The following is a 72089-nucleotide window of genomic DNA, read 5'->3' on the forward strand; positions in this document are numbered from 1 at the left end:
CATGTCCGGGGCGAATGGGTGAGGAGGACCCAAGGGCATTTGTGTGGCTGGTGTACCACTTCCTCCCCCTGATGTTGGAGGCTGGGGGACGTGTGATACAGGGGTATCACTCGGAGGCAAGAAGGCTCAGGTGGGCCAAGGTGCTGTTCCACCTGCGGCGCACATTAAACAGCCAGCGGAATGATCATCAGTTAAAGCATCACTGGTGGCCCGAGAGCAGGACCTGCTGGACCACCCGGGTGTGGTGATTTGTGGCCCTGTTGGTGAGTACAAAATTTACTAATGTGTACAGTACAATAGTCTGGAGTGACAGTAGCAGATTGTGTGACATGCTGTATGCAATGTTTGTGCACATGTGGAATGCAAGTTGAACAAACTGTGGCCCTGATTTATACAATTTTTGCAACGCATTACTGTCCTTTGTTGAAGCAAAAGCCGCACAAACTCACGGCACACATGGGGATAGTCCAGCTATGGCACAGCAGAAATTTTAGAAGGCTGATGACAGAGCAACCTTGGTGTGCTCAAATACATTATGGATCAGTAATAGGAAACAGGCAGGTTTCATCACAACATTTGTACACAGGGTGGGCTCTATTCCCACTGCAACAGGGAACATCAGTGCCTCTGTGCTGATAAATCTCACAGCTAGTTACCACGCAAGCCCCATAAAAAGGTGGCAGCAGAAGTGAATCTGTGTCTGGACCATCAGGGCACAAACATGTTTTGTCCTTACATACACATTAGCAACCCTTGTTGGTTGTGCTGGAGGAATAGTACCAAATCCACGCATACAGCCATAGCACACTGTCACTGTTTGGCACTAATGAATACATGTAAAACCAGACAAGGGATGGGGGCTGGACTAGGACATTTGAATACATGTCCCGGAACAGAATACGATAAGTAAACTGATTAAACTATATTATACATTTGAGGATTCACCGTAGACCTACTAGACACAATACCCCAGGAGAAAACAGAGGGCATGGAAAGCAACTATGAGACAAATGTAGCCACAGGGAACCTCTATGGTTAACACAAAGACTGGAACCAGTCTGGCTAACTGGATGCAGGCTCTGTCAGGAACAAACATGAACAAGGCAAATACACAGTTCCAGACTCTGACTGGGACAAGCAGGAACAACACTGTGGGAACAAAAAACTGTTTCTGCTGTGGTCTGCACTGTTACACAATTCCCCAAGGGCTCGGGAACACAAGTGATTTGTATGCCAATACACAAGGAGATTCAGAAAATGCCAGCTTCTAAGCAGTTCCAGGCAGCAGCAAGGGCAGGGCAGCTTCAAATTGCTGGTCTGCATGGAAGTGCTCACAGGTGTTTGCAGCTTCAGTCTCTCATAAGTCCTGGAGTTGAGAATCAAGTTCAAACGGCCAACTGGACCTTTCACATGGGAAGCAATGGACAGCTGATTACAGGTCTTACCGACTACCAGGCAGTGCATTATCGGACCTGAAGTCCATGCAGACTGATGAACTATGACTATGGCATGCCATACTGAAGAGGGAAGCACACAGGAGTCAGAATGGGAGTCTGTGTGAGTGTAGATGAAGATTCTCAGGGTACAGATAGTCCATTTACAGTGCCCCCTAGGAGAGACTTAAAACATGGCAGTGGCAGGAGTTATTACCTGGGATGGACTGCGGAGGGCATGTCTTGTGAGCAATGCTTGTCATACCTGGGGCACTTGTGCTATCCATTTTCAGGTTTGATGCACTTCTTGTCACACATGTTCCTTGCAGAGATAGCTGATTTCACACTTACTGCTGTTAATGGTCTGGTCATACATTCCTGTTACCAATGCAATTTCACATCCACTGCCTCATGTACGATGCACTTTTTTTTACCTTATCATTGAGGGTGTCTTAGTTGTGTGTCATATGTTGCAATGGACCATGTTGGGATCATGGATGTGTCTCATAGCTGTGGTCCTCTGATATTGCCCTTCAAATGTGAAATAGACAGGATACATGTCACTAACTCTGTGTGTGATGTTTGCTGTGCATTCATACCAATCAAATGTGATGTGGCTTTTGCAGTATGCAAATTTGTATTTCTGCAATGCTCCATGAGGCAAAACTCTGATTATGGTTCCTAGACATCATGTGATGCATAAATAATTACCCAGAGCATGATTGAGTGATGAAGTGAGGTATTAAATTATATATGATAACAAAGTGGTGATGGTGACTATAGTTAGAAGAGGTTTTTCACGATCTGTTGTCTGCGAAACAATCCTGCAGCTGTGTTTTGATGTTCCCCCTCATTTTCCCAGACAGCATCCTCCTCCTCCTCCTCTTCAGGCATTTGTTGATATGTTTCATAGAGGGGAATGTTCCTCCTCACACAAATGTTGTCCAGGATGGCACAGGTCAAAATGATCTTGCAGACCATTTCAAGTGAATATAGGAGGCTGCCTCCGGTGATGTCCAGACACCTGAATCTGAACTTCAGGGTGCCAAAAGTCTGCTCAACTATGGTGCGTGTCCTATGATGTGCCTCATTATAGGCACGCTCTGCTGCTGTGCTATGGATGGCAAATGAGGTCATGATCCATGGCTGGATCCCGTAACCTTGATCAGCTGAAAGAGAAAATTGGGGTAAGTATTTTGTTGTTGGTTGCACCGTGATTGTCACTTTGCATGGCTGTTGTTATCTTGTGTTGTCTATGATTTATCTGTGTTTGTGGTATTGTGTGGGATCCTAGGCTTCTGTGATGTTCTTTCTGCACTAGGTTAATTGACTAGCAAAACTGGTGTTTGGCTGATTGACATGATATCTGTGGTATATTTAGAAACTTGCTGTTCAGTTTGTATCTTCCATGTGTTATGTAATGAGGAAGACGTGTCTGTGTGCCTTCACTGGAGGTGACATGATACTTCCACACACACAATAGATTCCACTGTGGTGGTAACATGGTTGCCCTATATGGCCCGAACATCCCATCCAATTCGTCATATGTAATTGCAGGTGAAATGCAACAGTGAGGCCCTTTGATTTGGCTAGGTGACAATGCACAACACATCTCCATAAGTTGGCAGCACTGAAGTGTTCACAATTGACAATGCACAATTATCCCATGTGTGACAACTTCTAGGCAAACCTATTTTTGTTCGCTCACTGAGTTGGCTCATGTGCAAACGTGCACCTGCACTACTGAACGTGCATCAGGTAAGCTGACTAACTTGGTTGTGGGGGTGTAGGTTTTAGTGTAGGAAGGTCCATCTCCCTGTACACCTGTTATGTATATGGGGAATTGTCTCCATCTGTATGTGTAGCAGTGTGCACGTTGCATTAATGTCACATCTGCACGTTTTCCTAGCACAGTCCACTTCCTTATTGCTACCTGGCAATGTCACCCCAGGAGTGATGTGAGATGTTGGTACTGCCTCAATAATTCCAGTTCCAGGCAGCAGCAAGGGCAGGGCAGCTTCAAATTGCTGGTCTGCATGGAAGTGCTCACAGGTGTTTGCAGCTTCAGTCTCTCATAAGTCCTGGAGTTGAGAATCAAGTTCAAACGGCCAACTGGACCTTTCACATGGGAAGCAATAGACAGCTGATTACAGGTCTTACCGACTACCAGGCAGTGCATTATCGGACCTGAAGTCCATGCAGACTGATGAACTATGACTATGGCATGCCATACTGAAGAGGGAAGCACACAGGAGTCAGAATGGGAGTCTGTGTGAGTGTAGATGAAGATTCTCAGGGTACAGATAGTCCATTTACAGTGCCCCCTAGGAGAGACTTAAAACATGGCAGTGGCAGGAGTTATTACCTGGGATGGACTGCGGAGGGCATGTCTTGTGAGCAATGCTTGTCATACCTGGGGCACTTGTGCTATCCATTTTCAGGTTTGATGCACTTCTTGTCACACATGTTCCTTGCAGAGATAGCTGATTTCACACTTACTGCTGTCAATGGTCTGGTCATACATTCCTGTTACCAATGCAATTTCACATCCACTGCCTCATGTACGATGCACTTTGTTTACCTTATGATTCAGGGTGTCTTAGTTGTGTGTCATATGTTACAATGGACCATGTTGGGATCATGGATGTGTCTCATAGCTGTGGTCCTCTGATATTGCCCTTCAAATGTGAAATAGACAGGATACATGTCACTAACTCTGTGTGTGATGTTTGCTGTACATTCATACCAATCAAATGTGATGTGGCTTTTGCAGTATGCAAATTTGTATTTCTGCAATGCTCCATGAGGCAAAACTCTGATTATGGTTCCTAGACATCATGTGATGCATAAATAATTACCCAGAGCATGATTGAGTGATGAAGTGAGGTATTAAATTATATATGATAACAAAGTGGTGATGGTGACTATAGTTAGAAGAGGTTTTTCACGATCTGTTGTCTGCGAAACAATCCTGCAGCTGTGTTTTGATGTTCCCCCTCATTTTCCCAGACAGCATCCTCCTCCTCCTCCTCTTCAGGCATTTGTTGATATGTTTCATAGAGGGGAATGTTCCTCCTCACACAAATGTTGTCCAGGATGGCACAGGTCAAAATGATCTTGCAGACCATTTCAAGTGAATATAGGAGGCTGCCTCCGGTGATGTCCAGACACCTGAATCTGAACTTCAGGGTGCCAAAAGTCTGCTCAACTATGGTGCGTGTCCTATGATGTGCCTCATTATAGGCACGCTCTGCTGCTGTGCTATGGATGGCAAATGAGGTCATGATCCATGGCTGGATCCCGTAACCTTGATCAGCTGAAAGAGAAAATTGGGGTAAGTATTTTGTTGTTGGTTGCACCGTGATTGTCACTTTGCATGGCTGTTGTTATCTTGTGTTGTCTATGATTTATCTGTGTTTGTGGTATTGTGTGGGATCCTAGGCTTCTGTGATGTTCTTTCTGCACTAGGTTAATTGACTAGCAAAACTGGTGTTTGGCTGATTGACATGATATCTGTGGTATATTTAGAAACTTGCTGTTCAGTTTGTATCTTCCATGTGTTATGTAATGAGGAAGAAGTGTCTGTGTGCCTTCACTGGAGGTGACATGATACTTCCACACACACAATAGATTCCACTGTGGTGGTAACATGGTTGCCCTATATGGCCCGAACATCCCATCCAATTCGTCATATGTAATTGCAGGTGAAATGCAACAGTGAGGCCCTTTGATTTGGCTAGGTGACAATGCACAACACATCTCCATAAGTTGGCAGCACTGAAGTGTTCACAATTGACAATGCACAATTATCCCATGTGTGACAACTTCTAGGCAAACCTATTTTTGTTCGCTCACTGAGTTGGCTCATGTGCAAACGTGCACCTGCACTACTGAACGTGCATCAGGTAAGCTGACTAACTTAGTTGTGGGGGTGTAGGTTTTAGTGTAGGAAGGTCCATCTCCCTGTACACCTGTTATGTATATGGGGAATTGTCTCCATCTGTATGTGTAGCAGTGTGCACGTTGCATTAATGTCACATCTGCATGTTTTCCTAGCACAGTCCACTTCCTTATTGCTACCTGGCAATGTCACCCCAGGAGTGATGTGAGATGTTGGTACTGCCTCAATAATTCCAGTTCCAGGCAGCAGCAAGGGCAGGGCAGCTTCAAATTGCTGGTCTGCATGGAAGTGCTCACAGGTGTTTGCAGCTTCAGTCTCTCACAAGTCCTGGAGTTGAGAATCAAGTTCAAACGGCCAACTGGACCTTTCACATGGGAAGCAATGGACAGCTGATTACAGGTCTTACCGACTACCAGGCAGTGCATTATCGGACCTGAAGTCCATGCAGACTGATGAACTATGACGATGGCATGCCATACTGAAGAGGGAAGCACACAGGAGTCAGAATGGGAGTCTGTGTGAGTGTAGATGAAGATTCTCAGGGTACAGATAGTCCATTTACAGTGCCCCCTAGGAGAGACTTAAAACATGGCAGTGGCAGGACTTATTACCTGGGATGGACTGCGGAGGGCATGTCTTGTGAGCAATGCTTGTCATACCTGGGGCACTTGTGCTATCCATTTTCAGGTTTGATGCACTTCTTGTCACACATGTTCCTTGCAGAGATAGCTGATTTCACACTTACTGCTGTCAATGGTCTGGTCATACATTCCTGTTACCAATGCAATTTCACATCCACTGCCTCATGTACGATGCACTTTTTTTTACCTTATGATTGAGGGTGTCTTAGTTGTGTGTCATATGTTACAATGGACCATGTTGGGATCATGGATGTGTCTCATAGCTGTGGTCCTCTGATATTGCCCTTCAAATGTGAAATAGACAGGATACATGTCACTAACTCTGTGTGTGATGTTTGCTGTACATTCATACCAATCAAATGTGATGTGGCTTTTGCAGTATGCAAATTTGTATTTCTGCAATGCTCCATGAGGCAAAACTCTGATTATGGTTCCTAGACATCATGTGATGCATAAATAATTACCCAGAGCATGATTGAGTGATGAAGTGAGGTATTAAATTATATATGATAACAAAGTGGTGATGGTGACTATAGTTAGAAGAGGTTTTTCACGATCTGTTGTCTGCGAAACAATCCTGCAGCTGTGTTTTTATGTTCCCCCTCATTTTCCCAGACAGCATCCTCCTCCTCCTCCTCTTCAGGCATTTGTTGATATGTTTCATAGAGGGGAATGTTCCTCCTCACACAAATGTTGTCCAGGATGGCACAGGTCAAAATGATCTTGCAGACCATTTCAAGTGAATATAGGAGGCTGCCTCCGGTGATGTCCAGACACCTGAATCTGAACTTCAGGGTGCCAAAAGTCTGCTCAACTATGGTGCGTGTCCTATGATGTGCCTCATTATAGGCACGCTCTGCTGCTGTGCTATGGTTGGCAAATGAGGTCATGATCCATGGCTGGATCCCGTAACCTTGATCAGCTGAAAGAGAAAATTGGGGTAAGTATTTTGTTGTTGGTTGCACCGTGATTGTCACTTTGCATGGCTGTTGTTATCTTGTGTTTTCTATGATTTATCTGTGTTTGTGGTATTGTGTGGGATCCTAGGCTTCTGTGATGTTCTTTCTGCACTAGGTTAATTGACTAGCAAAACTGGTGTTTGGCTGATTGACATGATATCTGTGGTATATTTAGAAACTTGCTGTTCAGTTTGTATCTCCCATGTGTTATGTAATGAGGAAGAAGTGTCTGTGTGCCTTCACTGGAGGTGACATGATACTTCCACACACACAATAGATTCCACTGTGGTGGTAACATGGTTGCACTATATGGCCCGAACATCCCATCCAATTCGTCATATGTAATTACAGGTGAAATGCAACAGTGAGGCCCTTTGATTTGTCTAGGTGACAATGCACAACACATCTCCATAAGTTGGAAGCACTGAAGTGTTCACAATTGACAATGCACAATTATCCCATGTGTGACAACTTCTAGGCAAACCTATTTTTGTTCGCTCACTGAGTTGGCTCATGTGCAAACGTGCACCTGCACTACTGAACGTGCATCAGGTAAGCTGACTAACTTGGTTGTGGGGGTGTAGGTTTTAGTGTAGGAAGGTCCATCTCCCTGTACACCTGTTATGTATATGGGGAATTGTCTCCATCTGTATGTGTAGCAGTGTGCACGTTGCATTAATGTCACATCTGCATGTTTTCCTAGCACAGTCCACTTCCTTATTGCTACCTGCCAATGTCACCCCAGGAGTGATGTGAGATGTTGGTACTGCCTCAATAATTCCATGTCATCTTCATTAGAGTCAGCGTCATCATGCTATGTGTTTCATGGTGTTTGACCTGCAGCAAAACACATTACACACCCCTTACACAGGACGTATTGCTTGGAAGGGTGTGGGATTGACTGTAGCCTTATGTGATATTGAAAGGTTCATCTTCCAAGTTATACTGCCAGGAAAGGTCATGTCATTGTCACTGTGTGGTTTTAAATAGGTCCTGTGTGGCTCTAGGGTGGCATCTATTGTTATTTGCATCTGTAATTTGTTCATAGGTGTGTATTCCATTGGGTCAGGATATCAACCATGACTACCAGTGTCACACCTCAGTGTCTTCCTGACCACGTGTGTATGTGTTGGGTGTCCTACAGGGTTGCTGTGCTGTGTGTAAATTACTACGTTTCTGTACTTACCAAGAAGTAGGCCATTGCCATATCATTCATCCTGGAAGTGCTGATTGATGGTGCTGTGGTGAAAAATAAATGAATCATGTACACTCCTAGGATACTTTGCCATGATGTTGGTGAACAATCCACAGTGATCCACAATGGCCTGCACATTGATGGAGTGTGTGTGCTTCCTGTTGCGGTATAGGTGCTCAGTTGCAGCAGGTGGCAAAATCTAGACATGTGTGCAGTCAATGGCACCAAGCACGTGCGGGAAGCCATTAATTTGATAAAACTCCTGTTTGGTCTCCTGCTGCTTCTGCTGTGTGTCAGGGAAGCTGATGTGGCGGGGTGTGAGGGAGATGATGGCATCAAGTACCTTGGGAAGAAAGGCAGAGAATGAGGGCTGTGAGATCCCGGCAACCAGGGCACCAGTGGTGTGAAAAGAGCCATTTGCCAACATGTGCAGGACAGCTAGCAACTTGGTCTCTGGTGAAATGATGTGGGGTGTCTGCAAGCTGGCTGCCAACTGTGGCTCAATGTAGCCCAGCAGCTGCTGTGTGGCTTGCCAGTTTAGTCTGTACCTCTGGATGATGTCCTGTTCCTGAGGCCCCGAAGGGTTGTCCTGGTCCTGAATATCCTCTCCTGCCTTCTGCGTTGCCTTTGGGGTCTATGTTGGTGTGGTGGTAGCTGCTGTTGTTGGTCCTGTGCTCTGCGTCTTCGAGCATGCTGCATGAGTATCACCTCCATGTCTTGCTTTTTGAGCAATGATGCTGCTTGTGTGAGTTTTCCTTAAGTAGTGGTGTGTTTGCCCCATTTTATTTTTTCTTCTTAGTAATGGTTAATAAAGAGTGAGAATTTGTGTAATGCTTTATCTATACATCTTTGGATGTACCCACTCTTGACAAATCTATTTCCCACTTTGAAGATTGCTTTTAAAAAAACTCACCTGTAGAAATAATTTTGTTTCAAATATTGCATAGTTAATGGCATTTTTCCAAAGAGGCTTACGCCTTCCAGTGATGCTTAGTTGAAAAACTACAACTCTAACAGGGAGACAAACACACTGGGAGTTGACTCAGGAAGAGACAGTAACTCAACTGGAAATGCAGTAAGAATTAGACAGTGAATCAACATAAACCCCAATGGTTGAGGCAGACTCTAGCACACAAGCGATATCCAATACTTAAGATCCACTGGATGCAAGGTTACAAAAGCGATCTCATTATGAAGCCCATCTAGTTTCAGTAACTACCATCCAACAGACAACGGTCCAAGAGGCTACTGAATTGTTGAGCTCCTCGCTCTATAAATTATAGTATAGCCTAGACTGTAAACCATGAGATAACATCAAGTAAGATAACACAAGCTAACACAAAATAAGGTAAGGGAAGGGACTGTTCATTACCCTGGCATCACCCCTGAGGGAGCACACAGGTTTTGCAAAAGGGGAAAAAGGTTTCACAACCTTGGATTGTGATGGTTAGCGGCTTTGTGTGAATGTTTACAAGTAGAACAAACAGGAGCTGCTGAAAAAAGTGAATAGGATTTCCCCTGTGAAAGTTTACTCAATTAGTTAGGTAGTGTCCACTCACTAGCTGGAGCCAGCATGAATATGGCACCTCAAGTCACCATCCTTAGAACAGTCGGTGCACCTGCAGAAGATCTGCAGACTGGACCTGCAGCCTGTGACCTCAGGGGAGCCATGAAGGACTGGACCTCTTGTACCTAGAACCCAGAAGGGGGCAAAGACATTGTGACTTGTGTGGCTACAAGGACACACCAACTGCAAGAGGCCTTTTACCATGATGTACCCAGATGAACAGTGGCAACTGGTTATGGAGTGGACTTTGCTGTTTGACTCTGTCTGACACTCTGAGAGTCCCTAAGTGCCTCCCTGGGATTCTGGGGGTCTCTGGGTTTACTCCACTTTTTGTTTGGGCACCTGAATTAAGTTTTGAAACTATTGGCATTTTTTATCCAGTGCTCCTCAGTTTTAGTAATCCCCATAATAACTAACCATCAATTCAATAACATCTGATTGAATTTCAGCTACTTCCAGGTCTATGCTTCCATCAAATCTGCAAAAATGACTAAGCCCCCCTTCTCTGTGTTGAGTATTTTCAGTTAGAAATCTCTAAAGCTCCAGAGCTCCAGCGGCAACAACCTACTCCAAGTATCTTCCCTATGGTTCCACAGTAGTGGATACAATTTCAGTAGCTGTTCTCTCAGGTAGGATTTTTCTTCCACAAATGTGACAAAGGCCTTTCCTACATTGGGACATAGAAGAGATGCCACCACTCTTCTTCATAAAAAGGACAAAGTCATTTTCTGAATTGACTTAGAAATGTTTTCAAACTTTTCAACGTCCATAGTTTTCACTGGGACAAATCCACTGGTGTTATCTAACTAGGGCTCCACCGTGGTCGGCCTGAAATCATAACTAGGTCCTGGTATGTGCCTCCTGTTGACTATCATTGGCACTTTATGCTTTTGGGTGATATTTCTATTAAAAATGTTACAGTTCATGCCTTCTATTCCCCTTATTGGAATTCTGATATGTTGGTTTTGTTTTGTTAACTAAATTATACACGTTTTTTTTCTAAATTGGTTTGGAATTTTTGTTGTTTGGTATTTTTACTTTATTACTGCTTTGGGCCTGCATAAATACATTACACATTGCCTGAAATTAAGCCTGTCTGCTCCATGCTACAGCTATCAGGAGTTTGGGTTTAGGTTAATTTAGTGAGTTTGAGGGTTCATCTTGACAACAAGCTAAGAATTATTATTTCTTAAATTGGGGAGTCACCCACCACAAATAATAATACACTGTTCAAGTTGTCCTGAAGTATTTTTGACCCTGTCATTTGAGAGTTTACTACTGCAACATCTTTACTTGTAGATCTGCATCTTCAAATTAAGTATCATGTGTGATATGGTGACGCTTTGAAACTGCTGCTGCTCTTTGCGCTGTATTATACAGATTTCAAATCTTACACAAGAGGCATTTGTGAACTAACAATTATATTTAAGAAGTCTTAAACTTTGACTCAATTGGCATCTACACATATGAAATAGTATAGTTCACCAGAAGTTGCCAGCAGGATTTACTTGATGCTTTCTATTCTAGTAATTAACAGCATAAAATGTTATATTCTGGTTATTTTAGTCATAACTGTTTTCTAAAATACATATTCTGGCTATAACATTGGGCTAGTACCAGCAATCCAACATTAAATGTGGCCTTTTTTAGACAGTAGAAGATTGATCTTTCTTAATTAGACTGATGATTAAATAATGTACAGTGATTATGGTCAGAGATTTTTTAAGCTACGTTTGCAATGTTCAGCTATAAATGGGTCCTGTTCACAATTAGAATGTTCATGTTTTGATTCTCATACACACATTAACTGCTAATTAAACAATGAGCAATGGATAAGCTTAGAGATGTTTGAAACTTGTCATTTAGTGTTCTGCTAATAATAGGTCTGCTGGGTTTGCTTTAGCTTTCCTTATCAGGTTGCCAATAGGCAATCACAACCTGTTGTAGAGGATTTGGAAAATATGTCATAGATAACTTCGAAATACTGAATTTTAAGTCTTTAATTTTGTGCAATAGAAAGTACTCAAACGTGTAAATATGTATTACAGAGTGGTAGCTGTCACTCTGTAGTTATGGTTGGGATTTCCTCCTACTGGAACCCCATTTTGTTTATTTTCTCTTTCACTTTGGTAGTGTTTTACAAATTTGCTACTAACATTTCTAAAGTTTTACATAATTCGTACAATTTTAGCATGGCAAATTGTGTACAGACTCATTCAAGGAGGAGAAAAAGCAGGGGGTCTCAAATCTAGCATTTTCCATGCTAATACCAGTAGGGAACTTTGTTCCCTGTTACAGAAAAACCTACTAAATAGGAGGAAACCAAACTTGGTATAAAAGTAGAAGTTTACTCAAAGGCCTGATTTGGAGTACATCCATTCTGGGACATATTTGTTTTGCAGTAAGTCATTTGACGGTCCTCAAAGTGTTAATTACAGAGCTCTCTGGGCACTGAATATGCAGATCATTTGAAAAGTCTGGATTTTTTAATCAAACATAACACATTTGAAAAGTGAAGAAAAATTGTTATTGTGCATGTCTTTTACGGAATGGCAGACACCAAAGCCTGTGTTTTAAAAAAAATCATATAAGGGAGTTGGGAGGAATCCCCTGATCCTGCCACACAGAAAAGCTTTTTTTCTTCAGTATTAACAGATTCAGTTTTAGGCCAGCAGGCCTTTTAATACAGAGGTAGTAATTAAAACAACAAAAGAAATCCATGCTCCAAATATGCATGCATTCGCAAGCCTTACTGGTGCAGGGCTTAGCCATAGTCCTGATAGCCAGCTTGCAGAGGGTTAAATACAGTGCCTGCCTGTAAGCAATAAATACCATCAGTGCTGAGCTTGTCCCAGAGTTCAGCCATGTTGACATGCACATTGGAGTATCGATGTAGTACATGGCTAAAAAAACAAATATTCTCAAAAAACTTATATGGAGTCTATGGTGTCTTTTACTCATACACTAGAGTATATGTTTTGGAAAAAGTACATTTTGTAATTTCTATAAAGACGTTATAGGGCAATCATTTTTAAAAATAACATTAAAAATGCATAAAATTGGCTAGTTATAGTTAATTACACAATGAAAAACATAAATAACCCTCCAAATACATTTATAATGGTTATACCAATGAACACAGAGAAAACAGAGCTACACAGCTTAACATAATTAAATAACAACAATAACCAATAAGAATTCTCATAAAGATGCTAAGACTGTTTGGCAGTGGATGCCCTGGGAATGGGAAAATGTTTGGATGCTGTTATCGTTCACATCTGAAATCTTGTGTATTAGGTAAATATCTTGTGTGTTAGGTGTATATGTTTCTGGTGTTAGTTAAATTATTTTTTCAATTATTAATTTATTTGTATATTTACTTGAGGAGAAGCTAGTGTAATAAACTTGAGTATATTAAGGGCCATACGAAAGCTTTTTCCCATAGGCACAGAATGGGTAAAATCCTTTTGTACATCTGGCCCTCAGTTCCAAATACCTTGCAGACCATTGTCCCAAAGGGATGTCTAAAGCAGTGTTAAAAACGGCTCTGGATGCTTAGACCAAAATCCTGCACTAATATTTACTTGGGTATAAATCAATTTTTTTTTTTTAAATGACTCCTAGAAAGGTAGCATATTGTGTCCTCGTGAGGTCCTAAATGTTTAGCTGGGGGGAGTAAGTTATGAACTCCTACCAACTTAATAAACTGGTTTCTTGTTAAGCAATACAGTTTCATTCTAAAGGTTGCTTTGCCCTGTTAGCTATAACTCATTGCAGCAGGTTTTTCCTTAGTGTATCATTCAACCTATACATTATTAAAGTAAAAAAACATACCAGTAATATTCCAAGCTCATTTATGAAAAGGGATTTATTCCATATGTAAAATGATGCATAAATGACCAAATCAGATTGAAGTAACAGGACTGGAACCAAAAATATGAAATTTATTATTTTAAAAATGTAATTAAATTAATATAAAAAGGCACAAGGAAAAGTAAATCACCTAACATCAGTCAACGGAGGTTTGTGACAGGGTCATAGAAGCCCTTTCAGGACAATGGTGCTGGAGAGTGGGTTGGACCACATAGTAATTCTTCTGATTAACATTCTGCTTCTGCTTCAAAAGAAGTTACAGGAGTAATTGTTTTTCCAGCTAGACAAGGCAGTATTTTATGAAGTTAGACATGATGAAAGTGGATCCCAGTGAAGCCCTCTCTTTTGATAGCAGAAAATGTAGTGTTGGACATTCTTAACAAATGTAGTCATTGAGGTCAATGCACCACTGGAGACATGTTGTTACCTTTTCCTGCACTTGATGTTTACTGTTAAACTTAGAAGATATAATGGAATTCAAATATGTCTAATGTGAAAGCGCTCAAGAGCAATAGTTGAGCATTTCTCTAAAAGGTCAGCTACCTTCTATGTGAGGGTCTACCAAAGCTTCTTTACTAGCTGCTAACACTCTCAGTGGATAGAATTGGGAAATCATGCCTGCCAAGGTATGTCTCCCTCCGGTAGCCTTGGGTGCTTGTCACTGTCCTCCAGGCATTCAAATTCCCATTTCTTAGACCCTGCGGTTCTTTATCTCAACCACTCCCCCAGCTCCCAATTCTCAAGGGCAGCTTCCAGGATATGTGGACGCAAACAGCAGTGGGAGGAGGGCTCAGCCATTCTCTTACACCAGCTTTGGAGCATAGTTCTTTGTGCCCATCAATCTTCTGATTTTCTTCAAGAAAGATGCCCTTTTTAAACTTTGTCTCCCTGGGATTACAGGAGGCCGACCAATCTGATTCTTCAAAAGCACTTTCATTTCTGGCTAAGGATTGGTAATAGCACATCAATCCACCCTCAAAGAATTCCCTCATCCAATGCAGCCTTCCTTTTCATACACTTGATTGTTTAACTGTAAATCCATCCCAGAAAACTCTGCTTGTGATCCTTCAGGAGGACTGAACACCAGGGCCTATTTGTGGAGCTGTTTGACCCCACACAGACTTGTCCTAAAAAATGAGTAAAATCCCCTGAAAAACAGCCCTCTCACATTCTTCCCCAGGCTATCCAGAGGACGATAGCCTGGTAGAAGGACCCAATAGAGTTACCCTCTGTAAGGATAGACCATTTGCCTGAGAACAGGCTACCATCAAATTTAAACCTCCCACCAGATGCCTGATTGCTACCACCATATTACACCAGGAATATTGTTCACGTTCTGGGTCTCGAAGGCACTACCTAAAGGTGACTTAAATATCCTGAAAATGTAACTTTTTCATATGCAAACAATCTTTTTATACATGTGCCCTCTGTACCTTTGCCATTTAAGGCTGTTATCCCAGTCCCAAAGTGAAGCTTTTCAATTTATTTATGTGAGTGGTATAAAACCACACTGTAGTTCAGACTAATGTCTGATTCTTTGTACATATGGGCCACTGCCTGTACTATATTATCCATCCTTACATAAAGTGTCAGATATGCAAAATAGAATTAACCATGTGTTACCATGTTTATAGGTCAAAGAAAATGAATTGGGGTCTGTTTAGGAGATGCACAGTGCCCGGAGTCCAATCTGCCAATACTTCCACTGAGAAAAATTGGGAGAACAATGGAAGAACATACCCTTTCCTAAAGTCCAATTTTGAAAGATTGGATTTTTCCGGGTAATTATGGAATTGGATCACTTTTGGATGTCCTTGTTCATGTAGGGTGTGAGTGTGTGAGTAGTTGGAATCTGTGTGTTGTATAAGTCTACGTGCTGGGGCCAATGGGACTCATTTTGAGTGTCCCTGGTTTTAGCATGGTACAAGATGGAGGATGGGAACAGCTCCCCTAACACAGTGCAAGAATATTGCCTCCTTTTCTGTTACTGGAAGGTAGAGACCCAGACACTGAAGTGAGGTAAGAGGGAGACAGGGCTACATTTAGAAATTCAAATAGGGCTTTGTTAGGAAAGATGTGCTGATTTGATCTTCCTGAGAAGTGTCATTTGGTAGATGGTAGGGTACTGCAGTTTTCCTTGTTCAAGGTGAGGATGTTTCTAGGCAGAACCTGCCCTTTTGCCTGTCCCTGACTGTTGCTTCAAGAAGACTGTTGACAACCAGGTGCAGAGAGCATACACTTCATTTTGCCCCTGTTTCAGATAATCCTGCTCATAAGTAGCTCCAGCGGTACCTGCTATGAGAGATATCACTTGGCATAAAGCCTGTTTCTGGAGATCAGCCTGAGAACGGCACATGACAGAGAACCCACCCGACTGGTTCTGTAAACCCTAGACAGTTGACCTATATCCCAGTTTTGAAAATGTGTACACAAATAAAATCTAAACCACCAATTTGATTCCAGTCTTAGGTTCCACTCAAACAAAGAAGGGAGTGTTCTATGGAGTACTCCAAGAGATGATGTGGAATTTGAACTGGTGTTTGCCTGGCAAAGAGTCTCCCACAGGCAAGGGGACATCACCTGAAAGGCTGTACATTCTACTGAAGGAGCTGAGGGTCTGCTGAAGTGCTTGAAGTGCCTAGAAGCGTGCATGTTTGTTTCCATCATGAGGAACATCCAGAGAAAGCTGTTTTGCTCCACGATCAAGAGTGAAGATAACATGAAGGAATCCCGACTGAATGTGTATGCAGATTTTCTGCATGCTAAATAGGGCTTTCCTAGACCAATGGCCGTATTTATACTTTTTGGCGCACAACTGCGCCAACGCAGTTGTGCGTCCAAAAATTCAATGCCGGCTAACGCCATTCCAAAGCGCCATTCGGGCGCCTTATTTATGGAATGACGTTAGCCGGCGGAGCTGCCTGGTGTGCGTAAAAAAAAATGACTTACACCAGGCAGCGCCGGCGTAGGGGAAAATGGAGCTTGGGCGTCAAAAAATGGGGCAAGTCAGGCTGAGGCAAAATGTCCGCCTCAACCCGATTAGCGCCATTTTTTTTTACTCCCAACCCCCATTGAAATGACTCTTGTCTTAGCAAAGACAGGAGTCATGCCCCCTTGCCCAATGGCCATGCCCAGGGGACTTATGTCCCCTGGGCATGGTCATTGGGCATAGTGGCATGTAGGGGGGCACAAATCAGGCCCCCCTATGCCACAAAAAAAAGAATTAAAAAAAATACTTACCTGAACCTACCTTAAGTTCCCTGGGATGGGTCCCTCCATCCTTGGGCGTCCTCCTGGGGTGGGCAAGGGTGGCAGGGGGTGTCCCTGGGGGCATGGGAGGGCACCTCTGGGCTCCTTCCGATCCCACAGGTCCCTTAACGCCTGCCCTGACCAGGCGTTAAAAAATGACGCAAAAGCGGCTGGACGTCATTTTTTTGGACCCGTCCACTTCATTTTTTAGAAGGGAACGCCTACCTTGCATATCATTAATGCAAGGAAGGTGTCCACGCTAAGAAATGACGCAAACTCCAAGATCTTTGGCGCTAGACGGGTCTAACGCCAAAGTATAAATATGGAGTTAGTTTTGCGTCGGATTTGCGTCAAAAAAACCGACGCAAATCCGGCGCAAACAGAGTATAAATATGCCCCCAAGTATCTTGTGTTGTCTGACAGTTTGCTGTGGACGTGACTTGTGCTGCTACTGCCTCCACTGTGAGTGAAAGTGGTGGTTCCACTGAAGCAGAAAGCCCTGACTGGTCTGGTTGCTACATGTGCCAGAAGAGTACCACAACAAAGGATTTAACCTGAAGGTCCCTGAAATTTGCCTCAAGTGAGGTTACTCTAGTTTTCCTCACAGGAAAGGAGCTGTTGCAGTGAGGGCAGGAGGCCCAATCACATCTGTTCCACAGCCCTCACTGCCACAATAAAATAAAATGCGGGGAGATAAAATGTGGGTGCTACTTTTCACCTGAGACAAGAGACGAAACCCAAACCAGAGTCTGCCATGCATGCATACTATTTTGCTAAAGGGGTAAATATAAATTAAACTGAGTTGCATATTTGACCTATGAAGGTATTTGACACGCATGTACTTGTACCTAATACTGCTTAAACCCCTATAGACATATTTATGAGCTTTGATGCAACGCTACATTGGAGTAGTGTTGCCTCAAAATATCTTGTGCTACGTTGCAGCATTTTCTTGTGTCATTGATGTACCATATTTATGGTATGGTGCACCATGTTGCAAACTCCGAAGGTGTGCCCAAAATTCAGACGCATTGTTGAGAAGAATTAAGATGTTGTAACACAACTGACACTTACATTATGCAAAGCTGATTTGAGTGCCTGAAAGCACTTTTAAGTGCCCCAAATCAACATTGCATCACATAGGAATGTATTGCATTTCAATACATAGAACAGCATCCCAAAATGACTTTAAACAATGCGGTGAACACCATCTACCAGGCAGGAGGACAACAACCCCAGCCAAGATGACCAGACAGCAGTCTAGGGGAGGAGTAAGACCAATTTCAGTGAGGAGGAGAACAAAATATTAATAGCTGAGGTGACAAGGAATGAAGACCTATTATTTGTCACCTTCAAATTGTCATTAGGGAAGGAGGCCATTTGACAATCCATGGTGGATAAAATCAACAGTGTAGTACAAACAAAAAAGGCAGGGCTGGAGTTAAAGAAGAGGTGGCATGACTATAAATACAGGGCCAAGGAGAAACTGGTCAAGAACCTTAAGGCAGGCATAAGGACTAGAGGAACAACTGATGTCCAGGAGAAGTTGGACCGTTGGAGGAGCAGGTAGTGTAACTCATTCCAACAGAGTTAGTGGCAGAAGTTGTCGGACAGGACAGCTCTGTGATTGAGGACCTGGAAGAACTACAAGTGTAAACAAAGGACCATATGGTTAAAACTGTCAAGCAGCTCAGCATGCAAGACACTTTGCTGTACTGTGTGCATGTCAAAGAACAGGAATGTCTCACATATGAATTAATGCAACACATAACTGTGAATCAATTGCCCAGTCACATATGTTTGTTAGGCATGAGTGGACTGGAAGGAGCCGCACTACGCTGAAACTCCATAAAGTAGCAAACCAATCTGCCACGCTTTGCGGAGTTCAGCGGGTGGGCGGAGTTATCCATTTTACAGCTTACGGAATGTGAAGTACGTAGTCCCATTCAAAATTGCGCGCAAATGGTTTCAGGGAATGTTGAGAAGGCAAACTTTTACCTCTGCCTTATTTACTTTTCTATACTGTCTCATTTTCTTCTAATTCCCCTATCCAATTTTTGTATAATTCCTGTTATCCCTGCATTATCTTTTTTTCTGTCTCTCATTGATTGTGCTTCAATGATTCCGAGTCATCATCATCATAGGCTATAGCTCTGCCCCTCCATTACACAAAGCTTTTGCTTGGTTTGACTACCTGGCTTTTCTAACATTGTGAACCAACAAAATGCTGAGAGAGAACTTTTTGATAGTAGATACTGCAGTGCCAACCAAACTGTAGCCATGTATTGCAGTTGCATTTTTTGTAATAAAAAAATTAAGGGGATGTGTACCTCATATCTAAAAACTGTTTTGTTTTCTTCTAGCCACACTGACCACCAGTGGAGATGGCTTAGGTTGTGCTGCAGGACCAGATAGAGCGGGGCAGAAGAAGCAGCAGGGATGGGTGGTGGTAAGTCGCATTGCTTGCTTATTAAAAATTACTATTACTCAGTAGCTACAAGGACATTGTCATGATCGTGAACCGCCTGCATTATAGCTACAGTGGTCATTGGGTTACTTATGGCCTCTTCTATCTGTAACTCAGCAAAAGCACATGTAATGTATGGTAAAAATGATGGCTTTATGGAAACAGAAGGTTAAAGGAAAGGATGGGTGAAATGAGCAAAAGGAAAGGAAGCGTGGGTAGGTGAAAGAATGTATGGGTGAGTACTGGGCAAATTGAAGGTTGAGAGGATGATTGAAAGAAAATGTGGATAGTGGATACTGAATGGATGAATAATGGATTGCAAATTTTGGTGAAAGATAGGATGAGAGAAAGTAAAGCTTAAATCATGGTGGCTATAGGTGAATGCAGTAGGATGAGTTGAAAGGATGATTGAGCAATTGCTTGGATGAATAAACAAGGGAGCTTTTCTGTAGATGGGAATGCTGCTCACCTACTGCCCTTACTTTATACTTTGTAGTTATCAAAGCTATGTTTCAGAGTGTGGGGTGTTTTAATGTGTGTTCTTTCCCTTGACTCACTGTATTTGATAAACAAAGAAGATATGTATCCCACCCATCATCATCATTCATCAACTCCCTCCCTGCCCATGGCATTGTGCCACCCATGACCAAAGAAGTGCAGTATGGTTCAATTTGTGCCTGCAGTGTTGGATGTCCAATGTTCGTCTGCTTCAGTTAATGTGGCATTTACAAAGTTTTCAATGCATTGCAAACCAAACACACAACATGTGTTGTTTTTCCTTTGCCCGCTCAGTCACCTCTTAGTGCTTCAGTCCTTTACTTTTTCCTAAGTTCTTCTATCCCAGCCTACCAAGCAAATGAAAGATTTATTCTTGGCATGTGCCACATTTTTATGGGTGTTTGAAGTGTTTCCAAAATATATTTCATAGTTTCCCATAACAGATTTATTTTACACCTGTTTAGATTTTTCCCTTTACACTTTTATCTACAAAGTGACTGAACAAGCCAAAGATTAAGCAGGTCATAAATCTGTGATGGCTGACACCCCTCTGCTCTATAGCGAAAGTTCTACCTACCCTTCTAATCCCTCTGCCTTATTCTGCAGTAGAGTGATTCAAGCATTCTTTCCTTACTGCCCAGCAAAAGAATTTGTTGCGGTGGGTGAGGCCACTGGGTAAAGTGGGACTAGTAAGTGCCCGATTTGATTTCTAGTTTAGAATAAGTGATACTCTGTGAGGAAGATGCCAAATACAAACTATATAGCCTGTTCCTTTCTGTAGTGTAATGCATCAGTTTCCCCACCGTCTACTTTCGGCAGGTGGGATAAATAATATATCTGCATTTTATACATGGCATCTACGATGTATGTTATTTATTCATGTGCCTTTTTGGAGTCAGTGTAGAATATAAGTGAAAGGCATTTGTGGAAGAGCAGGACCATTGGAATTAAAGATAGATAATTTTCAACTACAGTGCCCTAGCTATAGACAGTAGTAAAGTACTCAAAGCATTGACTAGCATGCCTCCACTAATTTGGCACAAACACTTATACTGCATAGTGCATAATACCTTACTCATAAATGAGAGGTAATTCATTTTTATTTTTCCACTAAAAGTATTTGTTTAGTTACTAGAAAAGCCTTTAACCCCTTCAATGCGGGCGACGGCCACTGGCCGACGCCTGCACTACCTCCCTGGTGCGGGTCACGACCAGTGGCCGACACCAGGGAGGGTATTAATAAATCCTCTGGTGCGTCGCACCCGAGGATTTTATTTTTTTATTTTTTCTTTCCCCGGGAGACACAGAAGCTTCCGTGTCTCCCCCCCATCCCCCACCCGCCCCTTTGTGACGTCAGCGCGCCAAAAATAAAAAGAAAAAAATAAAATAAAAAGACAGGGAGTCGCCCGTGGGCAGGGCGACCCCCTGTGGGGGCAATATTTTTTTTAGATGTTGAAGGGTTTCCCTGGGGGCCATTTTGGCCCCCAAGGAAACCATACAACAACAAAAAAAAAATAGATCTATATATAGATCTATATATATAGATATATCTATGTAGATATATCTATGTACATGGATATATCTATAGATATATCTATGTAGATAGATATATATATAGATAGATCTATATATATCAATCAATCAAAGAGATTTATAAAGCGCGCTACTCACCCGTGAGGGTCTCAAGGCGTTGGGGGGGCAAGGGAGGAGGGAAAGGGGCTGGGAGGTTCACTGTTCGAAAAGCCAGGTTTTGAGGCCCTTCCTGAAAAGAAGTAGGTTTTGGGTCTTGCGAAGGTGGGTTGTGAGGGCGTTCCAGGTTTTGGGTGCAAGGTAGGAGAAGGATCTGCCCCCGGTGGTGGTGTGTTTGATGCGGGGGACAGAGGCGAGAGAGAGGTCAGCTGAGCGGAGGTTTCGTGTGGGGGTGTGGAAGGTGACTCTCGTTGAGGTAGGCAGGGCCTGTGTTGTGGAGTGATTTGTGTGCGAGGATGAGGATCTTGAAGGTGATCCTTTTGTCAATGGGGAGCCAGTGGAGGGATTTTAGGTGTGGAGAGATGTGTTCGTGTCCGGGGAGGTCGAGGATGAGTTGCGCTGCTGAGTTCTGGTTGCGTGTAGTTTGCGCTTGAGTTTTAGAGTGGTGCCGGCGTAGAGGGCGCTTCCATAATCAAGTCTGCTGCTGATGAGTGCGTGAGTGACAGTTTTTCTGGTCTCTGTGGGGATCCATTTGAATGTTTTTTTCAGTATACGGAGTGTGTTGAAGCATGAGGAGGTGAGAGCGTTGATTTGTTGGGTCATCGAGAGGGAGGAGTCTAGGATGATGCCGAGGTTGCGTGCGTGGTTGGCGGGGGTGGGTGCAGGGCCTAGCGTGGTGGGCCACCATGAGGGGTCCCAGGTGTTTTTGTGTGGGCCAAAGAGGATTATTTCGGTTTTGCTTGAGTTGAGTTTCAGGTGGTTGGCTGTCATATATATATCACTTTTGTCAATATGTGTGTGGTTTCCCTGGGGGGAAAAGGGTCAGACTTGTCAAGTGGCAGTTTTAGTGCCATAAAGAAGCGCAGAAGGTTTATATGCCTACTGCAAAGAGCAAATCTGTATTTTATGTAAATAGCTGAGTACATTAGTAAAGTCAGCTATTACCTGCGCTATAATACCAATGAAATGTATGTGCGGGGTGGAGGGCGGCTATGGAGAGATGAAGGGCACTTTTGCTGGGTGGTAATGAGGGAATCCGAGGAGGAGGGAGTGGGAGCACCAATAATGATTGTTGGACTGGGCGCAGGAGGTGCTAAAGACTGTGACGAATGGTATGTGACAAGGTGTTTTTTGAGTGTCTTGAAAGAACGTGCTGATTGAGGGAAGAAGCGCAGGTAAGGTGGCCTCTACTGTTGCACGTATCTCACACACACCATCGATTTTGTGACTGTCTACATAGGCTAGTGTTTTAGAGCAACAGTTTAGCCAATAGCTGAGATGGCATCTTGATGGATGACTGCTGCCTGCACTCGGGTTATAGAGGACCACTCTGACATAGGATCAGAGACTGAGACATCAGATACTGAGACAGCATCTGAGGGATAGGACAATGGCGCAGACTCTTGGAGTGATTTTTCGGTCGGAGGAGTCCCATTCGATAACTCCTCTTCCAGTACATTATGAGGGAGGTGATGAGGACAGTCCTGCTGTCCCTTCGCAAGCTGTTTGTGGAACTGGGTAATAATGGTTTAGCCCAATCCAGAGAGCAGGTGAATTCGGCGGCAAGCAGAGAGAGAGAGAGAGTGCTCTATTGGGAGCTCCCCAATTTAGTTCAGCCCCAAATTCCACCACCCAAATCGTATTGTGGAGACATCAAAATTATCTATGGCAAAACAAACTGGTTTTGTAAGGCAGGCACCTGTGTTTTTGGTCCTGGATTCGGCGGCCATATAGAGAAACACACTAAACCCAAACATTTCTGGAAACTAGATATTCGGGGGAGTCCACAGAGGTGTGACTTTTGTGGATTACCCAAAGTTTTCTTACCCAGAATACCCTGCAAAGCTGAAATGTTGAATAAAAACTCTATTTTTCTCGCATTTCTGTCACACAAACTACAGGAATATGCTGGGATCCACAAAATTCCTACCACCCAGTGACTCCTCACCTGTCCTGATAAAAACACTACCCCACTTGAGTGCCTACACCTAGTGCCTGCGTCAGGAATGGATCACCCCAGGGTCAACAGCTGCCTCACGTAAGGACCAACATTGACCGTTGTGTGATCTATTCCTGTTGCGGGCACCAGGCCTATCCACACAAGTGAGGTATCATTTTTATCGGGAGACTTGGGGGAACGCTGGGTGGAAGGAAATTTGTGGCTCCTCTCAGATTCCAGAACTTTCTGTCACCGAAATGTGAGGAAAACTTATGTTTGTAGCCACTTTTTGAGGTTTGCAAAGGATTCTGGGTAACAGAACCTGGTCAGTGCCCCACAAGTCATCCCATCTTGGATTCCCCTAGGTCTCTAGTTTTAAAAAATGCACAGGTTTGGTAGGTTTCCCTAGGTGCCGGCTGAGCTAGAGGCCAAAATGTACAGGCAGGCACTTTGGAAAAAACAGCTGTGTTTTCTGTCAAAAAATGGGATGTGTCCACGTTGTGTTTTGGGGCATTTCCTGTAGCGGGCACTAGGCCTACCCACACAAGTGAGGTATCATTTTTATCGGGAGACTTGGGGGAACGCTGGGTGGAAGGAAATTTGTGGCTCCTCTCAGATTCCAGAACTTTCTGTCATCGAAATGTGAGGAAACTTGTTTTTTTAGCCACTTTTTGAGGTTTGCAAAGGATTCTGGGTAACAGAACCTGGTCAGAGTCCCACAAGTCACCCCATCTTGGATTCCCCTATGTCTCTAGTTTTTAAAAATGCACAGGTTTGGTAGGTTTCCTTATGTGCCGGCTGAGCTAGAAGCCAAAATCTACAGGTAGGCACTTTGCAAAAAACAGCTCTGTATTCTATCAGAAAATGTGATGTGTCCACGTTGTGTTTTGGGGCATTTCCTGTTGCAGGCGCTAGGCCTACCCACACAAGTGAGGTATCATTTTTATCAGGAGACTTGGGGGAACGCTGGGTGGAAGGAAATTTGTGGCTCCTCTCAGATTCCAGAACTTTCTGTCACCGAAATGAGAGGAAAATGTGTTTTTTTTAGCCACGTTTTGAGGTTTGCAAAGGAGTCTGGGTAACAGAACCTGGTCAGAGCCCCACAAGTCACCCCATCTTGGATTCCCCGAGGTCTCTAGTTTTCAAAAATGCATAGGGTTGGTAGGTTTCCCTAGGTGCCGGCTGAGCTAGAGGCCAACATCCACAGCTAGGCACTGTTTTCTATGAAAAAAAATGGGATGTGTCCACGTTGTGTTTTGGGCCATTTCCTGTCGCGGGCGCTAGGCCTAACCACACAAGTGAGGTATCATTTTTATCGGGAGACTTGGGGGAACATAGAATAGCAAAACAAGTGTAATTGCCCCTTATCTTTCTCTACATTTTTTCCTTCCAAATATAAGGGAGTGTGTAAAAAAGACGTCTATTTGAGAAATGCCCTGCAATTCACATGCTAGTATGGGCACCCCGAAATTCAGAGATGTGCAAATAACCACTGTTTCTCAAAACCTTATCTTGAGCCCATTTTGGAAATGCAAAGGTTTTCTTGATACCTATTTTTCACTCTTCATATTTCAGCAAATGAATTGCTGTATACCCAGTATAGAATGAAAACCAACTGCAGGGTGCAGCTCATTTATTGGCTCTGGGTACCTAGGGTTCTTGATGAACCTACAAGCCCTTTATATCCCCGCAACCAGAAGAGTCCAGCAGACGAAACGGTATATTTCTTTCAGAAATCTGACATCGCAGGAAAAAGTTACTGAGTAAAACATAAAGAAAAATGGCTGTTGTTTTCAGCTCAATTTCAATATTTTTTTATTTCAGCTGTTATTTTCTGTAGGAAAACCTTGTAGGATCTACACAAATGACCCCTTGATGAATTCAGAATTTTGTCTAGTTTTCAGAAATGTTTAGCCATCCGGGATCCAGCATTGGTTTCATACCCATTCCTGTCACTAACTGGAAGGAGGCTGAAAGCACCAAAAATAGTAAAATGCCAAATTTGTGTTGAAAAATTTGGTTTTCTGATTCAAGTCTACCCATTCCTGAAAGGTGGGAAGATAGTGATTTCAGCACCAGAAACCCTTTGTTAATGGCATTTTCAGGGGAAAAACCACAAGCCTTCTGTGGCAGCCCTTTTTCCCCATTTTTTTTGGAAAAAAAGAAATTTTCACTGTATTTTAGCTATTTCCTTGGTCTCCTCCAGGGGAAACCACAAACTCTGGGTACCATTAGAATCCCTAGGATGTTGGAAAAAAAGGACGCAAATTTGGCGTGGATAGCTTATGTGGACAAAACGTTATGAAGGCCTAAGCGCGAACTACCCCAAATAGCCAAAAAAGGGCTCAGCACTGGGGGGGGAAAGGCCCAGCAGCTAAGAGGTTAAAAGGAAAAAGAATTAAATCACAGTTTTTCAATGTGGTGTTACTCTACCCTATTTCTTTTGTACCAGACAGTAAGGCCCATATTTATACTTTTTTGCCTCACATTTGCGTCACTTTTTGATGCAAAAGCGGCACAAACTTACAAAATACAATTGTATTTTATAAGTTTGTGCCAATTTTGTGTAAAAAAACTACGCAAATGCGGTGCAAAAAAGGTATAAATATGGGCCGAAGTGTTTTTATGTGAGGCATGTGTGGGTAAACAAATACAACTGGGCCTGTGGCTTTCTTAATCATAATCTCTTCAAATTCCAATCTCCCTAGCGCACCAGCAATGTATTGCTACTATGCCACCCACTACCTACTTGTGAAGAAGTGTTTGTTCAGAGGGGTGTTTACAATGTGTCTTTTTTGTCTTTGTTTTTCTCGATATAGCTACTCCTGCTGGATGACCGCCAACTAGGAAGGAGAAAGTAGCCTGTCTGTGGAGGCAGAGGCTGGAAAACATCCAAGTCGAATATCGGCAGCTGGTGGTCCTGGAGGAGGAAGAGGCTGAAATAGCTGCCTTGGACCCAGGACCCAGGACCCAGCCCAGCTGCATACTATCTCAATTCACCAGCTTCCCTGCCACTACAATGTCAATTCCTCCACCAGCTATCAGTGTACCTGACTGCCACTGCTGCCACCCCCTCAGGTTATTCCAGGTCCATGTCCTGAAGCGGCTCAACGGCACTGAAAGTCAGTTAGGGAGCCCAGAGCAGAGCCTGGACCAGCTCCAGACCCATGTGGACAATGCCCTCTTCTAAGCCCTCTTTTATTTTTTTGTTTTGGTGGGAGGGACTTGTTATGGGTAGAGAGGGTTGGGAAGGAGTTGAAACTGGGCTTCACCTTGGGCTTTAGATGGACTTTTCGGGGACACAGCTATTTGTCAGAGGATAGGGGTGGACCTGTTGTGGGTGGAAAGGGTAGGTTTTTGTATTTGTTCAAAATAAAGAGGGGATCATTTATTTTACCTGGTATCTATCTCAAATGTTTATTTTGATGGTTTAGTTTGCACTTCTGTTTTTTAGTGTAGCTTGTTTTCTAAATCTGCTAAAACAAGTATAGGTCATTTACTTGTACCCTTGCACTACTGCCCTCTGTACCTACATTGACCACTACGTGATGTTTTACATTGACTATTTTGCCTCCAAAATCCTAGCTATACACAGACATCTTCTTCAGTAGGAGTTAATTACTAGCAAAACAGGTTAACTTCATACCATAATTCTTCTCTTACATGAATATATGAAGAGAGGGAATCTTCTTACTGCAGGGCTTTTCCCAAGGTGGCTTCTTAAAGGGTCGGTAGGTAGCAGTAGTAGCAGGCTAGCATGCTAACAGGAAAGAAAGAAGGTACCACTACCACTTAGACGAACTCCAACTTCATGATTAATAAAAGGGTTATCCATCACTGTCAACTAGATTGAAAGAAAACAGAGAGTTAGTTGGTCATTTTATATCATAACTTTAAGAAGACTGAGACCAGGTCACCCCAATGACAGTATTTGACACACAACAAAGAAGACCTGATATGATAATAAAAACTAACAATATCAACTTCTTCTGAGAAATGGCAGGGAGCTAGTATTTAAAAACGAAACTTAGGAAATAAAATCATAGAGTCAGGAGAAATTGGTTCCGAGTCAAGAGAGGTTGGAAAAGGTTAATTGTGTACACAACACACAACACAACAGGCCTTAATGATGATGTTGATAGGGCCAGTGTGGAATATTGCTCAGGTAATAGAAGGTCATGCTGTGAGTTTTTGTTGCTTTCCCCACATCTGCCCCAGTAAGTGTGATCCATTTATGGTGTAAAATTAAGTCACACCTTAATAAATCACATAGCCAGGGGGACAAGGTTTACAGAGTTTTGAACCTGGTGCTTCTTGCAATGTGATCCCCAAACTTTGTGCCTTCCTCCTCTTATAATTCTGACCTCTTTTTGTTGGCTCCAGGACCCTGGGCACTTTATCAGTGCTGATCAGTACTAAAGTACATGTGCTCTCCCTTCTAAACTTGGTAAGATTGGCATGCGCATGATGGGCTCATTTAATTTACCTGGAAGTCCCTTGTGCAGTAGTATGCCCAAGGCCTTAAATAAAATGTGCCTGCAGCGTAACTTGCACCACCCACAGAGGTAGCCTTACAAACCTGTCTCAGGCCTGCCACTGCAGGGCCTGCATGTGCAGTTTATTTCCACATGGACCTGGCATATACATTTACTTGCCAGAACTAGAACTCCTTGTTTACTTATATAAGCCACACCCAAGGTAGGCCAGGGAAGGCCTATAGGCAGGGTGCTATGTAGGTAAGAGGTAGGACATGTGCCTTGTTGTATGGCCTGTCCTACTAATGACAAACAGCCTATTTGGTTTGTCACTGCTGTGAGTGCTGCCTCTCTTATAGGACTGCATTGGAAATGCCCTTTCATAGGGCTAAGTGGTATTTTCTGATCTATGAGGGGTGGTATGGGCATGTTTCGTATGGTTAGAATGGTAGTGAGAAATGCTGCTTCCTAATGTGGGTGGATTTTTATCACCATTGAACATTGTACAATGACATTATAGAAATGACACTTTTAGAAAGTAGCCAATTCTATGTGGTAACCCTAATCCACATCTGCGGTAGAGTGACAGTTGGGCTTTGTGCATACTTTCCAGACAGCCATCACATACGAAGGGTGGAAGTATAATAGGAGTACTTCTGCATACTGAGTGGCCTTCCTGGGCTGGGAGAGTTAGAGGCATGGCACACTTACATTTGTATAGACTGTGTCCTGTCCTGACAAAAAAGGTTTGCTTATCCCCTACTGATATCTGGAGCCAGTGTGGAGGAGAAGGGGCAATCCTAGAACTCGTTAGAGCTGGTTGGAACCTTCTCCCCACTTCTATAAGCTGGGCAAACTAAGTATAAGTACAGGGGTTATTCCCCATGTTGAAAAAACACACAGTAAACACAGAAGACAGACAGAGACACTGCTGGACACTCAATGCTGCCGGAAGGGCTTGCCAGGAACCGCCTTGGGACTCCCCTGCTTTTGTGCTGACCTGTGACCTGCTAGGTCACTAGAGGGACTGCCACTGCTTTCTTCAGGACCCTTGAGCTGGCCTGCTCACCTGGTTCCTACAGACTTGTGCCCCCATAGCTGTCTCCAGGGTCCTGGTGGTGTGCCCACTCTCCCCCTGCTTTTGTGTTTCCACAGAGTGTGAAGAGTGCTGTGTTGTTGGTCTGTCCCAGCTTGTGAAGAGTGCTTCCTTGTCTGTTTGCCTGGACACAGGGAGCGCTCTGTGGATACCATGATTGTGGCCCCCTGCCAAAGCAGAAGAAACCATGAGAAGCCCCCTGGCAACCTCTCATCTAGCGCAGATGAGTCACGTTCTCCTAAGTGACCCTGTGGCACAGGGGGGCCCTTCCTGGGAGAGATCACTGCAGCGCCCTGAGCCTCACACTGAGTGCACCACAGTGTTTTCCTAGAGGGGCAGCCTTTCCATGGAGTGGCCTGGAACCAGTAGCACCCATGCCAGGAATTTGTGCTCCACCTCCCAGTAAAGTAACAAACACAGGGGATTCGGGAGAGGTCTCCCCGCCTGCCGGGAGACTTGTGATTGGCAGTGAGGTCCAAAGGGGGATGCAGGAAGCAGTGTGTGTTTCTGCCTACCCCTTGCTGGACTGGAGAGAACGTCAACATAGGCCCAATCTGGCTTTGGGTAACTCACTTTAGACAGCCCCCGTGAGAAGAGTGGGGTCGTTTCTCTTCAAAGTACTGCCTTTACAGTAATAGGAGCCCCCGAGCTCCTTTGTTGGACAGGGTGCTCATTTAATTACTGATTGTCTATCATAGGAGCACGAAAGCTCCTGAGCTGGATGGGATGTGTTGGGTTACCACCCCTCATGTAGAAGCAGGGCAGGTGTGCGATGCTCTGCATATAGAAGGTGCTTGTGGATGATTCTTGTAAGCGTTACATTTCATTGTGTTACTCTGCCCTCATTGTATACGCTGCTTTTCCCTATAGGGTTTCTGCCTTCATTAGTCTTGCATTATTCTCTATATGACCTGGTGAAATGATATATGTTGTGTTTGCCATGTTGTAGTGACATACATGTTCTCAGGATTTATGATATATGCAGAGGGAGGGTAGAGTAATATGATGTATGCAATATAAGAATGTTTCACTGCTTGTTTAGTAGAATACTAGTAATCTATGTGATAATATGACAACTGTTCATTTTGCAGAATACTAGTAACCTATGTGATGATCCGACCGCAGTGCAAGGGCCCCCATGGACAGCCCGTTGCACATTCCACTGCCCGAGTAACAGGCAGTGGAAAGCTTAACGGGTGCTGCTCGATTAAGAGCCAGCGTCAATGTTAAGGCCCTGTTCACCGCAGGGACGGCGGAGGAAATGCTCTTTCCGACGGCCAGCTGTGCGGTGAACTCCTAATTGGGCCGGCGGTGCTCAGGCCGCAAAGGTGGCCTGATGGCGGTACAAGTTTGCCGGGTGGCCTGCGCCTATGTATTCTAGGTTTGAAAACTACAAAGTATGGACGAGTGAACTTATTTAACTGACCCAGTTCCAAAACTATGATTGTTAAAAGGAAAGTGATACTGAATTGCCAAATTAGGCGGTAAATCTGCATTCTTCTTAGAACGCCCATCACTCTTGGGTGCCTGGCTGAACCTTTCTGTTAGGTAAGCTGGAGTCCTGAGCTTTCATCATGTTTTATTGCTGCAGGAGAATACTAGGAGAAGGCCTTCAATTGGAAAAAAAACAGTAACTGCATTATAGAGTAAAGGAGAAGGACAAAAGAAAAAAGGAAGCAAGGTAAGCTACATGAGGAGTCAGGAGTGTACCAAGAAGTCTCAGAAGCAGAACTAGAACATAAGATGAGTTTGACATTTGAGCTGGCAATACAACAAGCACATACTCAGAGCATTTCCTAACAATGCACCTCTCTCCAGTTCACAGAGCTGAGTGAGTACTAGGGCTCAGAGCCTTCCCCATCACCATGGTTTTTCTTTGAAGTCCATAGAGTTAGTCCTGTCCTGAGTCCTTCCATCCTCCTGATGATTGAGGAACTCCGTCCAGTCCTAACCCGAGCAAGGTTGGCCTATGTAGTCAAGTGCACTGCTGTTGAAGAACAGAGAAGTGTAGATTTGTGTTGGTAACTACATCCTAAACATATACTAACTACACTTTTAATCAACATTATTTATATATTTTTTACATTTTTGGTTTTTACATTTTTTAGGATTTCTGTTTAAACACTGAACATCAAATACCCTCCCACTTAAAATTACCACCATTAAATAACTATCTTAAAAACAACTAGCTAAAATAATAAAATATTTACCTTACATTAATCTACCCTAAACCTACACCTATACTAATCCCTATGCCTAAAACAAGGCACATCAGCCAACTAATTAAAAACAGGGTAAGGAAATGTCCATAGGGAGAGTCTCATATTTGGGATGAAATCCGCTCCATGGCCTCCTGCAAGATTAACCATATTTCCTGGAGGCAGGCCTGCTCTTGTTTTATGCCATGCATCCTCTGATCAATTTTATGCAACACCCTGAGAATGTGAAGTTTGAAGAGGGATCCCCTAGCATGTCTGGCCCTCCTGGTCTATGTGGTTTGCTGCTTTGAGGCAGTTCATGGTCCTGCTGTGGCCCGTGTCTGGACCGGCTGCTTCTACTGTTTGACACCCTCCAGATGTTTTAACTCAACAGATTGTGTGCTGTCGACCATCCTTCTAGATGTCCAGATCATCGATGCTTTGGCCCTTTTGTATACTTTCCCCATCTTCCCATATGCCTTTGCAATATGTGCGGACGTGGCGGTAGCCTTCCTTCCTCATTTCGAAAGCTTCATCAGCTGTAACGTTATCTAGGGAGTTAAAGGATCAACTTATTAGCTCAAGTTGTTAAAGTACATGTTATTTGAGAAAAAAGGCTGACATTGTTAAGCAATTGTATGTGACAGTCCAGACCATCACCAAAAAATTAGATAGAGATATGGACAATATACCTTCGGGACAAAGACATCTCCTATTTGAACAAGGCAAACGTAGTCAAGTTCAGTCAGATTAGGTGTGCAATTTGGAAATGCAGTCAGCATATGATTACAACCATATCATTCAGAACAGTGAGTCACACTCAGGCCCTAATTATGTAATTGGTGGTAAAAACCACCTACCGTCGCGGTGACGGCCACCAAAAGACTGTGACTGCGGCTACTATATGTTCGCCAGATTATGACCACAAGAAGGGCGGAAATCCAGCAGTGATCATAGTGGCGGATGGTGGTAAGATGGCACTGATACCACTAGCACCTCCACACCAGTAGACCGTTGCAAGCCATATCATGACCTGTGATATGGCCTGGCTGTGTTCTGCTGGGGGGCGCTGCTGGCGGTAGCAGCACCCCTTTCTATTCCCTGCTGGAAGACCACCTGGAAGAAGGTAAGCTGGGCTTCCGACAGGGGAGGGGAGTGAGGGTGTTGTGTGTGTCTGGGGGGGGTTGTGTGCATGAATGTGTGAGTGTGTGCATGAATGCCTCTGTGTGTGGTGTTGTTTGTGTGGGTGTATGCATGTGTGTGAATATGTGTAAGAATGGTAATGTGAGTGTGTGTCTGCATGTCAGTGTGAATGTGTGTATGAATGTGTGGGAGCATGACAGGATGTATGCGTGTATGTTAGTGTGAGCTAGTGGGTGTATGCGTGGTGTGTGTCTGTGGGTGTGTACATGTATGGAGGGTGAGGGGATCGAAAGGGGAGAGTGTGGATGGAGGGGGTGGGAGGCGTCTGAGGAGTGTTGGGGGATGGGTGAACCACCTACCAGTGACAGGGAAGAAATTCCCTGTCACCGGTAGGGCCTACCTTCATGGTTTTCATTGCGTTACTAATGCCACGAAAACCTGGTGGTAGGCTGGCTCAAAATGCCACCGGCAGAACGATATCAGCCACCGGGCTGGAGATTCACATCTCCGGCCTGGCGGCTGCTACCACCATGGCTGTCCGAGTGGAGAAGCGGTGGGTTGGCTGGAGCCTGCCATTCTCATAATGTGGTGCCACATTACCACTCACCGCTTGGGTCACAATGACCCCCTCAGTGAGGCGCATTTTTCTGATGTGGCCACTTTTGGTGTTGGTATTACATCACGCAAGTGTGCTGAACCGTACTCAGAAACATACGTGAAAAGTGATAAGGTAAGCAAGTCATGCAGAGTGCTTCAGCATTACATGGCTCATCTTTAGTTGCATGAGGCAGCTCACATTGCTAGCTTTACTTAATCAGTGTCAGACAGTGAAGGGTGGTTGGCTACCTCCTGCAAGAAATTACTGTAGTACAATTCACCAATTTACCATCAGGCAAATACACTGGAATATGACATATAGCTTATGGTATACAGTTGTAGCATTACCTTGAAGACCTTTACATAAACACATTTCTGTACACTCATTTTCCCAGGGCTGCATTCAGCAGCACACAATGTAAATAAAGCAAAGCATCTCAGGAGTGTGATGTGCATGCTGGAGTATTCATCTGTACAAGAACTTTGTGGAGTATAATTTAGGAACCTTTGCGCCATGATGTAAGGATGACTGCATTGGTGCTAGCCAGTGTAACTTACCCCACCAGTAGGTGAACAGTGCAATGGGCAGTATGCTGCTAACACTGTGCATTCCTGCATGTGAACTTTTATTAGATGCAGTAACATAATTTTATACCTTGCATTATATGAATGCCTCACAGAAATGGAACATTGGGGATATATGGGCCATGTCTTTGGCATTGCAGTGCAGTCTATGTACATATTAGTGTGTTTGTATAGCTGGCCACACTGTGCCAATGATAGTGAATCCATGCATTGAGGCCTGGAGCTCCGTAGGTTTAACAGCAATAACATTTACACCATGTGCACCAAAGTATACACATTTCACTGAATAATGAAGGCTGAAATCCAGTTTAGACCTACAAAGCCATATGACCAGAACCCTGCCATGTGGACATTCACACTCACAATGTACATTAATGAGGCAGTCAGGTAATGATTTGTACAATCCCATGGTTAGAGTAGCATGCCTACATTACTACAACTTCAAGGGCATCTGTGTACTTGTTCCTCTGTCACTACATTTTTTTTTTTTTATATATTTTTATTAACTGTTTGCTGTTTTACATATGTAGGTCAATTTACAGTAACATTTTGTCCTTGTTGTACATTTCTACTAACTGATCTGCACCTCTGTTCTGCTTTGCTTTCAATGTGTTTCACAATTACCTATTCATTTCAGTAACTTGTATAATATTTATACAACATTGTTTCCATCTCTTAATCACTCCGTTTTTATGGTGTCAGTTCTTACAGTACCCTTTGTTACTTTTTATATTAATGACCTTATAACAGACTTAACTCCACTACAAACTGTATATAAACTTATTGGCTTATGTGGGTGGATCTGCGTCGATTCTAAAGGGGAGGGTTGTCATGTAGTTTCATGTTATGTGGGATTGGCCTATATTCCGCTACCCCACCCTCCTCTATTCTTTTGTTATTGTGTCCTATCCCCTGCAGTCTCTCTCCCTGCGTCTGGCCTGGCGGGGCGCCTAGTGTTCCTCCCGTCATGGTTCCAGAAACCTTCCCCCTACCAGCATAACTGTTGGGCCCTTCGGCTAGTTCATCCCACCCCCTCAGGTGCTATAGGCCCCTTCGTTAGGTCGTCCCAGTTTGTCACTAGGTTTTCCCACTCCGAGGCGATGGGGGTCTGGCGAACTCCCCTGGCCTCCTCAGCCTTAAGGACCTGTAGCTCAGCTCTGGACCATCTTGTGACATCGATTCTCCATTCCGTCAGTGAGGGTGGTGCAGTAGACTTCCAACCCTTCGTAATCAGTCTTTCATAGAGGGCTAGGGACAGGTCAAGAAAACGACCCCCAACCCTGCTCCATCTGGCGCTGGCTCTAAGGCCCAATAGGCATATGTCAGGGGTTGGCCGGAGCTCCATCCTGAACAGCTCCGTAAGGGTCGCCATCATCGCGCCCCAACCCCTCTGGAGTGTCGTGCATCCCCACATCATATGATCAAAGTCGGGCTCACCGTCTCCACATCTGGGGCATGTCCTGGGCACCCCCCCATATATGCGGTGCAGCCTTTGAGGGGTGAGGTATGTTCTGTGTAGATAGTTGTATTGGATGTACCTCAGCCTCGTGTTGCGTGAGATCACCCTAGGGTAAGCTAGTGCTCTGTTCCACTCTGACTCGGACATATCCCGCCCAATAGTCTTCACCCATTTTTCTCTTAGGGACTGCAGGGGGTCTATGGCTGCCTCTATTTGGGCTCGGTATATTTTTGCAATCAAGTGGGGTTCCTCTCCTGCTGTCAGCAAGAGGTGCAACACCCCGTGGGCAGCGGGTTCTGCGTTGATCGTGTCCCAATGCCCCTTCAGGGTGTGCACCAGCCTCCCGAAGAGTAAAAATTGTCCTTGTGGCACTCCCCCACCTGCTATATCCGCAAAGCTCCTCAGCACCCCCTCCCTGAATAGCCCCCCCACTGTCACTATCCCTGCTCTCGTCCATGGTCCCAATCCCAGTCCCCCTCGCTCTCCCGCACCCGTGTCCAGAGCGACGGCCGCCAGTGGCAAAGCGGGAGAGTACGGTGGCCCCACCCCAGTCCTCCTCTCGCACTTTTTCCAGCATTTCATCGCCACATTGTACATTATGTTGTCTCTAATGGGGGCAATCTTCCTGCCCGCCATATTTGCTGCTATCCGAGCTGTATCAATTTCACCGTGTGCGGTAGCCAGGTCCAGCCGTCCTCTACCCGCCAGCCAGCCGGCCACCCATTGTAACTGGGATGCCAGGTAATAAGCCTCAAAGTCTGAGGCACCCAGACCCCCCAACCGTGTCGGTCTGCAGATGGTCGAGAGCGCCGTTCTTCTGCGGCCCTCATCCCATATCAGTTCTCTGAGCAGGGCGTTCAACTCTCGGAACCATGCAGAGGGGACCTGTAGTGGTAAGTTAGCAAAGTAGTAGAGGAGGCGTGGAAGCATGACCATTTTTGAGAGCGCCACTCTGGCCATGATTGTTAGTTTTAATGATCTCCAGAACCCCACCGAGAAGCGCAGGGATCTGAGTGTCTTACCAAGATTACCGTCCCTAAGGTCGCTCAATTCGTGAAATATTTGTATGCCCAGGTATTTAAATGTCCGCGGGGCCCAATTTACGTCAGTTGGGCACGCATCAGGGCGCGCGCTGTCTGGCATCAAGGGGAACACATATGTCTTCCTCCGATTAAGCCGGAGTCCAGATAGGCCCCGAAGTCTTCCAATATCCCCAGTGCCCACGTGAGTCCTATTGACCCGTCCCTCAGGTAGATAAGTATATCATCTGCATACAGAGAAACTATATGCTCAGTCGGACCCCAAACGATTCCCTTACCCATGCCTTCACACCGCAGCTGCGATGCCAGGGGCTCAATTGCCAGGGCAAACAATAGTGGGGATAAGGGGCAGCCCTGCCTAGTTCCCCTGTATACTGGGTATGCACTGGAGATCGTCCTTCCGGTTTTTACTCTTGCTAGTGGGGATGAGTACAGCAAGTCCACCCATTTCACCCACTCCTCCCCCAGCCCCATTTTAAGCATCACAGTCCTTAAATAGTCCCACCTGATTGAGTCGAAGGCCTTCTCGAAGTCCACCGCGAGTAAGGCCCCCTCTGACGGCCTCAGGTCCCTGGGCATGTGCAAAATCGTGAAAACCTGTCTCAGGTTCAGGGAGGTACTACGGCCGGGGACAAAGCCGTTCTGGTCCGCGTGCACTAACTTGGTCATAAGGGGGAGTAACCGAGCAGCCATTATCTTGCTAAGAATTTTGAAGTCACTGTTTAACATTGATAAGGGCCTAAAATCCGTCACCGAAGCTTCCCTGTCTTTTGTCTTGGGGAGCGGCACCACTAGAGCCTCCCGCATTGTGCGCGGTAGCTCTCCGTATTGCAGTGCCTCCGCATACATCCCTGTCAATTGGGGAGCCAGCAGCGATTTGTATTTTTTATAAAAATCCATGGGGAGACCGTCTGTTCCTGGGGTCTTTCCAGGTGCTAACTGCGCTATTGCTTCGTTTACTTCATCCACCGATACTGGTCCCCCCAGGCTGTCTCTCTCCTCTACACTCAGTGTTGGTAGTGGAGTTTGCTGTAAGTACCTATCAAAAGACTCCGTCTGCAGTTCGCTGGGTTTCCCGTACAACTGCGTATAGTACTCCCTGAATGCGTCATTTATGGGGCCCGGCCTGAGCCTGCGGGATCCCTTCCCATCTATCACACATGTGATAGGCTCACCCTGCCCCCCTGGGTGGACCAGCCATGCCAGCAGTCTCCCCGATCTGCCCTCTTCCGCCTGCAGGGATGCTAAGTATTTTTGCCTATCGTGGCACCGGAGCTGCTCTTCAATGCAGGAGTGCTCTCTGCGGGCGCGGTTATATTCTTCATTCTCCTGAGCTGTCTTACCCTGTCCTAGCTCCCCCTCGTGCATGTCCTTCTCCAGGGCATTCAGTTCCTTTTCAAGTGAGCGCCTCACCCCCACCGACTGCCCCAAACAGAAGCCCCTCGTCACCACTTTGAGTGCCTCCCATTCCAAGGCCCTGGAGGGGGTGGACCCATTGTTCGTCTCAATATATTCTGCCAGGTGACCACGTAGGGCCTCTCTGTATGCCTGGTCCTCAAGTGCTGAGGGAGAGAGTCTCCATGACGGTATGGGGGGTCTATCCCCCGACACCCTCATCGTTATTAGCAAGGGATTATGGTCAGACAAGGTGCGGGCTAAGTATTCCGAGCGTGTCATATTATTTATCAGGCCTGCCGTGCAGACTACTCTGTCAATTCTTGTGTGCACTCGGTGGAGACCCGAGTAGTATGAGTAGTCCTTGGCAGTTGGGTGATGCATTCGCCAGACGTCCGACAACCCCCACGTGTCCAGCCATTCGCTCAACCTTTTGGCTGTTTTAATTGTCGCAGCACCCTGTAGAGGCGGGGTGGACCTGTCCATATTAGTGTCTAGCACTGCGTTAAAATCCCCCCCCTACTGATAGTTCTCCGGCACTTTGGCGTGTGAGGTGTCTCGATAGACTCGACATGAAGGGAACCTGGTCTTGGTTGGGGGCATAAATGCAGCTTAAGACTATCGGTATACCCTGTAGCCTCCCTTCTAATATCACAAATCTTCCCTCACGATCTATGTTGTAAGAGGTCACTGTGAAGGGGACCCCGCTCTGATCCATACTAATGCACCTCTGGCGTAGGCTGAGTATTCCGATGCAAACACCTGCCCCCTCCACCTTCGTCTTAGCTTCTCTCCCTCTCCAGGCGCCAAGTGAGTTTCCTGCAGTAATGCCACCTGTACCCCCCTTCTCTTTAAGTAAGAGAGTATTTTGTGCCTTTTAGCTGGTGTGCCCATCCCCCTAACGTTCCAGGTCAATAAGTTGTAATCAGCCATTTCATGATAACAGTCTGGTGACAATGTCCCCGCTTCTCCCAAGCCTCTGAGTTATTTTCCCACGTATTCATGTCTTTGCCATGATCTAAATCCGCCACCCACTTTGCCATATTAACTTGTAACTGTGTATCTCAACTCCCGATCCCCAGGGCACCTCTTAACCTGTGGGCTGCCCAGAAAACTATGCAACCGTGCAACTTGTTCAATCTCTTATCAGCAGTTCTCGCCATTCTATTGAATAGGCGAGGTTCTGGTCCGGGGGGTGGCCAAGTCCGGAGGGGCCGCTATTTCACATGACTTGTCCTGTCTCCAGCACCTTCCGCAGGCCCAGGCTAGCCAAGTTCGTCAGACGTTTGTGGGGGGATGCCTCACCACCCATGCGTGCCGCTGCTTCCAGTGCTTCCTTCCTGCCTTTCTCTTTCTGTGTTTGCGTAGGTGCCAGTCGTCTACGATCTTTGGACTTCCTTCCCTTCAGAGCTCGGCGAGCCCTGCCCTCAGTCGGGCCCTCTCCTGTGGAACCTCCCACTTGGGAGCTGTGTGTCTCCAGCCATTCCCATGCCTCCTCAGGGGATTGAAGGAACGTTGTTTTCCCTTCCAGCATCACTCTTAATCTGGCTGGGTAAAGTAGCGAGTACTGGATTCCTTCCTACCTTAGGGCTCTCTTGACTGTCAGAAACAAAGATCGCTTATTTTGTACCTCCAGGGTGAAGTCCGGGAATAGTGTCACCTCCCCATTTGCGACTTTAAATCGGCCCGATTCCCTGGCCCTCTGCAGGAGAGTGTCCCTGTCTCTGTAATGTAAGAGTTTAGCTATCACGGCCCGGGGAGGCCTCCCCGGAGCAAGGGGTCTCGCCGGTACCCGGTGTGCCTGCTCCAGCGTGTAGAAGGGGGTCAGGCGCCCGGGCGCCACTGTCGTACTAAACCACTTCTCCAGAAATTCAACAATGTTCGCCCCCTCTGCCCCCTCCGGGAGGCCCACCACGCGCACGTTGTTCCTTCTGTTCCTCCCCTCTGCATCTTCAGCTCTCTTTTCGAGGTGCGTCACTCTGTCAACCAGGGAGGTCACTTCAGCCGCCAGGTCTTTCTGCTTTGGTGCAATGTCCGCCAGTACGGTTTCTGTCTCTTTGACTCTGTCTGCCAGTTTATGGTGGTCCGCTCTCAGTAGGCTCACCTCAACCGCTACCTGGCTGATCTCCCGTTGCAACGTTGTTTTGGTGTCCTCAATCGACCCGAGTATTTTATCTAAAGTATCCTGGACATTGACCTGCGTGTGGCCCTGTGGGTCCGGTTACCCGCTCTCAGCCAGAGCCGCAGTGTCCATGTTTCTGTTCTTGTAGCGGCTCTTGGAGGGCATCAGATCAGCAACGGGCCTCGCCCCGGAGGCCCTCGGCAACGGCCCCAGCGGTGTCTGTAGTTCCACTCCGGGATGTCACTCCCCGTTCACCATAGGCCTCGCCCCTATTCCCGGTTGGTACTCAACGGGATCCCTCTACCCCATCAGGACCCACTTTTTTCCGGGGCGTGGCACCAGGGGCTCCGCGCTGGCACTCTCCGTTTAGGCGCTAGCCTCTTTAACTCCGGGCACCAATTACACTTCTGTGCTTGGTCCTGCTCATTTAGAGGGTCTCCAGCACTCCAATGCGCCCGGGGGAGTCCGAAGTTCAATCTACTGGGCAATCCACCCTCCGCTCACCCCCAGGGCGCAATCCGCCACTCACCAGTTCCGTCAGTTGATCCTTTTGCCTCGCTGGCTTGACCCTGTCAGCTGGATCCTCCTGCCCCGGATATCAGGTCAGCACCCTGGGGTCCCGGGTCGATGCGGTCCAGGGCCACCCATCTCTGGCACCCAACTCGAGTGGACCATCTGTCCCGCAACAATCTCGCCAGTGTTTGCTGGGGTTCACCAGGGGCCGTTGTCCTCTGTTCACTCCGCTTCTTTGGTGTGTGCCAGGGCCCAGAGCCCTGCCTCAAGTCAAGCGGCCTCACCGTTTGCCCCCGGGTCAGGTCGTCACCTCGGAATATCCCCGCTCCGTTACTCACTCATTCATGGCCTCGCACCGTCCCCAATCCTTTCTGGGGCCTCGCCCGTGTTCTATAATGTCGCCTCTTTGCTGCCCAACAGAGCGCGCCTTACGCTGGCCCACCGTGCCCCAATCGGCCTCTCCACCACCGCAGGGAGACTCCGCCGGCGTCCCCCGCTATCTTCGGGCCTCCGAGCCGCCTCGGCCCGCAGCCCAGCCCGGAGGCGCAACCTCGATCTCGGGCCCGCTCTCGTGCTCTCCCGAGGCCGCCCGCCTCCGGGGGTGCCGCCTCGTCGCACCCCGACTGGGCGCGACCATACCTGGGCTCCCAGGCCCCCCTCCAATACCTCCGCTGCTGCTGGGGAGCTCGCCCGGCGTCCCCCGCCGCTCTGAGCCGTCCGCCCTCACGGCGCTACGGATCGCGGCTCCACGCGAGGCCGCGGCTTCGGCCGCGCGCTCAGGCCTCCGGCTTCCAATTTCTCCGACGGGCCGATTCCGGCACTCTCCGGGGTCGCCGCAGGAGCCCACCCACGCTCGGTCCCCTCCGTCGGCTTCGCCCCACAGCCTGGACCTCGATCGGCTCAGGGAAGGTGCGCTTCCAGACCTTTACTCGCCGGCCCCTCCGGAGCGAGGTATTCAGGCGTGCGCCATCTCCGGGTCCTTGGCCACGCCCCCCTCTGTCACTACATTTAACATAGGTATGACAGGAACTACTCTAAGAGAGGGTCATGTGCCCCTGAGACTGGATTTCACTAGTCATACCTCAGGGTAAGTTATGTAAATGATGATTTTTAAATACTTATGATAATGTACGTACTCCTTTACAGAAACACCTGTTGAGATGTCATTTGTTCCCTGTCATGGGTCAAATCCATCATTTGGAGAAACGTTGCCCTATCACAACAACATTCACAGCATCTATCACTGAGTTGTTTAATTGTGATGTCTAACCTACTGACACTGTCCTACATGATTTAACAATTTGGCTTTTGATTTGACACAGAGCTGCAGGGACAGCTATATGTCACACACCAAATATTTTAATTGTTGTTCAGTAGCAATCCTTACCACTCATATAGTCATTCACACAGAAATTATGTAGCAGGAGACGTTAAATGTATGCAGTGTGTATGAACATAGTATGTTTCAAGATATAGCAGTATATGTGGCATATTGGCACACATTTTCTAAAAATAAGATTTTGTCACATTTACACTTGGTAACGCTGTCTTGGTAATTTCTTCCAGCTCACTAGCACCAGTTGCCTACTCAAATATGGACATAGGCACTAAAACTGTGTTCAGACAAAGTTAGCCTAGCCCATTCCACTTTGCTCCTACATCTGTGGAAACATTTGTTGTGCAATAAAATTTGATTGTGTTGAACATCTGCAGATTTACCACCAGATATTGGTTCATGTGCCAAATGCACCAAAACTGTAGATATGCAAATATCACTATAGCCGCAAAAGATGCATGAATCCCGTGGGCCTCCATATATTGCCCCTACAAGCACATTGAGATGCACCTTTCTCAATTTAATATTATTCTGTGGACAACTTCAGTTGTGTTGGCACACTGACTGTAATATGTTTGCAGGTGATTGATACATCCCTATACTCGTCACAAGGTTACAACTATCATGGATCACACACAAACTTTACAGAGCTGCAGCCATACACTATTTACACTTACTGGTTGCATAGAGATCCCAGGAGGTGTCAACTTTTCCCCAGGTGAATGAGACATGTCCACCTACAGCAAAAACAATTCAACATTGTGTTGTAAATAGTGCAAATGCACACTGTCTTAAATTCCATTATGAATACTATGACTTCACAGTGATTTTAAATATTCAACACGCTTGATACACATATGTATACATAGTATACATATGGTATGCAGCTAGGCACCTTGCATGGGAGACATGGCTGGCTGTTGAAGTTCAGATATATCTGACATAACATTCCTGAAGCATGCATCATCCATGTGATGTCTTCTGTACTTCTGGCCATCATCATATCAGCCCCCCTTGTACCATGACTCAATGGGGAATCCATTGGTTCTAGGCAGACCCAAGTAGTCATGCAATCAGAAAGGAAAGGTATACACAAATGGTTGACTAGCAGCAATGCATGCTACCTTGCAACATGGTGCAAGGGTGCATGCCTTGTAAGCAGGTTTTTGTCGTTTTGACCTGGGAGGGCTACTTTCCTGCAAATAAACAAATTTCCAGAGACATTTTCATCTGTCTGTGTGCTGCACAATGCAATACACATGAAAGATTTAACATATATGGAGATTGAACATTTATTTCCTCATTAGTAATCACCTGTGCAGGTTTACCTAATTTCTAGATCATTCCCTGGTTAATTACATATGTTAAATCAGGGAATGCTTTTAAATCCATGTGTATTCAATGAAAATAACCACTCACAACCCTTAGACCAGCCCCCTGGGGCAGGGTATAGCAAGACGGCAAATGGCCTTGCATTGCCTATATAATAGCACTTTAATGTTTGCATTGCACTTGAAGCAATTTGCATGGTGCAAAATTAAACTACAAAAAACAAAATTGTCCCCTTTCATATTTAAACTCTTGCTTAAATGATAATGTAACATTACTACCTGCAGACGGTACATTGATAAATACTTAGAAGGGCCTCCGATCTCCAATCCCAGGATGTCCACCAGATCCACCTCAAGTGCTATGACATCAGCCCAACGATGTTTGAGCTGGGAGACAGTGCAATCAGTCTCAAATACCTGACACATGTGCCAATGCACCCTCTCCCAGTGATCCTTTTGGTCCTTGGGGGGATAGCATGTTGGGCAAAGTGCCACAACAAATCAAGCTGTTTTCCCTTTCATATTTACACTTTTTCTTAAATGATATTTTAACATTGTTACATGCAGATGGTATGTGTTGGACCTGGCCCCTTTTTGTGGGTTCATCCCCAGACTTGTTGCCTCCTCCCTCCTATATTTTCTGACCTCTTGCTGTTGGCTCTAGGACTCTGAGCACTTTACCACTGATGATCGGTGCTAAAGTGCAGATGCTCTCCCTTCTAAAGTTGGTATGATTGGCTTACACCTAATTGACATAATAAATGTACCTGTAAGTTCCTTGTACAGTGATATCCCTCTAGCCAGGGCCTTTAAATTAAATGCTACTAGTGGACCTGCAGTGCTGCTTGTGCCACCCACAGAAGTAGCCTTTCAAACCTGTCTCAGGCCTGCCAGTGCAGGAACCTGGCATCTAAATGTACTTGCCAGGCTCAGAACTCCCCTTTTACTATGTGTAAGTCACCCCTAAGGTAGGCCCTGGCTAGCCCCATTGGCAGGGTGCTATGTATGTAGAAGGCAGGACATGTGCCTGGTTGCGTGGCCTGTCCTGGTGGTGACAAACAGCTTATTTGGTTTCTCACTGCTGTGAGTGCTGCCTTCTAATAGGATTGAATTGGGAATGCCCTATGTCTAGTGGGTATTGTCTGATTTATGAGGGTTAGCGTAGGCATGTTTGGTATGGTTGTAATGGTAGTGAGAAATGCTGCTTACTGGTGTAGGTGGATTTTTTATTATCAGTACAGAAATGCCACTTCTAGGAAGTGAGCATTTCTCTGTGCTTTTGACTCTGGTGTTTTGCAGCTTGACTCCAATCCACATCTGGGCAGAGTGACAGTTGGGCTTTGTGCATACTTTTTAGGTAGCCTGTAAAGAGGGAGGGTGGAAGTGTCACAAAGGTGCATATGCATTTTGAATGGTCTTCCTAGGATGAGAGAAGAGGAGGCAGGGCACACCTGCATCTGTAAAGGCTGTGCACTGGCCTCACACAAAGGGATTGTGTACCCCCAACTGATGTCTGGTGTCTGTGCTGGAGGAGAGAGAGGACACTCCTAGAACTAGTTGTAACTGGTTGGAACCTCCTCCCCCCTCTTTGTTAATGCTTTGCATAACTGATTATAAGTACAGGGGTTTAACCCATGAAAAGGAGACAATAAAGACACTTTTAGCCCCATTGCTGCCAGGCCTCCCCCGTACCAAGCCTTTGTTTTAGGCTATTTGGGGTTGTTCGGACTTAGGCCCTCATAACCTTTTGTCCACATAAATTATCCATGCTAAATTTGGGTTCTTTTTTTAACAACATCCTATGTATTCCTAAGGTACCCAGAGTTTGTGGGATGCCGTGGAGGAGACCCAAAAATTAGCCAAAATACAGCTAAAATGTTGCTTTAAAAAAAAAGGAAAAAAGGGCTTTTTTTCTCTGAACATGGCATTAGCAAACAGTTTGCGGTGCTAAAATAACCATCTCCCCAGCTTTCATGACCAGGCAGACCTGAATCAGAAAACCACATTTTTCAACACAATTTTGGCACTTTTGCTTTGGCATTCCCCATTTTTCTATTTTTTGTGCTTTCAGCTTCCTTCCAGTTAGTGACAGAAATGGGTGTGACACCAATGCTGGATCCTGGACAGTTAAACATTTCTGAAAGGTAGACAAAATTCTGAATTCAGCAAGGGGTCATTTGTGTAGATCCTTCAAGGTTTTCCCACATGAAGTAACAGCTAACATAAAAAGAATATTGAAATTGAAGTGAAAAAAGAGCCATTTCTGTCCACGTTTTCTTCTATAACTTTTTCTAGCTATGGTAGATTTTTTAAAGCAACATACCGTTACATCTGCTGGACTCTTTTGGTTGTGGCGATATATAGGGCTTGTAGGTTCATCAAGAACCATAGGTACCAAGAGACAATAAATAAGCTGCACCTTGCAATGCATTTTCATTGTATACTGTGTGTACAGCAATTCCTTTGGTGAAATATAAAGAGCGAAAAATAGGTATCAAGGAAACCTTTGTATTTCCAAACTGGACACAAGATAAGGTGCTGAGAAGAAGTGGTTATTTGTACATCTCTGACCTCGGCGGTCCCCATACAAGCATGTGAATTACAGGGCATTTCTCAAATAGGTGTCTTTTTTACACACTGTCTTACATTTGGAAGGACAAAATGTAGTGAAAGACAAGGGGCAATAACACTTGTTCTTCTATTCTGTATTTACCCAAGTCTCCCGATAAAAATGGTACCTCACTTGTGTGGGTAGGCCTAGCTGTGGATTTTGACCTCTAGCTCAGCTGGCACCCAGGGAAACCTACCAAACCTGTGCATTTTTTAAACCTAGACAACTAGGGAAATCCAGGATGGGGTGATTTGTGGGGCTATCACTGGGTTCTGTTACCCAGAATCATTTGCAAACCTCAAAATGTGGCTAAAGAAACACTTTTCCCTCACATTTCAATGCTGCAAAGTTTTGAAATCTGAAAGGGGCCACATACTTCCTTCCACTCAGCATTCCCCCAGGTCTTCTGATAAACATGGTACCTCAATTGTGTGTGTAGGCCTAGTGCCTGCAATAGTAAATGCCCCAAAACACAACATGTACACATCACATTTTCACACAGAAAACAAACCTGTTTTTTGCAAAGTGCCAAGCTGTGGATTTTGGCCTCTAGCTCAGCCGGCACCTAGGGAAACCTAGCAAACCTATACATTTTTTATAACTAGACACCTAGGGGAATCTGAGATGGGGTGACTTGTGGGGCTCTCACCAGGTTCTGTTACCAGAATCGTTTGCAAACCTCAAAATTTGGCATAAAAAAGCACTTTTTCCTCAATTTCAGTGATAGAAAGTTCTGGAATTTGAGAGGAGCCACAAATCTCCTTCCACCCAGCATTCCCCTAAGTCTCCCAAACAAATGGTACCTTACTTGTGTGGGTAGACCTAGTACCCACAGCTAGAAATGCCCTAAAACACAACATGGACACATCACATTTTCCCAAAGAAAACTGACCTGTTTTTTCCAAAGTGCCTAGCTTTGGATTTTGGCCTCTAGCTCATCTGGCCCCTAGGAAAGCCTAGGAAACCTGGACATTTCTGAAAACTAGACACCTAGGGGAATCCAGTATGGGGTAACTTGTGGTGCTCTCACCAGGTTCTGTTACCCAGAATTGTTAACAAACCTCAAAATTTGGCAAACAAATCATGTTTTCCTCATATTTCGGTGCTGCAAAGTTCTGGAAACTGAGGGGAGCCACAAACTTCCTTTTACCTACTATTTCCCCACATCTCCCAATAAAAATGGTACCTCACTTATGTGGGTAGGCCTAGTGCCCGCAACAGGAAATGGCCCAAAACACTAAGTGGACACTTCAAAATGATCAATTACGAAACTACCCGTTTTTGCAAGGGGGCACCTAGGTTTTTGGTCCTGGGTTCAACAGCCATCTAGGGAAACCTACAAAACCCAGACATTTCTGAAAACTAGACACCCGAGGGAGTCCAGGGAAGTGTGATTTGAGTGGATCCCCAGTGTTTTCTTACCCAGAATCCTCAGCAAACCTTACATTTAGCTAAAAAATCACATTTTACGCACCACTCCTGCACAAATGTCCTACCACCCAACATTCCCCTGAGTCTCCCAATAAAAATGATACCTCACTTGTGGAGGTGGCCACAGTGCATGTGACAGGAAAGAGCCAAAAACATTTCAAAATTGAGGGGGAACCAAAGCGGGGACAAAAGGGCAATTTGGGAAAAAACATTTTTAGACTGACAAGTAGGGAAGAATTTTTATCAGTATAGATTTGACAATGCTGGACGGTAGGAATTTTGTGGATCTTGCAGATTCCGGAAGGTTCCATCACAAAAATATGGGAAAAATGTGTGATTTCATGCAAAGTTGGAGGATTGCAGGGCATTGTGGGTAAGAAAATGGTGCGGGTGCATGTGAAGCATGCCACTCTGGACTCACCCAGATGTTTAGTTTTCAGATGTGTCTAGGTCTTGTAGATTATTCTACATGGGAGCGTCCCAAAGTCCAAAAAGTGCAAACCTCACCATTCCATGTGGGACGATTTTGAGAGTTAGATAAGCTCTCATGGCCTAAATGTAAAATCAAAACCAAAATTAATCAAATGTCCTCTTGCTTGCCATTGGGATCTTTTAATGTGCGGGGGAGAGATTAAAGACTGTTACCAGCTTCAGTTAGGGTGGGGGCATAACCCGGCCCATACTGGTTGGTGGCCACCACCCCACAATATATAAAAAAAATGAAATTCCCTGGCACCTAGTAGGTTCCCCCCGCCCAGGGAGTGGATCAGGGGTAATTGCCCCATCTGCCCTCCGGTGGGCAGAACAACTTTGTCCCCATTTATTGTGAGTGGGGGTATGGCCACACCCCCACCCTCTCTTTTTGAAAATAAATTCTTCCCTGATGTGTAGTGGGCTTGGGGCAGATCAGCCTAATTAAAATAGGGGGGCAGAAATGGCCTAAAATAAATTTGCCCCCCAAGGGAGCGTCCCTTGACTAATGGGCTGCTCCCCTTGTGTGAAATTGGTGCAAAATTCCTGGTGTCTAGTGTTTTCTGCCCCTCTTGGTGGCAGAGTGGCCTAAAAAAAATAAGTATATCATCCCCCAAGGTGGGCAGAAATGGCCTAAAATAAAATTGCCCCCCTCAGGGGAGCGACACTTGGCTAAGGGGTCGCTCCCCATCTGTAAAAAATATAAAGAAATAAAAAACCCTTGTGCCTAGTGGTTTTAGCCCCCCTTGGGGGCTGATCAGCCTAATTAAAATAGGCCAATATGCTACCAAGGAGTGCAGAAATGGCCTAAAATTAATCCCCCCGAGGGAGCAACCCTTGCCTAAGGGGTCACTCCCCTTGCATGAAATTGGTATAAAAAAAATCCTGGGTGTCTAGTGGTTTCTGCCTCCCCTGGGGCCAGATTGCCTAATAAAAATAGGCTGATCTGCCCCCAAAGGGGCCAGAAATGTCCTAAAATAAATTTGACCCCCCCCAAGGATGCGACCCTTGACTAAGGGGTCGTTCCCACCTATAAAACAAAAATAATAATAATTATCTCTTGTGTCAGGAGGTTTCTGCCCCTTCCCTTGGGAGCAGATGGGGCTAATTAACATAGGCCGATCTGCCCCAAATGGTCTTATTATAAATTGACCCCCCTTGGGGAGAGACCCTTGCCCAAGGGGCCGCTCCCCTTCTTTGTTCACCTAAGGTTAACATAATCCCTGATGTCTAATGGGCATTCCTGCAGCCTGATCGCTATGTGATCGGGCTGCAGGAATGCTCAGAGAGGCATGAAAAGGAAAGAAAAAGCTTTTCCTTTCCTTTTCATGCCTCCCTGACCTCCCCTGCCCCTGTACTGAGGAGAAACTAATCTATTTCTTCTCAGATCATAATGGAGACGCCCTCTGATGACGTCAGGGCACGATCGCATGCAGAAATCATCAGACATCATTGGAGGGGGTTGGGACTGGTTGGAGGTGGAAGGGGAAGTGATTCATCTTCCATCTCTTCCCCGATCAGGGTGAGGGGAGACCCACGTGGAGCACTATCCCTCTTCCTATGAGTTGGGTGCAGGACATCACGGTTACATCCTCGGCACCCGAGCGGCCCAAGGGGCTAATGTGCTTGTTACTGGACATAAAATGCTGTTGGAGGGACGCACCAGGAACCGCCTTGGACAGCTACTGCTGTGCTGACCTGTGACCTGCTGGGTCACTTTGAGGAACTGCCACTGTCTGCATCCCCTTTGTGCTGGCCTGTTGCTGTGCCCTGCCACCCTGTGCTCCATCTTTGTGTCCCCAAGGGCTGGGTGCTGTGGCCCCTGACCCCTGCAATTGTCTGCTATGCACCTTGTGAGCGCTTCCCTTCATGCATCTAGCACTTTGAGAGCACCTTCCTTCCATTTCCTGAAGCACCTGGAGAGAGCCTTACTTTTCCAGAATTTAGCGCCTTTTCTTTTATTTGAGCGTGTTAAAACCGCTTCCACTTTGTTGTCACTGAGAAATAACTGCTGCAACCTGGGCCTTTCAAAAACCCCAGCACATCGAAAGCGCACCACAGTCTGTGCCCCTTGGGCACCACCAGGTAAAGACTGATGTGCACGCCCTCCTAACAGTGCCCCCGGGGCGATGGCCGCTCCCAGGAGCACCCCCGGGGCACCAGCTGACATCCACTTTTGGGCCAAGGTCATCGATGCTGCCCAGAGTAAACTTGTGTACTACATCAGGTGCTGGCATACCAACTTGGGGGGGAGCGGCTGACTCAAAGGGCCAAGACCTCGCTGGTCTGTGCTATTGAAGGTCCACAACTGGGATGGAATACTCATCAGACACTCCCCGTGCCACTGGACCCTTCCACTGTTGTGCCATGGGACCCCTGTTGTTGCTGGGCCCCCACTGGGTGGAGAAGTGTGGCTCAATGGTTAGAGCGGCAGACCCTGAAGCAGAGATCTGGCTCAAGACCAGGGTTCAAGTCCCGCTTCGGCAGGTCTTGGGCTCAATTCCCCTTGACCAGATAATTCTCGCCTCGGTGCCTAATCTAATTCATGGGTCCCACTCTGCAACTCTGGGCAATAGCTTGCTTAATCTCCACAACGGCCCCAACAGCGCTTGGATGCCTGGCTTCACCCTGGGGGTGCTCAGGAGTGGGCGCCTCACAGGGAAAAGCCAGGAGGGGTTCCATAGCGGTATGAGTACAGCGCCTTGAGACCCTAACGGGTGAGTAGTGCGCTATACAAGTGCTAATTTACATTTACTGGGTTGTAAGGATTGATCGGAGGCCTCCTGCACTGCTGGGCCCCTTTTGTTGTTGTTTCTTTGCCCCACACCTGGGAGGGCCAGTCATGGCCCCCAAGGACAGTGGGTTCCCAGTTCTGGCTCAGGCCTCAGAAGGGGCACCTACATAAGCATGGAGGGGGTGCATGCTGCTGCCTCCCTTTCCCCAATGTCCAGGCGGCAGCCGCTTTGGTGTCAAGGAGCGCTGGGGGCCCCCTTTGGCCTGAACTGGAATATGGAGAATCCATATGGGCTAGGATGTTTACATGATCTGACAGGTACTCTCTGATGCTCCATTTCACAGGCATTTGTGATGTTGTGTTTCCTGTGACTTGCCCTGAATTTGCTAATGTTAGTTTTATGGGCATTCTATGCTAACATGTTTTTTTGACTTGCCGTATGTTTTCTATTGTTCTTTTTATGGGCATTTATGATTATGTTATGACAAGTGCATTATTGTAGTAATGCTTTCCTGACTATTGCTTATGTTGCAGAATAATGTGTAACCTGTGTGTTATATGTGACTACTGCTGATTTCTGCAGGGTAACAGTCCTGTGAAAGGTTCTGACAAGTGATTGTGTAGCAGGGTATCAATGACATGTTGTGTTTGGTCTAATAATGTTGTGTACAATGCAGTTTATTTTTATATAACCTGGTGTTGTGTTTCCTCTGTGGTGGGGATAGTGCCTCACATGTGTTATGTGTGTTGTGCAAACGCTTTACACATTGCATCTGGGATAGGCCTCACTGCTCGAGCCAAGCTACCAAGGGGATGAGTATGGGTTATCTTGGGTGTGTAACTCCCTCTCCCTGACTAGAGTGGGTGGGTTCTGCCTGGCTTAGGTGCATACCCTAGCCACCCAGAAACTCCATTTCTAACAGTACGTATATACATACCTATGGAGTCTCTGATCTCCAATCCCATGATGCCCACCAGATCTAGCTCACATGCCATAACATCAGCCCAGCAATGTTTGAGCTGGGAGACAGGGTGATCAGTTCAGAAAACCTGGCACATGTGCCAATGCACCCACTCCCAGTGATCCTTCCTGTCCTTTGGGGAGTATCCCAGGCTGGCCCTATCACCGGATGCCAGCATGTTGGGCAAGTACAGCACTAGGAGGCATATGAGGCAACCAACCTCTTCCTCAGTGTAATTATTTCCCCAACCCTTTCCCAACATAACTCAAACCCTGCTACACTCACTACACCCCAAACAAACAACCCCTTAAAGTAATGCCTATCCCTAATGTATGAAACTCCAGAATGGAGGAATACCCAAAAACACAATGACAACTAATAATACAATATGCAACAAAAATATACAAAAGGTAGAAAATTTACACATGACAGGGACAGACCAGACACCAACTAGTCCAAAATTCTCTCAAGGCCACCAGACACTCTCACAACACCTCCAACGTACAACACAAACTAACAGACTGTAAGCAAAACTGAAACAAACGTTCACACTTCCTAGTATGCAGCATGCTATATGCATTGCATCCTTTCCTGCATGTGTCCCACACTTTTCTAACATTGATGATGCATTGCTATGCAAATAGACATTTCATGATGGATGCAATGTGTAGTGGCATTTCTGCAGTACAGTCAGATCCACGTATTGGCAGAAATGTGAGGGTCCTGGACAGCTCAACTGGTGTGATATATGGGTTTGGTCCCCCACAACAGGACCAATGCACAAGTTCTGACCTGTGTAATGCAGCCAATGCGTAGGATTTACAGTAGAAGTGTGGCTTCTGCTGCTCCAAACAGCTTAGTCTAGTCTAGTCTATTCTGGAAGATTTCTGGAGTGCATGGCTACCTGAAGAAATTAACTGTTGAATAGCTAGGTCTTAGAGGTTTTGCGGAAGTAGAGCTTACTAGAAAATTGCAGTGTTTCAAATGGTAAATAGGGGAAGGATCAGCCTTCCAGATGAGCCTTCTTTTCCATAGGAATCTGAAGAAGCTGAGCAGAGGAAGATCTGAGCAGTCTGTTTGGAATATAGGAAGATGCAAAAGAACTCAATAAGAGGGGAGATCTCCTGTCAGAGTCTTTGTGCAGGATGCATAGGGCTTTGAATTGAATACGTTGAATACGTTGCTGCAGTGGCAGCCATTGTAAAGACTCAAGGGCTTTCTTCACCGAATGCGGACTTGTAAGTCCAATAGCACTCTGGCGGCTGCATTCTGCACCACTTGCAACCAGTTGGTAACATACCTTGGCGAACCAAGGTAAAGGACATCGCCATAGTCCATTCATGAGAGGATAAAGGCTTGAATGATGATTATCCTTGCTAAAAAAGGAGGATAAAAAGGACCTTTCTCAGAAGTCTGAGTATTCAGAAACAGTGGGCGGCTAGCCTATTAGCTTGGTGCTTCATGGCGATAATACAATCCAAGCACATTCCTAGGTTTTGAACCACCATCTTTGGACTTGGCAGGCCTTTTAGACCAGCTGAGAGAGTGTGAGGAATCCCTTTGCTGAGTTTTATCCTCATTCAGCTTAAGCTTGCTGGTGTTGTAGTTGGACTATCACTCTTAGGTGAGACTGATGGTTTAGGGATGACAGCACTTTTCTATGTAGGCGACTAGGCCAATGCTACAACAAGTCACAACTGTCGGCCCAACCCTCCAGGCTCACAAGCCGTACCTCACCAAAAACCCAAACAGTAAAAAAATGATTTCTGACAGCCTTTACACATGGACTCTAGTGTGCGACATCTCAGGGGAGTCTAGCTTAAACGGAGAGTACCCTTTTCTCACATGAACGATAAGTCTCAGTCACAGTCAGTCAGTCAGGCAATGAAGGAGATGCAGTAAAGTTTTCAATAGGTTTTATTAACAAGACTGCAATCTACTGTAAAATGAATGAGCTGCAATGATTAGGCTAATGAACAATGCAAGAAGCAGAATTGTGAAAAGGAGAGTCATGAATACAAAGACCCCCACCATCTTGCAATAACATGACATGTAAAATATCCCTAAAACCCTGGTATGGAGAACCTAATCTCTAACCTAAAGAAAGCAAGGTGTAATAGACCTAATCTGCCAGTACCGTGTCCATGAGAAGCGCCCGCCAACCCTTGCTACCTTGGAATGAGGTCTCTAGATCTGGGTCTGCATCAAGGCGGTGTGCAGCATAGATGGCATTGATAGCATCTGATAGGAATCCCTCTGATAGCCTTGTCTCTGTGAGATGTATTTATACAGATCTTCTAGGACCCCTGACAAAGGTATGTTCCCAAACAATAGATAAGAAGGCATGCTTGGAACGGCAATTATATAAACAATTCCCTCTAAAAGTACATTGGGGGTCATTCTGACCCTGGCGGCCGGTGACCGCCAGGGTCACCGACCACGGGAGCACCGCCAACAGGCTGGCGGTGCTCCCAAGGGCATTCTGACCGCGGCGGTTCAGCCGCGGTCAGAAAGGGTAAACCGGCGGTCTCCCGCCGGTTTACCGCTGCCCCTTTGAATCCTCCATGGCGGCGGAGCGCGCTCCGCCGCCATGGGGATTCAGACACCCCCTACCGCCATCCTGTTCATGGCGGGAAACCCGGGGGTGCCGCGGGCCCCTGGGGGCCCCTGCAGTGCCCATGCCAATGGCATGGGCACTGCAGGGGCCCCCGTAAGAGGGCCCCACAAAGTATTTCAGTGTCTGCTTTGCAGACACTGAAATACGCGACGGGTGCAACTGCACCCGTCGCACCCCTGCAACTACGCCGGCTCAATTCTGAGCCGGCGTCCTCGTTGCAGGGGCATTTCCGCTGGGCCGGCGGGCGCTCTTTTGGAGAGCGTCCGCTGGCCCAGCGGAAATGTTTGAATGGCCGCCGCGGTCTTTTGACCGCGGTGCGGTCATTTGTCGGCGGTACCTTGGCGGACGGCCTCCGCCGTCCGCCAAGGTCTGAATGACCCCCATTATGTTTTGGTCACACAATGTGAATTCCTATGTATCTCACTCAACTTTGATGATGATAGTGACGCCTTCACAGAGTGTCATTGATAACATAAAATCAAAACATTTCATTAACTGTTAACATAGTAGCCATTTTTTTATTAAATAAATATGCTAAGACATAGCAAGCTAAGTAGGCTAAAAGTCACTAGATGATGGGGGCATAGACCTGCAAGCCAGAAGGCTAAGCTAAACTACTAATTCCCATTAAAACTAAATAGGACCAACTACACTGGAATCCATCCAGCTAGACACTGCTTGTAAACAAGCCACCAAGTTATGATGACTAGAATGAGAATCAGGTGAGATGGACATCATCATTTGAGTGTCATCAGCTTAGGAGACAAAGAACAGTCCAAATGAACGCACAATTTAAGCCAATGGCAGCACATATAGATTAAAAAGGGTGGGGCTAAGAGAAGAACCCAGCAGCACCCCATAACTTAAAGAAAAACTATCAGAACAGCAGGGGTGGTCCAATTCCAATTGTCCAGGTTTGTGGTGGCACCACTAGGTAGGTCAGAGTGACAGATGGCATTGTCCATGTGCTGAAGTAGGGTGGAAGGAAGTATTTCATGTACCTAACAGGAAGCCAGGCAGGTTGCCCTTGAGGTCAGCCTGGATTCATGGGATGCATGTTTACTCCTTGTCACCCAGCTAGTGGACCAATAGGCAGCATAGTGCACAGCAAGGCAGGAATCCTGAGCAGAATGCTCACACGTCATTTTCTCATACATTACGAGGGTACACACCTGGATGTCCCCCATAATCATATGTGGGTATAAAGATTGATCCCGGGGCCTATGCCCCACTTACTTTGATTCCCTTATCAGTCCACTCTCTCTCTCTAACTGTGATGTGTCAATAACCCTCCCTTGTGCTGTGTCAGGGATGCAACTCACAATTAGAGAAGTACAGAGACAAATTGGCTCCACAACACTCCAGTGCATGTCCCACCTAACTTTCAGGATTGCTGAACTGTCAAACTCCATCTGGAGTGATTACTATAATCTTCATGCTTTTACCAGGTAGCCATGTGTTGTGCACAAAGGTAGGCAGGGTCCTCCAAGTAACTTCTGCACTCTGGAGTATACGTATGACCCCAGTTGCATGCCACTTGCACCATGAAACATGGTATCTGTGGAACACAAATCAAATATGATATTTGAATTGCCCTGGGTCACTTCCTGAATCTCAAGTGAAGCATAGCATCACAAATTGTTGCATTGCTTACTCTGTGCTAAGGAGGCATTCCATGTCTTGGGTGTTCCCATGCAACTATCATGCTTTTAGATGGAGTTTCAGACACTAACCTGGCAATGGGCCAGAAAGATACACCTTCCCAGAAGAGATGCAACAAGGAATGACAAAGGGTATTTATCCCCAATACTTCAGCCCATATTTATACTTTTTGACGCAAAACTGCGCCGGCGCAGTTTTGCGTCAAAAATATTACCGCCGTCTAACGCCATTTTGGTGTGCTGTGCGGGCGTCATATTTATACTTTGACGCCGGCGGCGCAAAAAACAGGTGGGAGTTATATTTTTGACGCACACCGCGGCGTCAAGTCGTAAAGCAAAACGACGTTAGCGCGGCGGAAATGACTGTGGGTCGATTTACGACACCGCAAACCGAATATGTGCCTTTTTTTTTACGCAATAGCGTAAAAAAAAACAGTGAACAATGCCATTTCACCAGAGGAGAGCCAAAATGAATCCCAGATGTCACTACAGACCCCAAGAAGATGACAGCAGACCAGGAACCAGCAAGGATGTCCCACACAAGAACCAGGCCACTTTTAAGAAGAAAAGAAAGTGTCGCTTTAGTGCAGATGAGCAGGAAATTCTGGTGAAAGAGGTGACGTAACACCAGCACCAACTGTTTGTCACATCAAAGTTGCCAATCAGTAGGAGAGAGGCTATATGGCAACAAATTGTCGACAAGATTAACAGTGTGGCTGAAGTACGCAGAACAGTCATCGAGTGCAAGAAACGCTGGCATGACTGCAAGCACAGGACCAAGGAAAAGATGGCCAGGAACAGGAAGGCAGCACTGCAGACTGGAGGGGGGAGTCCAGCACACCAGGATGCCCTGGACCACATGGAGGAGATGGTCGCAGCCGTCATCCCTGAGGAGATCGTCACAGGGATTCAAGGACAGGACAGCGCAGACTACCTGGAGACAATGCACATGCAGGGTAAGTCGCATGGGGAATTAAAATGCAATAATGTCAACTGTGAGCGGGGGGGATACCGACCACTAAATGCATGGAAGTCATCTAATACATGGAGTGGCATGGGTAAAGGGGCACGGCAGGGGGGCATGGCCCGTACTGAGAATACCTGGGGCACACCATTACACAACACCAACAACAGTCCCATGGGGGCATGCTGTCATGCCAAAGATGGAGCAAAGGGAAAGCCACACCAGGAGGGAAGGCCATAACGTCAAACTGACATCCGGGCACACGTCAGCCACCATACCCCCCACATTAACTAGGGCCCTATTAACAACCTTTAGCCATACCGACAACTGGAATGTAACTGCGACAACAGTTGCCACTACCACCTCTGCTCTGTGTGCAGCTCAAGTAGCCAATGGCAGTAACCTTCCCATTGATCATACACACCTAAATTAGGGGGTGAGGATGACAACTGCAACAATCCCCAGAAACAAGACAAAGGCCCCAGTACTCTCAAATGTCAATGCCCATAGTTGTCGCAAACATCAGCCAATGTAAACAACAATAGGAGCTACACAGCACTAAGGACACACCCATGCTGCATATGTCAGGGTCCATCCTGTGCCTGGGTAACAATGCAACATCCCAAATGTCATACTGCTTAGACAACAGCATTGAGGAGGGGACACATGTAACTGGTCACTGAAATACACCTGATCAGTCAGAGGAGGAAATAGGACACTGATACGATTATCAGGGCAATCCAATGTAACACACATTCCCCAACATCACCAGGACACATTATCAATGTCAACATCCATATTGGATCATAACATTGCCATGCATAGGATATGCCACATGTCAATTACATTTAAGTGGATGTGAAAGATCAGAGATTGGGGCAGGTCCAAATTGTTAAGTGTGCTGCCAGGGCCATCAGAACACCCACAGCCAGTGAAAGGTCTCACCATGAGAATGGATGTACACGGAGGGTTGAGTAGGAAAAGAAGGTGGCAATTCTCTATATGGCATAAACCAACACATAGAGGCAATGAGGCTGACAAGTCTGATAACTCAATAACATACATGTGACACACAGGTGGGCCATAGGCCTGGAAGAATGCCCATCTGAAGGATTGGCGAAATTAACACAAAACAAGATCACAAAGTGAATTCATCAAAAGGCAGGCACGTCACATCAAAATTGCCACAACACAGACATACTAATTGTACCCTGTTTCATTGCAGAGGAAGATGGATCTCCTGCCGAAATGCCTGTCCCAGATTTCCCTGATGACATGGATAGCGAGCCGATAAACATTCCCCAGGAGACTATCCAAAAGGTCCTTGACACCCTCCAGACCCCACCTTCAGTGACAAGGATGAGCACAGAACAAGCAGCCATCGCAGAGGATCCACCCACCACCCCACTTGTAAGACCTGCCAGCTCCAATACAGCTGAGGACTCAGATGACACTGGCACCAGCTTTGAGAGAACTGTAGTTGGAGTACAGCGGGAGCTGGCCAAGGAGGTGCGGGTGGGGATGCAAACTATGGCAGCCAGCCTTGAGGGGGTGCGTTCGTGCATGATGTCATCTGCAGATCAGGCAGCAGCTATGCAAGCCCTAACATCCATACTGCAAGGACTACAAGAAACTGTCAAGGAATTCACCACTGCAGTAAGGGAGTTGCCACAACACCTCGCACCCCAAACCTTCCACTGCATGCACGAATGCAATCATGACCCCCTCAGGGCCGACCTGGCTGCCTACCATCGTGATATGGCTGCTATTCTCAAGGACCAGCAGGCCCTCCTTGCTGCAGTACTGCCCTTAAGACCTTCACAGGGAGCAGCGACCGGGATGTCTGACTCCACGTCTTCTAACACTGAGGTGTGTGTTGCCTCTTCACAACCAACAAGAACAAGGACAAAGCAGGCAACACACACATCAGAAGAAGAAGAAATGGAACAGATCACATTCACAAGGAAAATGACCCGGAAGCACTAGTCCCTGCCACATGGCCCACATTTACCAAGGTCCTGCGCATTGTAACTTGCCAATCTTGCAACAACTTTACTCGAGCACTGTTCTGCAAACCACTGTATATCTTGTCACCCAGCCCAGTGATTGTCTCTCTCCTACTCATTGCCAAATCCTGTCCCTCTGCACTGTCTGAAACATCATCCCCAACATGTCAAAAGCATTTCCGTAACCCCTTGTGTTGGATCACAATTTAAGATGTCACTATAATGGACTCCCAATCATGGACAATGTACAGATAGCACTACAGCACGTTTCAATAAATAGCACTTACACAACAAATCTGTCGCTGGGTAATGTGACATATCAACTGTGAAGTAGATAACTGAAATGTGCCTACTGTCAAATTACGTAGCTTGTCAATACAACCGTCCTGATAATATGTAGTCAGAGAATTCTGCACAGTGCCCATGATTGCATCATACTCTGCCCATCCTGAGGGACAAATCTGATGAAGTGAGAAACCATACACCACCATGCTGTGTTGGACAGAAGAATGCTTCCTCAGGGGATAACTAAGTCATCAAATAGAGGCCTCAAAATGTTGTCAACATGCAAAAATAACACTATAAACATGCCACACTAATCTAAGTAAACACTAAAAAAACTGCATAAATGAAGGTGTCTGAGTTAACATACAAATAGGTAATCATGCCGAACTGTGTCACAAATGATGTATGAGGGTCATGAAGACAAGAATACAAGATTGCCAATGATACCTCATCTTATAAGGGTGTGCCTGATCATCACACTTCAGTCAGACCTAAAACTGTTTCCCCAATGCCAAGTCTGGGAGCACTGTTTGTGACTTTGAAAATACACATATCAACAGTAACACATTGGGATCCATATTAACTGTGATTGGTGGTTGCAATGAAGGGTCGACACTTTGCAAGGTAGCTCTGGGCTAGCTGCCAATCGTACAGCTCAGTTGGGATTTGTTTGTAGCATAGGACACAGATGTTATAGTACCAAATGTATGTACACTGAATCCAAACCCACGATCAAGTGCCATTCAACACATACAATTAACGGTTAACCAAATATTTATTAAATGCTAATCACAGATGAGGAAACTGAGGGAAAAATCCTACCTACCCTAATCTACCCTGACTACTCATTACCCACAACTGTCCCTAACTAACCTAAGCTACACTTACTTATCACATATAACGAAACGTTCTAAACATCTACTCCCCACCCCCCTTATGAGACGGGACACATGGAGGACAACACATACTAACCTAAACATATGCTATACTATCCTATACAAATATATATTTTAGTTGTATTTTTTTTTTTTGGGGGGGGGGGATTTTTTTTTTCACACACAAGAACCCCAACATAGTCCCCCAACCAACCCACCCACACATGTAATAAGTAAAAATAGAAACAAGCAGGCCCGCTCACCTCCCACCCACTAACACTAACTAAACTAACAGCCTATACTAACCTAACACTAAGCCCCCTATGCCCACTAACTATAAGAACAAGGAAAGAGGAGGGAGGGGAGGGAATCATGTCCATCAAAAAATGTCTAGAGGTTGGCCCTCTGGAGGCTCCTCTTAATGGACTTAACCCGCCAGTTAATGTGCCGCACATCCCGGCTCAGGTGGCTCAACTTGCGCAGCACTTTGTCCATCTTATGATCCATTTGGTTGAAGGCTGCAGGGTCAACAGATGGAGCAGTGGCAGTCTGGGTACCGGTGGAGGAGGTCTGTGTGGGTGTGGTGCCAGGCCTAGTGGGCTGCCCTGCACCAGTGGCAGTGTTGGGGCCTGGAAGTCCAGCAGATGTCGGTCCAACAGTGGCAGCTGTGGGTGGGGCCACCTGGCTCGTATTGGTGGTTGTGCTGGTGGTGGCTGTGGTGGGCAAAGTAGGCCCACCCTGTGGGAAGGCTCTCCATGCCCCGGAGGTCCGTTCATGGCGATATCGCCGGGCCATCCTCCGGAACCCCGACTCCACCAGCAGGATGTGCTGATATCGCATGGCCCGGCGGTGAAATTCACAGACCTGGTCTGGAGTCATGTTAGCAGCTGTGAAGACAAATGCAGATATTCTACATTAGTAACTGCATTGTGTGAAATGGCACAGCAAGTTTATCAGACATTACATCTACTGTACTTGTAACAGCTCATATCACAATACAGATCATTGAATGTCCCTGAGGAAGTACATGGCAGGCCAGACTACAAAGATCATATCACACAAAGCACATCCATAACCTACAAGATGGGTAACAACTGGCTTTGACTTGCAATCTGAGTTCTGACAGTTATCAGCTAAGAATCATGCTGCATATCCACCGCCAAGACCTGGGCTACAAATGTCAATGTACGGAAAGCAAAACTAAAGCCACATGGTCTGCAAGTTGTAACTGGACTTGCCAGTATAGTACCAAGTGCCAAACCTGAGTGTGTTTACTAGTTAGCAACCAAACCGTCACTTATTCACATGTATGTGTAACATACTGGTAGCATCAGTACTAGGTACCCCATTCACAAACCCATGCCCATGTTTGAGGGGTGGTGGATACACAATTATAATTTGCCAACAACATGTATACCGAGGAGTGTATAGGAAACTCCACACATGTTTGTCTCTACAGACACACCACAGGTAAGGTCTATCTACAATTAGGAGTCAGCAAACCCTAGAGCACTCATAGGGTCAGACATGTCAGGAAATGCAGAACTTGGTACACAACATATACTTCCAGTGAGGCCTGACTTACATCAGACACAGAGTTGCTAGAATACCCATGATCATGAATTGCATGCACACCTAGTCCATTGCACTCAGGTTCCACAGACTTGTAGCACTACATGTGGAAGTACATGCTGCTAGGAGGTTCTACCTACTGTTTCAAAATAACGTAGGTAAATAGGGAAGCAGATGTCTATTGGAAAGCTATTTGCAGTACCAATCGTAGAGAATGGGGGTCTGACAGGCTGACTAAATCGGGGCTGACTTCCATTGCGACTATTGGTGATACAAGTATCATACACATGACTAACCCTTGTACTCAGAGTGGGGCCTACAGGGATGTCCTACAATCCCTACATGATACCATTGGATACGCATTGGCCAACTCAAAACATGTGAGAACTGCATTCCCACTCATGGAACAAGAGAAAAGCTTGCCCAACGCATCACACCTTGCTATGCGTCCAACTCACATGAGTCCTTTACCAGCAAACACAACACATAACAAACATATCAACACTTACTGGAGTGGTCGGGGTCCTCAAATGTCACCACCTCTCCCACAGTGTAGGGTCCACCTGTAAGGTATGGAAGGAAGAAATGTGCTCAAAATCTGTACACAGTGCAACAATTTCATATACATATACAATGTGTAGGCTGAATAAGGAAATGGCAGCCATTCAGACATGATGGTACTGCATCTGATATAGCACAGCCAACTTGTACATAGCATGGGTCTCCTGTGACAGTTACACACATATCTGCAGACATACATTGGCCCTAACTATCATGTGGTTGCAAATATGCCCCGTAATTGGTGAGCAGTAAAATATATGGAGTGTAATCGTCTCATCATGTGCATCCAAGAGAGACATCCAAAGCCTGGTTACTTGAGGACTGCATTACCAGTCAAACATGCCTTGTGGCCATAACACATTTATTGCACATAGGTCCAATGTACAGAGGGAGGTGCAGGGACTTTTTAAGCCATCCTGTTGTTACATTTGATTCAATTGATATGGCCCAGCTATTGTGATTTGCACCAACCATGGAGATGTGAGGCCATGTGCATACACTTGGACTGCCATCCATATTTGGATTGTGGCTCAACTAATTCCAGCAAACATCTTAAGATGTTAGCTGAGGGCATCTTACACCTTTTCACGATGTTTTCAAATCAAGAACTGACATGTATCAAAAAAGATCAAGGAACACAATAATCCCACACATTCATAGTACCTCTGTGAACGCTTTCCTTCCACACTCACCAGACTCACATGAGACATATGTCAGAGCTACTTTCCTATTATCAATTGACGTGAAGGCAGCACTCTTTTTCTGCATCATGTAGTGATTCTAAAGTCAGTCTAGCAATTGCGTCAACAAAGTTGCTCTAAATGTTGGTACATCTGTACTTCTCTGTCAATAGTACCCTATATAGACATGAATGTATTTTGTTTGCTTTTCTGACAAAAAGGCCGCACCAATTTCCTTCATGGAAAAGTAACCTGTAAGTTTGCTGAGCACGTGCTACCTGACAGCTAGCACTTGTGATCGTTGCCATAGTGCAAAAATGATCCCTTTATATTTCCCCAGCATTACACACAGTCAGCAAGTTAGCTGGCAGACATTGTACTAATCCCCTGATGTCACTACAGAGCATTTAATAGTGCACATTAACATAATTCGTACTCACCAACAGTGCCACCAATCATGATTCCCAGGTGGTCCAAGAGATCCTGCTCCCTGGTGATGAGGTCAGCCCACCGGTGCTTTTGCTGGTGGTCACTCCTCTGGCTGGCATACACACGCTGCAGGTGATGCAGCACCTTTCCCCACCGGATTCTGCGCGCCTCTGTTGGATACCCCTGTATCACCCTGCCCCCTGCCTGGATCATGAGCGGCAAGAAATTCGTCACAAGCCAGATGAACCCCCCCAACTCCTCTACCCCCATCCTGCCAAGATGTGGCCTACCAGACATACTTAGAAGTGGAATGGAATAGGGGTAAAAGAAATAGAAAGGGGAAAAGGGGGAAAGTAGGGGTACAAAGACAGAAAAAAAGTAAACCTAAACACTAAAAGAGCCCAACTATCCCCAAACTAACACTACCCACAACAGATATTTATTTCACAAATTGACAATACAGATAGCACACATCACAAAAACAGCACAAAATCTCAGGACAACACTCTCTACACAGCCACACAGTCTAGAAGGATCATAGACTGCAAAGTGAAAGTGAAAGTACACCCACTGTACATGATCTGTAAACAGGATATCCTATTACATCACTTCCTGTATGAAAAGTCCCGCCTTTTTTGCGTTATGAGTAATTTTTTGTTTACCAAAACTGTATTTGCGTCTTTTATTTTGACGCACAGATGTGAAAATTAACCCGCAACCACATAATAGTACATGGACTGTACAAATATCTGGATGCAGGCTAAATTTCACTCCTGTGCGTCCAAAAAAATGACGCAAATACAGTTTTGGTAAACAAAAAATGACGCATAATGCTAGGGACGTCCAAATTACAGTGCATTAACTGTTTTGGGGCATTTTTACTTGTTTTTTGGTTATGTTACATTTGGGACACAGCAGAGATTGGCTAATTGAAGACAGTATGGTGTTGATGGTGTATGTTCACATGTGTGACATCATACTGCAGCGGAACATGATCCACTACTCCCTTCACAGTATTTTTACAGTTGGGTGATTCAATAGATGGTCATAAGTGTGGCCTACATATATGTGTTGCAAAAATTAGGCATGTTTGGCATAAGGAGAGGATAGCAATGTGACGCACAATACCTAAATGCCTTTGGCTCAAATTGTGTGCTTTGGCAACTAATGTGTTTGTTGACCAAGTGTGTGTGTATCACATGAAGCACAATTGTACATATGCTTGTATGAATGTGACATCCATGTGTCCAATCCTTAGATGCAAGTCATATTGGAAATGAGCGAGGGCATGTGTTAGTCATACATGTAACAACACCCGTAAAGTGTACTTCCAAGTTTTAGGGTCACGTAGACACCACATGTGACATAGCATGCACCAGATGGATGCCAGACGCTTGTTCATGTGAATGGTCCACATTTTCTACATCCTATGTCCTAGAGTATTGGTAAGAGCTTCCTAGGCACTACTTGGAGAATCCCACAGTGAGTCATACACATGCATTGAGGAAGTGGGTACCATGTTGTTTGCACAGACAGACAAGGGTGAATCTCAAATGTATGATGACACCACAGTTGAGGCCATAGAAGTGAGCCCCAACTATCAAGTGGCTGTGGTGGACCAGCATACAAGACAGCACGTGTCCACTTATTTCCAGTGATCAATAGCACATAGGTGTCTTGTTCATGTGTGTGGTCCAATGATGATCCTGTATATTTTTTGGGGGTGTCATTTGTCACAGTTCGGTCCAGGACTCATCATGAGTCAGTGGCAGCTATTCCTGTATGTACTGAGTATCCTTGGTTGATCAATGTGAGTAAAGTGGATGTGGACATGTGAACCTACATGTGGATGGTCCCACCCTGTCACTAAAGACGTGTAATGAGACAGTCAACAGGACAACCTTGGTGTGCTGAGTGAGATAATGTCTCAGGTGTCATGTTCCGGCAGGTGTCATTACAACATTTGTACAGAGGTTGGCCTCTGCACTTCCCACTGCATCTGGGAACATCATAGCCTCTGTGCTGATTATTCTCGTAGCTATTCACCACATACGGCCCATCACTATGTTGTGCGCACTGTGATGCTGTGTGTGAACTGTCATGGTCCTGACATTTGTGTATTATTCATGGACATGATCAGAGGTTGCTGGTTGTGCTGAAAGCCCCATACCCAATCCCTGCCTACGGCCCTGGGACACTGTCACACTTTGTCATTCATGCATAAATGCAACCCAAACAAGGGTTGGGCCATGAATTTTGCTTTTCCAAGAGGATGTAACTCAAATGGTACAGTTAAAAGGCAGATGATGCTATACAATGTATTTGTGTATGCATGGAAGAAGCCCATGCCCAATGCCCCCTGATGAATGGGAGGTTTGCTAACGCAAGTGTGGTACATATGTAGACACAGGGATACTTTAGTGTGACGCACAGACAGTTGCCAGTCAGGCTGACACAATGCAAGGTGATTCTGGATCCAGCTACTTAACAAGTTACGTAATCAGTGGTCTGACTGAGACTGTTTGGAGGACAAACTAGACAGTTGACATGTCAAACTGTGTATGTCCTGTGTTTTTGAAGGTGACAAATGAACCCAGTGGCTGTGTAACACGGCTTAATTAGTATCAATGCTTAACGGTGTATTTGACATAATGGCAACTCCTATGCTGTTCCAGGCATCATCAGGGGCAGTGCTTTTTTAAATGGGTGGTGTGCATGGAGGTGATCACAGGTGTGGGCTGCATCTGTTTCTCACCAGTCCTGTAGGTGAGACTTGCATTCTAAGGCCAACAGACATTTTCACAGGGGAAGCAATCTACATGTGCTAACAGGGCTTTGAAACTAGAAGACAGTGTATAAATTGACCTGACGTCCTTGCAGTCAGATGTTCTATGACAATGGCATACCATAGGAATGGGTGTAGCACACTGGTTTGCTAATGTTGGTCTGTGTGTGTAGAGGAGGGAATATCAGGGTACACATCTTAGTATTCCAGGGACCTCTTCCGACAGGTGGGTTGTGACCAGGTGCATGGGTGTGTCAGGAGTTAGGAAATGGGCTGACATGTACATGAATGTCATGTGTGCTATGCTGCTCATATGTGTGGCACTTGTGCTATCTCTGTTCTGCTTCTATGGGACTCTGGTCACAGATATTCCTTGCAAATATTGGAGGCAGTTGGACTTACTGCTGTCAAGGGTCTGGTCAGGCATTCCTGTTACTGATGCCAAAGCACATTGACTGCATAATGAATGAGGCTTGTTTTCCCCTTATTGAGTGATGGTGTCTTAGTTGTGTGCCATATGCTGCATTGGACCTTGATTTCAACATGTATCTGTGAAATAGTTGTGGTCCTCTGCTATTGGCCTTCAAAGGAGAAATGTACATGATATATGTCATAAAGAGTGTGTGTGTATGTGACCATTGTATGCTAGGCATCACATTAGCTCTGGGATGTTCTGTGTCCTACTCAGTATCTCAGCAATGCTCCATGAGGCAACACTCTTATTCTGTAGAGATGAAGGTGTACAAAAAGGAATAGATAGACCATGATATGGTGATTAGAGTAGGTGTTTATTTAAATTAGTTAAATAAAGTGGTGAAGGTGATCATATTCAAAAGAAATTGGTGACGATCTGTTGCCGCCTGCGTATACCAGCGGCCGTGTTCTGTAGTTCCCCCTCCTGTTGCAGGCCAGCATCCTCCTCTTCCTCCTCTTCAGGCATGTGTGGCTCTGGTTCCAGGAGGGGAATGTTTCTTTTGATACAAATGTTGTGCAATATTGCACATGTGAGGATCATCCTACAGACCATCTCCGGGGAATATAGGAGGCTACCACCAGTGATGTCGAGGCACCGGAACCTTGACTTGAGGATGCCGAAGGTCCTCTCGACAATGCTGCGTGTCCTCCTATGGGCATCGTTGTAGGCACGCTCTGCAGCAGTACTTGGGTTGCCAAATGGTGTCATGTTCCATGGCTGGATGCCATACCCCTGATCAGCTGCAAGAGAAAATGATTGGGATCATGTTGATGTAGCTGGCATCATTGAAATGACCTTTCATGGCAGTAGTTGTCTTGTGTTGTCTGTGACTCTTTTGTGTAATAATGTGGCATCCTATGCTTGTAGGATGTACCATCTGCATTGTGTTGTTTCCTTGGCAGAACGAGTGTTTGTCTGCTAACCGTTTTTCAGCAGTATATTTTGGGATTTGCAGTACAGTGTGCCCTCCCTAGCATTGTGACTTGTGATACAGGTGTCCGTGTGTCTTCACGGGGGGTGAGATGATAGTTCCATGCACAGTTAAAATTGACAGTGTTGTTAACACATTCATATCAATGTACCCTGGACATCCCATACCTTTAGACTTAGGCAATGGATTAATGTAAAGGTCATTGGGACACTTACAATATGCAAGGTGACATTTAGGCAACCACACTCATTGACGTCTTAACATTAGGCTGTACAGTAATTTCTGATGTTTGACAGGTTCAATGGTGACCTAAGAAACATGGCTAGCGATGTCACAACCTCAGTATGTTCCTGTTGACATGTTGCTGTTGTGGTGTATATGTTGTGTGTCCTAGAGGGTTGCTGTGCAGTGTGTATATAAGTAGGTTTTTGTACTTACCAACAAGTAGTCCATTGCCATACCGTCCATCCTGGAAGTGTTGATTGATGGTGCAGTGACGGAAGATGTATGAGTCATGTACACTCCCAGGATATTTAGCCACGATGTTGGTGATCAATCCCTGGTGATCGACTATGGCCTGCACGTTGATGTGTGCTTCCTGTTGCGGTAGAGGTGTTCAGTTGCAGCAGGTGGCACAAGGCGAACATGTGTGCTGTCGATTGCACCAAGGACGTGTGGGAAGCCACTGATGAGGTAGAACCCCTGTTTTGTTTCCTGCTGCTTCTGCAGTGTGTTAGGGAAGCAGATGTGGCGGGGTGTCAGTCGAATGATGGTATCCAGTACTTTGGGCAAAACGGCGGAGAACGATGGTTGTGATATTCCGCCAACCAGGGCACCAGTTGTTTAGAAAGAGCCACTTGCCAGCATATGAAGTACGGCAAGCAGCTTTGTTTCTGTTGGGATGGTGCGGGGTGTCACCAAAGTGGGGGCCAACTGCTGTTCAATGTTGCGCAGCAGCTGCTGAATGGCCTGCCAGTTCAACCGGTACCTCTGGATGATGTCCTGTTCCCTGAGGCCCTGAAGGGTGGTTCTTGGGCGGAATATCCTCTCCTGCCTTCTGCGCTGCCTTTGGGGTCCCTGCTGGTGTTGTTGTAGCTGCTGTTGTTGCTGCTGGGCTCTGCGTCTGCGTGCACGCTGGATTAGTATCACCTCCATGGCTCCCTGTTGCTGCTCTGCTGCTCTGCTGTTAGTTCTGTGTGTTCTGATTAAATACAAGTGTGTTTGCCCCATTTTAACGCCTGCCCTGACCCAGGCGTTAATTTTTGACGCAAATCGGGCTGTGCATAATTTTCTGGCTCCGCCTCCCGGCCATGCATAATTTTTGCCAGAAAGCATAAATACGACGCATGGCCGTTTAAGCCATTTTTTGGATGGGAACGCCTACCTTGCATATAATTAACGCAAGGCGGGTTGCCATATCCAAAAAATGATGCACACGGCCGAATTTTGTCGTCCCCGGACTCGGGCGTCAAAGTTGAAATATGGGGCAACGTTTGCGCTGATTGTGCGTCGAAATGTTTGACACAATCGGCGCAGACGGAGTATAAATATGCCCCGTCCTCTTTTATTGTATGCTGCATCCTGCAGCACACTTAGCTCAAGGAATATGCCTTTTAGGACTTGTTATTTGCTGGAAGGTGCCTCCTCATGCACAAAAAGCAATCCTGCATGCAAGACAAGCCCCCTTGCACCATGGTGCAAGGGTGGGGTGTCTGCATTGGGGCTAGATAGCCAAAACAACACCAGGGTGGGGGAAAAAGCAGGACTGGACTATTTTAAATACAGCAAATTATTTCCCTTTCCCTGTCACGCAGTGCAGCACAGCAAGGTGACTTACTGCACTGCATGAAAAATGTGTTACTGTACACCACTGTTTAGTTCTACACTACCTTAGAACTGCACTATAGTGTGCCACATAGAACACAAAGTACCAGCACACTCACATTACCCATGTGCACACTACTTAACATTACTTAAGTTTTAGCGCAGGGTAGTGACACAAGCCTTTTTGCTGTTCCACCCCGTGTCAAAACAGAAGGGCAGGAATGCGCCTTATCTATAAGATATGGTGCATTCCTGTACAGGTCCCTGCGCTGGTGCACAAATTTCTACCTAGTGCCAATGCAGTCACCCTTGCACCATGGTGCAAGGCTTCCTGTGTTGCAGGGATGGTTGTCCCTTTCTGCACATAATCATTAATGGTGTTTTCCTCTTTCTATGTGTGCAGTAGAATGCAGCACACATAGAAAAAGGAAAGAAATGGGGAGAAATCATGTTTTTTCTCTCTGTTGCACCACTGTAACACCACCCCTGAGGTAATGTAGGAATCTGACGCATTCCCAGACTTGCAAATCTGGGAGTGCATCACAGTCTGTGGATTCCATGGGTGTTGTTGGAACACGAACAGCAGTACCCATGGAGTGCCCCTTTGATGCGGTGTTATGCGTCAAAGGGTTTCATATTTACAAGACCATGAAAAGTCATGCAGTGTGGTTTAGTGTGGGCTTGTGAATTTGCGCTGGCACACTGCGCCGCCGGAGCGTAAAATCAATGACGCTCTGATGGCGAAGTTGCTGCTAGGGCCTCATAATTGAGGTGTGTATGTCTTGCAGAGGCACATCCATTCTGCACATGGTTTTGTCATGCTCACATTTCCTGATCATTCTGATGTCAAGCAGGGGTGAGCGTAACACATAGCAATAGATCTTCAGAAGAGGTGTGTGATCGAGTAGGCCTCACTGCACTGAACCAGAGTAGAATTATAATTTACACTACTAGAGTTCACTGCACAACATGCTGCCAACCTGTCACACACTCACCTGGTTGAAACTGCAGACACAATGCTTGACCTCTTTTCCACCAGCCAGGTAGCCTATGATCAAGGAAACACAACTCTGAAATCACACACCTCCACTGAGGGGAAAGTGGGGTTGGAATAAAATAAGAAAAGATAGACTTGAGGCACTAGGTCGGATCTGTTGCCTTGTGACACTGCATGAGGAGGGTCCGCACTCCCTATGCCTTCTGTGGTTGGTGCAGATGCAGCTCACTGGAAACAAGAAGAAGGATAGTTTATCAATTTTCAATTGAGTCAAGGATTCTCTGAACCTCAAATTACAAATTCCCATCCAGTGTTATAGGTGGGAGAGGTGGAGCGGGAGGGTGTAGGCATTGTAGGGTGTCAGTAGAGATAACTAAAAGTCTTCTGGCAACTGTAAAGTCACTTCTGCTGGGTTGATGATTCTCTAGATTGGAAAGGGACCTACATATCTGGGTTGTAATTTACATGGCCCCAGTAGTCGCAGGTGTTTAGTGGTCAGCCAAACCCGAGCTCCAGTTTTGTAGGCCGGTTGTTGTTTTTGGTGTCTGTTAGCATATTCCTTCGTACTTGATTTAGCCTTGCTGTAAGTGTGTTAACACCTGTTGTTGTGTGTTTGATATATTTTGCACAAAATCTTGTATGACAAGTATAGTTTCAGAAGGGTGTGTGTGCCTATTACACAATAGAAAGGGGATAACCCAGTGGAAAAATGCTGTGATTTATTGTACACATTTTCAACATAGGTTAACAAGGATTCCGACCCTTTTGGAGTAGATGTAAGAAGACATTGCAGTGTCTGTTCCAATACCTGATTCACCCGTCCTGCCTGCCCATCAGTTTGTGAGTGATAAGCAGGTGGAAGTCAGGTGTCAATGTCCAAGGAAGTGCAAAGACTGTGCCCAAACTGGGAAGTGAATTGTGGGCCTTCGTCCAAAATGACGACAGAAGGAAGGCCATGTAACTGCATGATTTGTTGGAAAAATAATATGGAGAGAGTCTTGGCAATTGGAATATTTTTAAGGACAATAAAGTATGCCATTTAAGGAAAGAGATCACCTACTACCCAAATAGTATTATATCCATTGGAGTTGTGTAAATCTCTGATGAACTCCATAGTAATAGTATGCCAGGGATGTGGGGATACTGGCAAGGTTTGTAAGTGACCAACAGGGGCAGATTGAGATGCCTTGTTTTGAGAACATATGGGGCAGATCTGGACATTATTGTGCACATCATTGGACAGTATTGGCCACCAAAACCCACACTAAGAGTTAGCTAGAGTTTTGTGAATCCTAGGGTGCCCAGATAGTGGGGTTTCATGGGAACAAGTTAATGCTTCTTGTTTTAATGCATTTGTGTGGGCATATAAGGGAGCTCCATAGTAAGGAAGACTGTCTTGTGTATGGTTATTCTTATTGGTCACCCAAGAAGTCATGTCTTCCTGACTCAGGCTCTGCCTAGCTCTGTTTAGGAATGATTCTTGTTTGCAGAGACCTACAATATATTTCTGGTGCTGGGATGCTCTGAGATAATTGAGATTTTCCTAGCCTTGGTGTCTGAAAGGCTAGATTGTATTAAAGACACGGAGGCGAATATTATGCAGTCTTTTCTTGCTTTAATTTTAATAGCAGCCAAGCAGAAACTACATTTCCCAACAAAATCACAAACTACAAAGTGACATCACAAAGGAACCATCCAATAGGATGTCGAATATCACTACTAGTATCTTAACTGCGAGCAATTAAAGAGGAGAAGTAACCAACAAGATGAAATAAAAAATAGAAATCAGTGTCACAATGTCCATAAAGCAATCTTGAAGATTGCAGAGAGGAGTCCGGGAAGGATATCCACTGATGACAGAATCCAGTGTCGGTGGAAGTTCATCAGTAGATTATGAAGAGCCAACGCTGGAAGAGGGAGTTGGAACTGAAATAAAAGAACAGGGAGGGTTAAACTAGCGGTGGGATAATACTCGCCTCTGTGTCTTTAATAAAATCTAGCCTTTCAGACACCAAGGATAGGAAAATCTCAATTTTATTACAAGACCGGAGGCTCATATTATGCATGTTTAAAGCATAGCAATAACTGAGTCTGAAACATGAGAAATTGGCTTACAGTGAAAAGTTCTAAAGGTACTTTCATTAGACCAATCTGCACACTTGAGAATATCCTGTAAAGAGGATCCTGCCCAAAAAGCCTGAGAGGCCATAGCCCCTCTGGCAGAATGGGCACCAAAAGACTCCACATCGATGCCAGCTAGAGACATGATCCATTTAACCCAACGAGCTAGGTTAGGAGAAAAAACAGGATTATGGGGTTTCTGAAAGGAAATAAGTAATTGGGAGGCAGAGGATGATCTCAAATCTGCAGTACGAGTCACATAGCTTTTTAAACAATTTCCAACACACAATTTGGGTTGAGAGGGAAAAAATAGATAATTGACAGATGCTAAATTAGTTTTAGTAATTCTTTTGACCTGAAAAGAAACACCAAGGGGAGAGAAGAAAAAGGAAGTAA

This window comes from Pleurodeles waltl, chromosome 2_1 (genome assembly GCF_031143425.1).
Source record: "Pleurodeles waltl isolate 20211129_DDA chromosome 2_1, aPleWal1.hap1.20221129, whole genome shotgun sequence".
Taxonomy (NCBI): Eukaryota; Metazoa; Chordata; class Amphibia; order Caudata; family Salamandridae; genus Pleurodeles; species Pleurodeles waltl.